The sequence below is a fragment of the Coptis chinensis genome, chromosome 8 (assembly GCF_015680905.1).
Source record: "Coptis chinensis isolate HL-2020 chromosome 8, ASM1568090v1, whole genome shotgun sequence".
NCBI lineage: Eukaryota > Viridiplantae > Streptophyta > Magnoliopsida > Ranunculales > Ranunculaceae > Coptis > Coptis chinensis.
The window spans coordinates 12,080,540-12,152,223 of NC_141463.1; the positions used below are offsets into that span (position 1 = coordinate 12,080,540).

Genomic DNA, 71,684 nt, shown 5'->3' on the forward strand with positions numbered 1-71,684 from the left:
TTTTAGTTTAATGCAGTTGCATCCAGTTTTTGGTTTTCAGTTAATTATTCTTTGAGGTTAGTTCAATGCAGTTGCATCCAATTTCTGATTTTATGTTAATTGTTCTTTGATGTTAGTTCAATGTATTTGCATCAAGTTTTCGATTTCCCATTAATTATTTTTTTAGGTTAGTTCAATACAGTTACATCAAATTTATAATTTTCTGTTAATTATTCATTTAGGTTAGTTCAGTATATTTTCATCCATTTTTCAATATTTCGTTAATTAGTCTTTGAGATTAGTTCATTGCATTTGAATCCAGTTTCCGATTTCCCGTGAATAACTCTTTAAGGTTAGTTCAATGCATATGCATCTAGTTTCTGATTATTTATGTTTTGAGGTTAGTTCGATGCAATTATATCCAATTTCTGATTTTCCGTTAATTATTATTTGAGATTATTTCAATGCATTTGCATTTAGTTTCCAATTTCCCACCAATTATTCTATAAGGTTAGTTTAATGCAGTTGCATTCGATTTTTGATTTTCTTTTAATTATTTTTTGAGTTTAGTTCAATGCATTTGCATCCAGTTTCCGATTTTCCATTAATTATTATCTGAGGTTTGTTTGATGTATTTGCATACCGTTTCCGATTTTCCGTTAGATATTTTTTAAAGATTTACATCCAATTTCTAATTTTCCGTTAGTTATTATCGTGCCAGAATTAAGTACCTTCTTCAATTGATCATATAATCGACTATCGAGAGAGAGAGAGTCGTAATTCTAATAGGAAACTGTTTAATACGTATTGCACTTGCACTCAAATTATAATCGTATTGTTAAGTAATCCACGTGGCATAACCAAATACGTAGGAAATTGCCACATATGAAAGAAACTGTCCACCTCATATGTACTCTGCTTTAATATAGAGAGAGAGGTGATAGTAGAAGTAGATATCTCATAAAGTTAGACACATATTGACGGAATTCCGAGAAATTCTTCCTAACCAACAAGTCACAAAAAATTCCTTAAACTCACCAAAAAGCCTTAAAACCCAGAGAGGCTTCTTCATGGAGATGGAAATCGAGACGTGTTCAAACCCAGAAACACAACAACTGAACTCATCAAAAGAACTGTTCAATGCACTAGATAAAAAAGACCCATCAATTTTCAAATCCCTTTCACCAACCCAACTTCAAAAGACACTATCTTTTCGTAACGAAGATGGTCGCTCTCTTCTCCATGTTGCAGTTTCTTTAAACCAAACTGAGGTCAGTGTTTTTTTTTTCCAGCTTTATAAGTACCCAAGTTGTGAAATTTGATTTTTTTTTGTAGGTTGTTAAGGTGATGGCAAGTGTTGATGGAGTAGCAAGTGTTGTGAATACTACTGATGAAGAAGGTTGGGCACCTATTCATTCTGCTGCTAGTATTGGTAATGACGACATTCTCGACATTTTGCTTAAGATAGGTGAGAGAATTATATTGCCTTTTTCATTTGCTACTAATATTCTGTTCTCATAATATGCATCAACTGGTAATGTTTTGAAATTCCTTATAAACTGAACTGGTAAAAGCAATAACATTTGGGCTTGGAGGCATGGAGCCCAAAGGAGGTGATCAGATTTGTTGATATTGCAAAGGAAGTGGAATGTTTTAAGTTTAAGGAATATATCAGGTGGCAAAGAATCTTGTAGGAGATTCAAATAGCAGTCTTTACTAGCCACGAAATTAGCTACAGTAAAGGATGACGGCTGTGGAACAGAAATAAAGTTAAGAAAAAAAAAGTGGAACAGAAATAAAGTTTTGAAGGGGTTCCCCTGTATGCGAAATATATTTTTCAGAAACCGTGTTATGACCATTTCCTACGAATTTTCTCAAACTTTTGAGTTTATCTTTTCCTTGAACATTTCCTTTCCAACACCAGGTAGCCGAGAGTTTGGAAAAGGTTTGAATTTTGGCTGTTCAGTAATGTCCAAGGTAATTTTGAAAGGAAAGCACCCAAGCAGTATTGAAGTCACTGATGTTTCTAATCCCAAGACCTTCATTGTAAGAGAAAAATAGATAAAACCCAGCTGATTAAATTTAAGGCTTTTTTGTTGTCCTCTAATCTCCAAAGAAAATTTCTTCTCACTCGATCAATTTTGGATAAGATATTGTGGGGCAGGGGATATGATTGCATAGTATAAACTATAAGCTATAAACAGGTACAGAGAGTTATGGGCAGATCTTAGAAGAGTTGTTCTGCCGCTTGGTTCAAGTTATTTATTTTCCATTCGCATAACTTTTTGTGCATTATCATTGACAAAATTGAAGGAGGCAGAATTTCTTCTACACAAGTAAGTTGGAGGTCCAAGGTAAAGTCCAGGGGAGTTTGTGAGCTTGAAATGCAATGAATTTGCTAAGGTCATAGAAAAATTCCTATGACCATTGGGGATCACAGAAATAGTAGCCTTAGAGGGATTAACTGTGGGGCCACTATAAGAGATACAGTTTTTCAGAAGTTTAAGGAGTGGCAATTAGTGATGGAGGCCTTAAGAAAGAAAAAGCAATCACCCAGTGAGAAATTACAGGTGCACCCCTAGCAGCTGAGAAACCTTTAAGGGATTTATTGTTGATAAGATGATCAACCAATAAAGACAAGAGATTAATACAAATGATGAACAGATAGGGTGAAAGAGGATCACCATGCCCCTTGAGGGAAATATAATCACTGTGGGAACCATTACTATGAATTTGGGTGGAAGAGGTAGAGATGCACCACTTAATAAGTAAATCCATCTTTGACAAAAACCCATCTTCTTCATAGTGGCAAAGAGAAAGCCCCAGTCAAGTTTGTGAAAGGCCTTTTCTAAATCGGTTATAATAGTCATCCACCTAGGGAAACCTTTCTTGTTTTTGAAGGAATTTCATTCACCAAAAGAATGTTGTTAGAAATAATTCTACCAGGAAAGAAAGCTCCTTGCGAAGGGGTTATGAAATTCACGAGGACCAATTTCATACTATTAGCAAGAAGCTTTGAGATAACCTTATAAACAAATTTACACAACCTAATTGGCCTGTATTCTTCAATGATTTCCGGAAAAGAGTTCTTACTTCTTAGAGAAGAGAGATAAGTGTGTTATTGATGGCGAGGGGCATATAACCTGAAGTAAAATAAGTGTTAAATGTATCAAATAAAGAGTTTCCAATCAAATCCCAGAAATGGTGGAAACATACACCAGGAATATCATCGGGTCGTGGACCTTTGAAGGGTGCAAGGGTGCACAGAGAATATTGTTGACTTAACATCCTCTAAAGTAATGGGTGATAAAAGATTATTGTTTTCGGTTTCTGAAATTGAGCAGGGAACAATATTAAGGAATCCTGTCGATATGGATTTTAAAAGATTTGAACAGCTCTAAAAATTAAGAAACATTATGTTTTGAGAGCTTTTCAGAATTTGATGTCCAGGAATTATCTGCACATTCAAGGGTCAGAATTTTCTTTTTCTGTCTTCTCATAATAGTGGGTAGGAAGAATTTAGTGTTTTGGTCTCTGAGTGCCACCCAGTTATCTCTGGCCTTTACGGCCCAAAAGATTTCCTCCATGCACAAGGTTTTTCAAAAAAATTTGTAGGCCCAGCCTCGTTTTGCTTAAAAAATTTCAATAAAGGATTTAGATTCAATTTGAAGTTGAATCCTTTCAAGGTATTGACGGGCTTTTAAAATCTTGTTTCAAAGGTGTCCAAGGTCTTAGGTACGATTCCCACCTTCACCGGGGAAAGAGGATTTAAGGGTTTTTTTAAATTGCTAAAAGAATTATGATTCCAGTTCTTACAGGAAGTAGCAATCTTGTGAGACTGGAGGTAAAGTCATTGCATCAGAAGAGGACCAATAACGACTTTTGAGTGAAGGCTCATGCAACCACATGGCTTCAAAGTGGAAAGGTTGAGGTTTAAAAGTGGTACCGGGTTGCAAATCTAAAAGTTCTATGATCTGAATTAAAGAATGGGAGATGACTTACCTGCGTATTTGAGAAGGTAGTACGCCACTGAGGATTCACCAGAACACAATCAAGCTTCTCCTGAATGCTCTTATTTGCTTTTGATACGAGTAGCATGTAGTCTTGATTGCTTATAACATTCTGCAAAATATGTTTAACCCCAACTGTTCTGAAGAGTCTCTTATACAGTTCTCTTCATGTAACCATTGTCCAACCATATCTGGCATCAAAGGCTTGCGACCAGTTGTTAATTTGGTTAAGGCTGAGTCCAATGGTTGTCAACTCTTTATTTCTATTCCTCAAAAAAACCGAACTTTTAAGGATAGAGAGTTGATATTAGTGTCCAATGGTTGCACACATCCTACGTCAAACAATCTGGCGCAATATGAAGTAGCCAAAAATAGAAGAGGGGCTGATGGGGACAAATACCATTCTCGGCGATTTGAATAGGCGCCAAATGCAGAATGTTTTTTTCTTTACAAATTGAGCCAAATCAAGTGGCGCAGAATGAACTCTCGATTCCTCAATAACACACCGTATATATATAGAGTGATTTACGGATACAGAGTTATTTCCGCCTGGTTTTGTCTCCACTTTTACAAGGATACATAGCCATTGGACTCAGCCTAAGGGACTCCAATATCTTGTTTCTGTCAGAAATTGCTCCTTCGTTTTCACTGCATGTAGGAATTAGCTGGTTTGGGCACTCCATTGACAAATTCAGTTTGGAGATGAGTTAATGTTGGAGAATGCGGGACATCAGCTCTGGGCTCATGGTTTTTTTTTTTTTGGCTAGGTGTTCTACGGAGAAAGATGGCTATCTTTGCTTTAGGGGCACAGGGCTGAGTCATATGAGCGGGGAAGGATGATACTTGTAATGATTGCTTAATGCTGTATTTATAGATTGAAACTAAGGGAACATCTGATTGAGAAAGTTCAGCCATGTTAGTGCAGTATCTTTGAGTGATTTGGAGAGCAACTAAATGAGAGAAGATGTTCTCAGAAGTGGTGAAGAAGTGTTTTGAAGAGACTTGGGTTATAAGAATATGTGGCTTTGGAAAAAATTAGATTGAGGATTTTCTTCCGATCAAACCCAAAGACTTAATGGCACTGTTGTTCTGTTATGATATATATTTGTTTTAAATCGGGATAATTTAGTTTGTTGCATACTGATTAAGTAGGATTTCTGGAAGATTGTGAATTGTGGAATTCTCTAGTTTGCCAAGTTATTGTGTTATTAGACCTTGAAGTTAACTGATAGTAAAGGACTAATCATGAACAGGAGCTGATGTCAACTTGAAAAATGATGGTGGTCGCTCTGCTCTTCACTATGCTGCCAGCAAGGGCTGGTTGAAGATAGCTGAGATCCTGATTTCCCATAATGCAAAGCTCAATCAGAAGGACAAGGTAATTATCCTTTTCCCCAAATAATTATTGTTGTAAGTGGTGGTATATCGTATCCTATTTTATCTTTTGTATCCAATACCTTTTCTCATGTCCATTTAAGTTTCTATGAATGTGGATGCTTTCTGTTTCCGTTATTGGTTACTTTGGAGTGCATTTCTGCAGGTTGGCTGCACACCATTGCATCGGGCAGCAAGCACTGGGAACTCAAGTTTGTCTGAACTTCTAATCGAGGAAGGAGCAGAGGTTGATGCTGTTGATAGAGCAGGTCAAACACCGCTCATGAGTGCAGTGATATGTGAGAACAAAGAGGTAAAGCGTGTTAGTTTTTATTTATTTTTGTTGTTGTCGTTGGTGTTGGCATGCGTTGGGGGTGGGGAGGCGTTTTTGTTTCTGCCCAACACTTGGAGTACTATTTTTACAAACCAGATAGTAGAAACCAGAAAATACGCCCATAAAAGCTCTAGTTTGTGGACTAAGATGGCAAAGCATACTTAGTTCCACTGACTATTATTCAGTGTTTTTGCTGTTGTTATTTTTTTTTGGTGGTTATCAGATGTGCTCTGCCCTCCAATGTATTCCAGTCTTTGTTTTGGGCTTTTGGCCCTGTTTGGCGACATGAATAAGACACTCTATCCATCATATAGACACACTATCCTCTTAAAGGCGGGCTTTCACAATCATAGTTACGGGAATACTGGTGGGAAGGCTTTGGATTTTGTTTCTCTTGGTTAAGAGAGATGAATGAAAAAAATAAAAAATAAGAAAAGATGAAAGCATCAGATGAATTGCTTCTCTTCTACTTTTGTCTCTTGTTCTTCTGTCTTTACCTCCACCTTAATTTTACTTACTCTCCCTGTTGGTATCATAGATTTGTAACATGTTGATCATTTATGTTGTGCATTTATGTTGTGTTTACTGTTTTTACTCCAATTTATTGTCTAATTCAACATAAGAAAGTGGTTTTTAACATTAGTTCTGTTTTATTGATTTTCTAATTCAACATAAGAAAGTTTGCTGTGTGAAAATTAAACTTAAAAAGAAATTCTGAAAAAATAGAAATTTAAAATGAAAAAAAAATCTTGTTCTATTTATTTTACATTTTTACTTCATATGAGGACTGTAATGGCGATACTTCTTTTAAATTAAATATTTACATGAATATTGTGTTTCACTTGTTAGAAAAAATTTGCACGAGTAATCTATATATCAAACTGTGTCAGCCAAATCCTGGACACACTAAACCTACGACTTTACAAGTGACAGACAAGCATCTTCGAGGTTAATCATTTTTAAGCTGTACATCTATGGACTTTTTCACCTTAACAGTGTTAATTAGTACATCAGTCTTCTGTGGCCAAACAGGGCCTTTAGGAGTACCCTTCTTGCCTAATGTAAATGTTTTCCTTAGTGGTACATGACAAACCAATTTCATCTAACACTAGCTGTTCTGAATGACGTGTAGGTAGCTCTCCTCCTAATAAGGCATGGGGCAGATGTAGATGTTGAAGACAAGGAGGGATATACAGTACTTGGTCGTGCTTCCCCCGTTCTGAGGCCAATCTTGATCGACGCTGCCAAGGCAATGCTTGAAGGCTAGAGTGTGGGCTACGTCATCTTGTTAGGATTCTGTGAAAAAGCAGTAATAGGACTTTGTTAACCCTCTCCTTGTTTTCTTTCTGACTTGAAATCGGGACAGAAAGAAAAGAGAGTCAAAACATTAGGTTTGTTAGTGGGTAACCCCCATCCTCTCCTAAAACCACAGACGCGCAACTTTATGCCTCTGTATACACCTATGTCGCTAATAACTTCAAAAGATTGAATAGCTGTTTTCAATATCCGAGGGTTCACATCTGTGATGTTAATCCATTCTGTTCGTCTTGAAATGCATGTGCTTTGACTGGAATGGAGAATAATTTTGTTCACTGTGTAACACTCTGATTGGTTATGGACTGAATGAGCTCTGCGCCTCTGCCACATGGAAATAAACTGAAAGGAGTTTAAATGTGTGAATTTAGGATGAAGAAACAAAAGTGAGGTGTTTAGATAGTGAACCTGTGAAGGTGAAACACAGTGAACTTTATAAATTGCTCAATGTCAGAAGCGTATTATGGTGGTACAGGCATGCTTCCTTTTAGCCTTTGGTAGGGAAGTTGTCTTCGGAGGGAGATTGCATTGCTGTGCTGATCTGCTCTGACAACAGGAACACAATGTGTATGCAAGTTTCCACTATAACCTGTTAGCATCGAAACAATAGTGGCAATTTACTAATTTTAGTGTAAAGGTTAGCTCGAGACAACTTACTATTTTTTTTAGTGTAAGGGCTAGCTTGATGTGCAGTTAACGGTTGTAGCACTGTCATGCTCTCATTCACTGCGATAGTGCAATTACATCATTTGCCCAAGTAAGTTTAGTATGATGCTACGTGTGCTCTTCGAATTTCCTGAACAATGTATGGGGTCAAACTCAAGACCTTTAAAAACAATCTCTAATAAGGGTCCAAAGCTGATTAAGGCATCTCCAATGGGGGGTGTAAAATTATGCCTCCATCTAGGCTCTACATAGGTGCCATTAGGATTTTATACCTCTAATTGTATATTATTGTATAGCTTATAAATATCTACACTCTATATTTTCCAATGGAGAAGTGTAAAAAAAATAGATTTTAAACTCGGTTAAGTGACGTCCCTCTTTAATTTAAAATTTAAATTGGGACGTCACTTCGAGTTAAAAAAATACTTTTTAGAAAGGGACGTTACTCCAAGTGACGTCCGAAAATTATTTCACTCAGACGTCAATTCGAGTGTCGCCCGGGTTTTTTATTAACTAATAGCGAGAGGGGAAATTCCCCACCCTCTCTATTAGCTAATACACTATTACCTACGATATAGCACTCCTATTGGAGAGAGTTTTTTGATATTTGGAGTGTAAAATTTCCACTCTATACTGTTTACACCCCATTGGAGATGACTGGGTAATATAGATACGTACTGATGACATAAAATAGTTGCATGCTAACCATGTAGTTTCAGTCAATACAGAACACATATAAAGAAAAATGTAGCGAAAGACATATTATCACTTGAAATATCATCCCTCTCACTGAAGATATCACTTTCCTGTTTATTTCTGTCCTCATTTTTTCTTATCTATCATTTCCTTGCATCCTCGTTTACGTTTTAAACTGGGGGTCGTAAGAGACCTGGAGATTGAGAGAGCAGCCATGCTTTCTTCTATCTGCCTTCCTCTGACCAAGCCATTGTTTAACCATTCAACCACCTTGAATATCTCAGAGAACTTCAAAAGCTCTCAGAAAATTCTCAACACTAAAACAGCCACATGCATTTTTTCTTCTAATAGTCCTCATTCAGGCAACTTATCTCATTCTTCTTCACCATCCCTAGCTCTTCAAACTTCTCTTCCCCTTGCCGCCACACTTTCTATGCTTTTATGGTCTAGTCCAGGTAACTCTAGTTCATGTTACTAGAATATGATTATTTCTTACAACTTTTTCTTACTAAACTGGAGCTTAGCAATGCCGGGATTCGTAAAAGAAGAGAGGCTCAGCATTTGATAGTTTGACTTTTAGTGAAGCCTCGAATCATTTATTTATCTCGTAGGTAGAGATATTGGTGGTGGAATCACCTATCAAGACAAGCACAACCCTCAGAACCACCTTAGTGGCTTAGTAGTAGTTCATTTCATGAGCAATCACTTTTTTGCATTTTAAACAATCAGAGCCTAATTGTTAAAGTTTGCAGGAGATATTCGCAAGTATTTAGTTAACATTTTGTGGGATTTTTGTGACATAAACCTGACTTAACTTGAAAACCACTTCGCTTTGAGACCCTTTAACTTGGCAAGTTTTGTAAGAGTTGTTCTACAGACCTGAGCCATGCTTTGGTGTTATGACTTACCGCTAGTTGCTGCTAGATTGTTTGTTATGAGCATTTTTCAAACGATCGAGTCTTTAAACATTGTTGTTCACAATATTCAGCCACACTTATGCATGAGCATTACTGCATTACACGTAAATGATGCAGACTTGTAGACATTAGTTTCATCTAATCACCTAAATTTGTCAAGAGTTTATATTCCTTGTTTCTCTTTGTTGATAAATCACTTCCTTTTTATTGGTTTTTATGATTCTTGCAGTTCAGGCAGGGCTTCTCTCTGGGTCGACCGGGATAGAATCAATCCCTGGCCCTCAACTACCTCAAATTGATTTCCTCAATAAATTTAATGGTTTGAATTTTGCCCTCTTAGAAATCCAGTATGTGTTAACTCTACTAGCTCAAGAAATAATAGTTTCTTTTGTTTTCCTATTTTAGAAGAAAACCAGAAGAAGTATGCAGAATTCGATGAAAGATTCAAGTCATCTCCGCTGCTCCAAAAGTTGCTGGAGCAATCCAAGTTGAATAAAGAGAAGTATAACAATTTTCCCATCCATTAACTTAAGAGATTTAAATTTCAATGAACCAATATAACAAAGGCACAAAGCATAACTGTGAGGGAGTAATATTCACATCTAGTGAATATTAGACACGTGTCCAGCATAAACAGAAATACCACACCGACCTCATGTCAACGTCCTTAAAGCTCATTTCATAAGCAGCTCGCCTCATGTAGGTGGTCTATTTCAGCTTGCTCCAGGATAACGCAGGTCGAATAGACAATCTCACGCAGAACGCCTCGACTTATGACATCATCTCTTATCCATATGCAATCATTACCGAAGGTGTACTTTCACAAACCACTGCTGCAAGTTACTAATCACGCCACCGCCTACTAACCCACGCCACAAGCTACTTGCCCGGACTACTAATTCCCATCATCACTATAAAGGCGGTGTCTCGCCGACGCTTTTTAATCGAGACCTATAAATTTGTGGTCGTGGTGGGCAAGGATTCACTCTCAACATCTATAAATACCCTCCCGCCCGGACTTCTATCATCCATTCGGGTTCTATCATCCATTCGGTTCCCATTGTGTATGTAAAGGAAAGCTGAATCACGTCTTTACATTGACGCCGTCTGTGATCTCGATTTCTTGAGAAATCACCTAACAAATCCAAACTCCAGAAACCAAAAGTCTCAAACCCACGAAGCATGGCAAACCTCGAAGCTCAAGTCCAGAGTTTAGTCGGTCACCTAGGCATAATGAACGGGCACATTATCCTGCTCCAGCAGGAAAAGTCTCCAAGTTAACAGTTTTTTGTTCTAATTTCTTTTGGATATTAGTTCAATCTAGTGCAGGTCAATCAAGCTCCGATGCACACTGGGGGTTAGCCACAACCATCTCCGGACTGGGGCTCATTGTTGCCATCTAAACAAGTTCAATTCTGTTATTATGATCCATGCATCTCCAAAATTACTACTGTTAGGTCGTACTAACTCTTTGGTGTTAGCTCGCATTTTGTACAGGTTCTTTAAGCTCCAAACTAGGGGCTAGCCATAGCCATCTCCGAACTGGGGCTAGTCATTGTCATCTCAATAGGCTAAATTCAGTTATTATGCTCTATGCATCTCCATAATTACTACTCTCGCATTTTGTACAGGTTCTTCAAGCTCCAAACTAGGGGCTAGCCACAGCCATCTCCGAACTGGGGCTAGTCAATGAAGCTCTAAAACTGGGGCTAACTATAGTCACGCCAATTCAAGGCTAGCTATTGACGACGATCTCCAAAGCAGGATCCCACAGACTCACTCGGGTCACAACACCCAGCTGAATATATTGCTCACTTGAGGCAACGCGCTACATAAGCGTCACCACTTCTCTCCCCGTTGACGAGACCCCAGAGGTCGTCTAAGCTCCTGTTGGTAAGACCCCAGAGGTCGCCTCGCTCTTGTTGTCAAGACCCGGAGGTCGCACCAACTCCTGTTGCCAAGATCTCCATTCCTGCGGTCGAGAAACAATCACGGAGACCCGGCTCCGTAGAGGTCGCTTCATCTTCTCAGCAGTTCAAAGATGAGGAAACCACTCACATTTCGGTCTCTACAGAACAAAACACTCTGAGGAGTTCAAACGTGCTCAAGCACAAAACGCTATCTTGAGCTCATAGGCTCCAGAGCCTCTCCGAGTCTCGCTAATTGAGGACCTATACTTCTAGGATCGACTTAGCGAGAACGCTCTTAGTGAGCAATACGCTTTCATAAGCTAACACACTCTCCGTGAGCAGCACGCTCTCTTGAGCTTACAGGCTCGATAGCCTCTTCGAGTCTCGCTAGTTGAGGACCTACATCTCTAGGATCAACTCAGTGAGAACGCTCTCCGTGAGCAATACGCTTTCATAAGCTAACACGCTCTCCGTGAGCAGCACGCTCTCTTGAGCTTACAGGCTTAATAGCCTCTCCGAGTCTCGCCAGTTGAGGACCTATACTTCTAGGATCGAATTAGTGAGAATGCTCTCAGTGAACAATACGCTTTCATAAGCTAACACGCTCTCCGCGAGTAGAACGCTCTTTGAGCTTATAAGCTCCATAGGCTCTCCGAGTCTCGCTAGTTGAGGACCTACATCTCTAGGATCAACTCAGTGAGAACGCTCTCAGTGAGCAATACGCTTTCATAAGCTAACACGTCTCCGCGAGCAGAACGCTCTCTTGAGCTTACAGGCTCCATAGCGTCTCCAATTCTCGCTAGTTGAGGACTTACATCTTTAGGATCAACTCAGTGAGAACGCTCTCCATGAGCAATACGCTTTCATAAGCTAACACGCTCTCTTGAGCTTACAGGCTCCATAACCTCTCCAATTCTCGCTAACTGAGGACCTACATCTCTAGGATCAACCCAGTGAGAATGCTCTCCGTGAGCAATACGCGTTCATAAGCTAACACGCTTTCTTGAGCTTACAGGCTCCATAGCCTCTCCAATTCTCGCTAGTTGCGGACCTACATCTCTAGGATCAACTTAGTGATAACGCTCTCTGTGAGCAATACACTTTCTTAAGCTAGCATGCTCTCTGCGAGCAGAACGCTTCCATAAGTGTTATAAGGTCCTTTGACCTACGCTCTCCGCGAGCAGAACTCTTCCAAAAGCGCTACAAGGTCCCTTGACCTACGCTCTCTGCGAGCAGAATGCTTCCATAAGCGCTACAAGGTCCCTTGACCTACTGGAGCAACACACTTACATACGCTAGAACGAACACTCGAGCTCTCTAAGGGTCCCTCGACCTACGCTCAACCTAGTGCAGAACGCTCTCTATGAGCCAACCATTTATTCGAACTAAAAAACTCTCAGGAGTTCCAACGTTCTCCAGCACCATACACTTTATGTAGCTCTAAGGCTACTTAACTCTCGCGCGTACTCTCAAAAGTTATGCTAAACACGTGCCAATCACGTGTCTGCTTCAATCCACCACTAGTTTGCTATATAATACGGAACGATCTCTCCAGCACGGTGAATATTTATGTTCACATCCGTACGCCTCCTCACATATGCTAAACACGTGGCACCATTCTTTCTCAACAGATCATTTCTCCGTATAAAGCGAGCTACTGAGAAGGGGCTTTGTGAGGGAGTAATATTCACATCTAATGAATATTAGACACGTGTCCAGCATAAACAGAAATACCACACCGATCTCATGTCAATGTCCTCAAAGCTCACTTCATAAGCAACTCGCCTTATGTAGGTGGTCTACTCCAGCTCGCTCCAGGATAACGCAGGTCGAACAGACGATCTCACGCAGAACGCCTCGACTTATGACATCATCTCTTATCCATATGCAATCATTACCGAAGGTGTACTTTCACAAACCATTGCCGCAAGCTACTAATCACTGCCACCACCATTTCATCGACCACTGCTGCAAGCTACTTGCCCGGACTACTAATCCCCATCATCACAGCAGACCTATAAAGACAGGTCTCATGACGCCTCATATCGAGACCCCACGTTTGTGGTACACTTTACACGTGGTGGGCGAGGATTCACTCTCAACATCTATAAATACCCCTCCTATGAACTACGCCATACCTGATTCTTCTCTCCCCTCAGAATGGAGAGCAAGATACGTAGGTAGTTCGCTCCCAAGCCGAACTCGGTCCTTCTATCATTCATTCCAGTTCCCATTCAACTGTGTATGTAAAGGAAAGCTGAAAAGGAAAGCTGAATCACGCATTTACAATAACCATTATAACAATTGTTGTAAAAGATCATTTTTCTGGTGTTACTTGTTTCTCATTGGATCTTTTCCCACTTCTAATAAGCACTGTTTTCGTGCCATCAGATTTTTAACTATATCACTGTACTTGCTGATTTAAGACCAAATTCAGCTACACTTACATATCAAATTTGACAGGAACAAGCAGGAGGTTCAAGACAAGTATTGCCTACGCGGAGCAGAGTGGGGTGTAGGAGATTGTTCGACTGAGGGCATGACGGTGACACAGAGAGATGACTTCATTGCCATGTTGAAGAAAAAAGTTGAAGATAAATAAACGACTCTACCGCCTAAAGATGTCAAAGGTTAGTAAACGTTGAGAATCAAATGCTTTGTTCAAAATTTCTAGTTTGTTAACAAGTAGTTCGTCTCCAAGCAAAAGGCTAGGTTTCATTTTTCGTGTTATGAATGAGATTTTGTCACAAAGAGTTATATTCATATATCATCCAACTTGATCAGATAAGTACAGAGTTTTGATTCCGACATTGGTATTGTTGGTTCCAGTTCTCCATTGTATCCAGGATATTTGTTGTTTTGGATAATATCCTCAAATGAACGATACTAACTTTGAATGTGAAATTTGATTTTCAAAGTTTTGTTTAAGTATATAGAGTAGTTACGATCTGAATCCAAAAGTTTAGGATTGTAGGTTACTATGTATGTCAAAAACAAGTACATTGCAGCCACTACACTTTTTGATATATAGTAAGGAAAAATTGTATAGCTACATTTGAAGAATAAAATAAGAGTGCCAACCAATCTATATTGTAGAGTTGAGGATTTTGTATGGGCAAACAAACAAAACAGTACTAAGAATTTGAAAAAAAATGCATCTATAGGACAAAGGCTTCACGATCAAGTTGAGTGAAATGAGGGCTTTGATGAGCCTCTTGAAGAAGTTCGTGATCATCATACAAATCACGATAAGTTTCCAAGTTGGATTCAGAATTTCTTAGAGCTGATAAGCAGAGCTCTTTCCTCCAGTCCTCTATGTGTGGGAACCCACAGTGTTCTCCATATCTGTCACAATACTGCAGGCAAAACAAGAAGGGTTTTCAGTATGTGAAGTTAATGAGTAGAACCTCTGGTAGTCAATGATAACTCATAATGCATCCTCTAAACCATATATAAGTCTCTTTATTGTCGTAAGATCAATTATGTGTCTCTGTAAGCTGGTCAGTTTTATGAATGGAATTCTATAAATCACATTCTATGAATCCCAAAGTCAGAAACATTGTCTTTTAATGAGGTGATTCTTCTTCAGGAAATTTAGTTCAACATACAAAGTAAACTTTTAGAAATACAGCTTGAACACGAAAACCCTAGGTTTGGCGGTAGTCGCATAGCATAATATTATGCAAGAACCATTTGGATTAAACTGGAGTTGTATAGACCTCTTTAGTCATTGGTTGGACTAGTGTAAGACTCCAGTACACGGACACGCCCGCTGCCTTGGTTATTAGAACACATTTATTTTGCTCAGTATTGGATGTCTTTACCTCAAAATTGGCAATATCATGTGTGTTGTGCTTTGGTATACCAGCATCATCCCTTGAATTATAGAACTCCTTTATTGATCTCATCATATCATCCCATGATGGAAGTGCTCTTTTCCCAGACAACGCTTGAGCTATCCATTTTGCTTGTGCCTCAAAGAAAGGAAATCCTATAAGCTAAATCAAGTTCACAAAACAAGAAGTTTGCTGGAGTCAGTCACTGCTTTGCTTTTAAGACTAACATATACTTGAATGGTTATGGCCATGTAAAGTAAGTATCCTTTTGCTGTACCTTTGACATTCAATTTAAAGTAAATTGAAAGTAGAACAGTACAAGACAACAAGTATACATATATACCTTTCTAGGAATGCCTACAAAAGAAAGAGAAGGAGCAAGAGATGGAGGAAAGGTGTGTTCATATAGAGGTCCCACCCTATCGTCATCCACAGCCACCATTCCTTTTGTATCAAGAAATGGGAATGAGTATGAATACCTACATCAAGAACCAACATAATATTACTATTCTATGTGTTACCATCATATATCTTATTTTGTGAAATCTCTTTACTTGAGGATATCCAATTTACACTCAAAGCAAAAAATGGAATGCATGCACCAAGTAGCATGCCTTGGGGAAACTTGTAAATGACAAAAGAGACTTTCTAACTAATTAGTGGCAAAAAGGACGAGTGACTTGACCTAACAAAACAAAAACAAAACATCTAATTTGAAACTATGCGGTATATGGGGTACATATATAATTGAGTCACACTAATAACCTGGTTATTTTACTTGTCTTTTAACAAGAAAACTTGATTTCTTTTGCACAAAAATATGAAGTTGTCGGTCTCCCCAAAACAATTTAAATATTTATGGGTAAATATATACCACATTAGAGCATGGTACTTACCCTGTGCAGTGAATGATGGAGTCGGCAATAACCCAAGTGCCATCCACGAATAAAACCCGTCCATCTTCACAAAGGGAGTCTATCTGCATGCATGGTCAGGTAGCTGAGTCTTATGAGTTATGATCACCGATCGTCAGTACATTTATACTTACGAGTTTGTGTCATCAATTAGGTTACCAGGGGATGAAGATGTAAATTCTGATGTTTGGAAATGACTTTTGATAAGCCCTCAGAAATTTCAAGTGACTTTGCACTTAGATGAATTTCTTTTGCTACATCCACAAGCTCCATCGATATATCCGTTCCACTTAATGAATTTCCTACCACCACCACAACCTTCATATGAAAAAAATTAAACGCGATTATGGAACACAGTAATTTGGTATATGAAACTTATTTATTTATTTTTTGGTAAAGACGAAACATCCTCATTTAGTTGAGGAGTGTCAAGTTTTATTTAATCTAGTATAAGAATGCATCTTAGAGAACAAAGATTATTATTACGGAAGTACTGAAATCAAATAAAAATGTCAGTTATTTGGCCTAGTACTTGATTGTGGGGGGTACTATGATAATTGATAAACTTTCTTGTTGACAGGGGAGTACCAAAACTAAACATATATAGAACATGGTTATAAAAGGGATAAACACATTAGCAACATGTAATTGCTTATTTATTGGAATACATATAATAGACAATTGGACAGAGATCTTAACTAATATATATAATTGTCTAATTGCATTGACTTTTTAACAAATAATATGTTTGTGGATCTTAATAACTTGTATATGCAACATGCAAGTGATTTCAAATTAAAATGCTTCTCATGACATCAAGAAGTTCTCGACTTTCGAAAACATTATTTATTCCTTTATAACTCAATCTGTAAATCGAAAGTTACTGAATTGTATTGCTCGTTCCAAACCAAATTTCTCGCTTACAACATAGTACATATAGAATTTCAAAAGTGTAATATAAGTTACAATGAAATCAATTAACTCTAAACTAAGTTCGATAAACGATCAAGGAAATTGATCTTTTGGGGATCTGGAAAAACTGTTTCCATTTGGACAAGTACTTAAGATGAATAAAATTTGTCGTACCTCATTATGAAATGGTTGAGGAACTCTATAAATGTGACTGTGCATTTGCTTCCTTGTCCATGTATCCATTCCTTAATATCATGTAAAAACAAATCATTTACAAAAATGCAAAAATATTCTGGAATATATATGCAAAACATTCACGTAAATACCTAAGTAGTTAATTTCGGTATAGTTAAAAACTTAAAATCAATATTTGTTTCATTTGGAAAATATAGATGCACATTTTGTGAATTTGCGTTTGTCTTAAAGACATGGAAATTAAGTTGGTTGATTGCTTCATTGGAATGTATGTATCTTCACTCTTGAGCAATAGCATGGTCAGTGTAGCCTAATTTACATTACAGAACATATTATGATTTCATCTTTGATTTTTTTGAGCAAATTGTGTGGTCCTGCATAGATGCACAGCCAATATTTTTAATGCTTTACGTTTTAGAGAACTATAGACTCTAGTTATGGTAACTTTACTCACAACTCTATTCATTACCTCTCTGTCTCACTCTTACTAACAATATGCAAATCTTCCAGCCAGTTAGAACGTACATTGAGACATATTACTGCCCTGTTCGGAACTGAGTGAATCCTAACTGGACTACCATCAAAATGAAATGCGATTATATATATGGTGATGCCCAGAGTTGGTTAATAATTAGGAAATAAACTTACTGATGACCGCTCAATAAGTTACTATATATAAGAACTCCAATTATTGCAGAAGAAGATGCATCTAATAACTCCATAATGCGCACCATAGGTGACAAAATTAAGCTAAAGATAATATGAATGGTATCAGAAAAGATAGTCTATGCTTGATATTACATGATTTCTGTTGAGAACTGTTAAGATTTCTGTAACTTGTGCAGATTGTACGAAATCTTGATTATCATATGCAGAACTTGGAAGTTAAAAAGAAACAAAAGAAGAACACTATTTTCATTCTTCCCAGAATGCAAAACTTATTATCTCACCAATTGATAATGCTGTTGACGAAAGAATAAAGTTGAGTGCATACCTTTGATATTTGGCAATCTAGGCTGGGAGTAATGACCAGTAGCCACAACAACTGCATCAAATACTTCCTCACTAGCTTTCTTATCACTTTTTGTATCTTTAGATCTCACAATCCATTTATCTCTACCAAATTTTACAAAATCAAACATTCCCACATACTCAACTCTAGTATTGAACCTTATCATCTCTCTCAATCCAAACCACTCACAAAAGTCTTTGAGATAGCATAGAAGTTCCTTGTGACCAGGAAATCTTCTCATATCTCTACCTTTCTTTGCCAAAAATGGGAAATCAGTGTAGCCCATTATTTCCCTAGGTGAAGTGAGCCTAAGGGAGTCATAGATACTACTATGAACTTTTAGGGCACTGTCTTTCCCCAAGTGGTCTTCACCTTCAACTTTAGGCTCATAGAGCCATTGTCCTCCAACTTCATTGTTTTGTTCCAGGACCACTGCAGTGTGGCCTTCTTTTCTTAGCTCCCTTGCTGCCACTAGACCTGAAGGCCCTGCCCCTATCACACAAACATGTTTTTTGTTGAGGTTTCTCTCTAAAACCATAGTGGTGTTTAAAGTTAACAATGGGGGTGGTGATGTTGTATGGGCTCTTTGTATAACAGGTTAAGATTGATTGATTTAGAGGGGCCTTTTATAGACTTAAAAAGTTAAAAGATGAGTGAAAAAAAACAAAAAACAAACGCCAGGTTGACTTAATTATAATGAATTGAGACAGTTTGCCTGCAAGGTGACACAATAATCTCTCTCAATTATAAAGTTCTTTGCCATCAATTTCAATATTAGCAAGGAGGTTCCATTTGAAACTTGCATATAAAATCTTGGAGTAGAAGATTTCTTTTCCCAAGTTGTGAATGTCAATAATATTCCAAGTGATCTATTTTCACCATAGTTTGGGGGGGGAGGACTGAAAACCCCATTTATAAATTGAAGTATAGAAATATAGGTGGAAACTGATGGTTTAAGATTTCATTTGTTTAGTCTCTATTTCTAGATGGAAATAATATATATGTTGTAAGGTTGATTATGATCAGGAAATTGGACATTATAATGTTGACACATTGAATTAAGAAAATAGGGGGGGGGGGGAGGACTGAAAACCCCATTTATAAATTGAAGTATAGAAATATAGGTGGAAACTGATGGTTTAAGATTTCATTTGTTTAGTCTCTATTTCTAGATGGAAATAATATATATGTTGTAAGGTTGATTATGATCAGGAAATTGGACATTATAATGTTGACACATTGAATTAAGAAAATAGAAAACAGAGATTTATTGAGTAAAAGCTTCATTAGCAAGCTGAGTAAAATGGTAGCTCCGATGAGCTTTTTGAAGAAGTTCGTGATCGTCATATGAATCACGATAAGTTTCCAAGTTGGAATCAGCTCTTTTTTTAGATGCTAATTTGAGCTCTCTCCTCCACTCCTCCAAGAATTCACAATGCTCTCCATACTTGCGAAATACCTGCAAAGCATAAAAAATAAAAATAAAGGTATTTGTTACTGATGTATCCCATATTGTGTTGGGCAGACTAAAAAAAAAAACAATTATTACAAATGTGTCATTAGTCCTAAAAAGTAAAAAAATAATAATTATTACAAGTGTGTCATTGGTCCCAAAAAATTGTTTTGTGTTGGCACCTTCCAAACCAACGTGAATTTATCATTTTCAGCCTTTCTCTTCTATTCTCTTTTCTTCTCTTCCACCATCCTAAATCTTAAACCATGAAAACTATATCCTAACACTAGCATTAAACACTAGGGCTGAATATGCATGTGACTAGGGTTGAATATGCATGTGTACAGTGGCTGAATGAGAAAATTCGAAAACCCCAAGCTTAAACGACCCGGCTAGGTCGTTTGTATTGCACATCAAACAGTTTGGTCACACCGTTTGGACTGAGTCCAAAATGATGTGGCCATGTCGTTTGGCATATGGACTAAAAAAAACTTGCCGGTGTGGCCACACCGTTTGGACTTAGTCCCAAACGACATGGCCACATCGTTTGGACTAGATCCCAAACGGTACGGTGTAGCCATGTCGTTTGGGATTTGAACTTGGATAAAAATGACTTGTCTGTTTTTTGGTCTCTTGAACGGTGTGTCCACACTGTTTGGACTTAGTCCTAAACGACATGGCCACACCGTTTGTGACCATGTCGTTTGGGATTTGAACTTGGATAAAAATGACTTGTCTATTTTTTGGCCTCTTGAACAATGTGTCCACACCGTCTGGACTAAGTCCAAAACGACATGGCCACACTGTTTGGACCTAGTCCAAACAGTGTGGCCATGTCGTTTAGGGATTTGAACTTTGATAAAAATGATTTGTCTGTTTTTTGGCCTCTTGAACAGTGTGTCCACACTGTTTGGACTTAGTCCCAAATTAAATGACATGGCCACACCGTTTGGACTAGGTCCCAAATGGTGTAGCTATGTCGTTTTGGACTTAGTCCAGACGGTGTGACCAGACTGTTTAGTTTGCACAACGAACAACCTAGCCGGGTCGTTTAAGCTTGGGGTTTTCGAAATCAACTTTTTGGGACCAATGACACACTTGTAAAATTTTTTGTTTTTGGATTTTTTGGGACCAATGACACACTTATAATAATTGGTTTTTTTTTGGGGTCTGCCCAACACAATATGGGGTCCGTCAATAATAGGACCCAAAATGCAATTGTCTTGCTTTTTGAATAAGGAACACCAACTCAATGGTACCTGTAATGCATAGCATATAAAAAAAAATCGCTTTGCATGAGAGATCAATGTATTTTAATGCGTGTTTTCATCTTTGCAATGGTATTTTCCAGTCCTAAAGCCATTAGCAATGAAAACGGCAAATTTCAAAATGCTAAACGCATTTAGCATTGGTGTACTCACCATGATTGACCGACGTTAAGAGGTCTTTTGATACAGGAGCCCAAAATTTCAATGTTTGTCTGTCATCACAAAAGTGTGTGTAACACTTTCTTCTTTATTCTCTTCTTCTTCAAAATCTCCTATATTTCTCTCAACCAAAACTATCAAAATCAGCACACTCGTTTGTTTTAATTCTTCTTCTTCACTTTTCTCTCAACCTAACCACTAAAATCCCGCACACATTTCTTTTAATTTTTCTTCTTCACTTCCTCTCTTCTTCTTTTTCTCTTCCTTCATATAGCCTCGACCTAACGTCGGTCTTCACCACCCTTCATGGTTTTATAGTAAGATTATTTAGCATCAAAAACTACTTAGTCTCAGTAAATAAAATGTTACTAAGCCAATTTACACAGTAAGCATAAATGTAGTGGTACTTTGATTAAACATGAATCAATTAGGTAGGGCTGCAGCCTGCAGGCCCAACTTTGAATTGGACTGAACTAAGTTGAGTACTTTAGATCTTATTTGGACTAAGATCAGACTCCAACAGTCTGCACAAGTCACCGGCTCATAGCCCCTTTCTTGTAGGGTCCTATATTGGGCAACCACCGAATTCGATTGGGCAGCCTTCAGCCCAAGCCCAACAAGAAGTCCAATAGCAATAGCCTATACACCCTACCCCCTCAACGCATACCGGTTACCATTTTTTTGAACCGTTTTAGCCAGTATCATCTCTCTCACGAGACTGAACCCAAAAAGCAAAAAAAAAAAAAAAAATTGAGTTTTTTGTCGTGTTCATACTACAAATTAACACTTAATTAATATAAATAACTCAAAAATTTGTCCAACTAATACCTGAACAAGTCCAGAAGGAAGGTTGAGCAAATTTTCGACAGGCTCGGCACAAAGGCAATCCATCTAATACTGATAAGGTTGTTTGTATAAACCCATTGAATACTGATGTTGTAATCTATTGTATAAACTCATTAAATATTGATAAGGTTGTTTGGAAGTACCAAACCGAAGTCGTTTTCAAGGTGCCCTAAACGACTTAATAAGGTTGTTTTGTATATGGGGTAAACGACCTAGTGAGGTCGTTTGAATGTCTTTGCTTTTTTTTTTTTTTTTTAATATTCTTTGTACATTAGTTGTACGAGTTCATATAAGATTTTTGAGTTATTTGAATTGTGCATGGAAGGATCGTTTTGAATTAAAAACCCGAGAGTTTTGTCTCAAACGACACGTGCAGACCGTTTGAGTGTATACAAAAACGATATGGAGCGGTTGTTTAAGTGTACACTCAAACGACGTGGCGAGATCGTTTGACATATTCAAACGATATGGCGAAACCGTTTGGGTATACACTCAAACGACATGGCGAGACCGTTTGAGTGTACACTCAAACGACCCGGGAGTGTTTCAACATAGCGAGACCAGTTGGATTGGTTGTTGGGCTTGGGCCCAATACAAAAAATATATATATATTTTTTTTAGACAATGGCAAATTTGTAATATTTTTTTTGGAGTTGCCCAATGTAATTCCATAAGTGCCCAATTAAACTACCTTATTATATTTTCTTATATTGATGGAGATCTTTACCTCAAAACTGGCAATTTCATGCGTGTATTTCTTTGGTATACCAGCAACATCTCTTGAATTATAAAATTCTCGTATTGATCTCATCATATCATCCACTGATGGCAGTGTTCTTTTCCTAGCCAATAATTGAGCTATCCATTTTGCTTGTGCCTCAAAGAACGGCAATCCTAAAACCTACATCAACAAAGTCAGAATTTTTTTGCTTATGTTAAGTGCGCACTACTTTGCCTACCAGACCACAGCGTACTTGAATGCCTAAAGTCAGCCGATCACTAGTATTCCGACTCCCTTAAACTGACTCCTTATTCCGAGTCTGTAACTTGATCGATACTGTTGATTTGCGTAGGAATATATGTAGTCTCCTATCTCATCCGTAAGTGGCCAGTTATTGAGAAGTCGGCTTTCGGGAGTCAAGCATATATACTACTATTCTAGCTATATTGTAATCAGGTTGCCTAAGTATATTAATTAGTACCTATTTTCTCTGCCTTTGAATTGTTATACTGGGGCGCTCACAAGTGTACAAAGGTAAGTACCTTTCTGGGAATGCCCACGAAAGAAAGAGAGGGAGCAAGAGATGGGGGGAAGGTGTGCTCATATAAAGGTCCCACTCTACCATCATCCACAACCACCATTCCTTTTGTATCAAGAAAAGGGAATGAATATTGATACCTGCATCACATAATAACAATTACCACTTTAAGATATAACATGCTCATATAAAATAAAGTCGAGTGCACCAAGTGACAACAACCCATGTCTGGGTCAAGGAAACTCGTAAGAAGATGGGAATTATAAGTGAGCTGCATGTTTGACCTAAGTGCATTGATCAATTTTTCCCTCTTTTTTGTACGTTCTTAATATTTTTTTGTTGGGTCTCACAAATAACTTAATCTAAGTGCAATAGCAAATATTTCATTACATTAGCGTACACACCGATCTATTACCCTGTACAATAAACGATGGAGTCCGCATTGACTGATGTTCCATCCACAAAGAGCACCTGTCCATCCTCCTGCAGGGAGTCGATCTGCATTTTCTTTCAAATGGATGGTCAGTTTCGATTATTAATCCTTTTTTTGGTTCGTACTTGCTACTTACTAAACGTTATGAATTTGGTATACCATATACCTGCGGATGAAGATGTAAATTTTGATATTTTGCGATGACATTTGTTAAGCCTTCAGAAATTTCAAGGGATTTTGCGCTAAGATGAACTTCTTTTGCTACATGTAGAACCTCCATTGATATATCTGTTCCACTCTTAGAATTTCCAACCACCACCACAACCTACACATGGAATGAGTTTAAGAGTATTATATTAAAACCATTTTTTTCTTACACAAAAGGTACATTGCACAAAATATTGACCGATATTAAGTAGATTTGATAAAATTTGGGTTAGGGTGTATGTAGTCATTATAGAAGACCGTACCGGAAAGAGTGGTCATTACCAGCATACATCTCATGGGATGTCAAATTAATTACATCAACTTGTTATGAAAAATGATTGGGAGAAGGTTTATCCTTAAGTTCTATCTCATGCCACTACAGGCCGGCCAGGTTGGTCTGGTTTTATGCTTAAATGTGGGTAAAACTTGGGAATGAAGGAGAGCCTCTTTGGAGAAACTCACGGTCAAGGGTCCAAACCCTAACATTTCATTGAAAAGGATAAAAGCCTAAACATGTATTAGTAACAGGTAACAGGGAGCAAGACCGGCCTGAAATCCCCCCAATTTTTTAAAACTATATATCAGCATTTCTGTCTCTTTGGCGATTCATATATGGGTCTGTTAGTGATCAATGGTGGGTATCGTTAAAGTGCTTCTTACTTCTAAGAGAGGAAATCCCTACCTCATCAACAAATGGCTGAGGTACTCTATAAATGTGACTGTGCATTTGCTTTCTTCTCCATGTATCCATACCTGAACATCATAAGAAAAATCGCAGAACTGGATATTGTTACACAGGGGAGAATGAAAATGAACCTTTATTTTCAGGGACACAAGTCGAGTGTTAGAAAAACAGAGCTGCGCGCTCTATGCCAAACTGAACCATGGATTAGGCTGGAGGCCAGACAGACCCTGATTAGCGCATACAGCATTTGGCTGATAAAAATTCAATATATATTCAAGGTATGCCCCTGAGGTGTGCATACCTTGGATGTTAGGCAACCTTGGTTGAGAATAATGACCAGTAGCCACAACAACTGCATCATAAACCTCTTGAGAAACCTTTCCACGTTTAGTCTCCCTTGATCTTACAACCCATTTATCGCTACCAAAATTTTCAAAATCCAACATACCCACATACTCAACTCTAGTATCGAACCTTATCATGTCCCTCAACCCAAACCACTCACAAAAGTCCTGAAGATATAAAAGGAGCTCCTCATGACCAGGATATCTTCTCATATCTCTGCCTTTCTTTTCCAAAAATGGGAAATCAGTGTAACCGATTATCTCTCTAGGCGTAGTGAGCCTAAGAGAAGCATAGATGCTACTGTGAACCTTTATGATGCTATCCTTACCCAAGGGTTCTTCACCTTCGACATTAGGCTCATAGAGCCATTGTCCTCCAACTTCATGGTTTTGTTCTAGGATCACTGCAGTATGACCTTCTTTTCTTAGTTCCCTTCCTGCCACTAGACCTGAAGGCCCAGCACCTATTACACATACATGCTTTGAAGGGATATTTTCCTCAAGGATCATATTATCGTTCTTTTGACAATGAGCTTGAGGTGTTGTATGGCTTTTAAAGGTTAATTTAACGAAACATGAAAGCTCCAGGTGGATCTAACTACGTTGAATTGAGACACTTATTTGCCGATAAGCTGACGTACTGATCTCTTCCAAATTTCAATTATTATTTTGGAGTTATCCGCTGTCAACTCATCTATTTAATGTATAATTCAGTGTCCCTTACTTTTCACTCCATTATTGAAAGGAACAAAAGCCACCAGAGTGTTATTCAATTCATATTTTAAGGAATATATATGCTTCTTTTTTTTATTATCACGAAGAACGTGTTTGAAACTACACGATTCTAAGGTCCTTATTATTAATTTGGGAGCAGAGAGATATATAGCAGAATCAAGCTGCCACTGCTGAATACATGATTTCAGTATCACAGGTGCACAGTTTGGTAAAAGACACAAGTGCATAGTTTGGTGGAAAAAACTCGATATTATGTTTTTAACTTTTTATGTTGTAGTATTTTCACTATTTTGTCCTATCTCAAAATGTATGAAACACATGGAGATGTCAACTAATTAAAATCTCTTAACCACTACTATATCAGCAAATCAGCTAGTATGCAGTATTTAAATATAAAAGGTGGGCCTATATCTGATTTGTAAATCTTAGGATATAACTTATATAAACGAACTCAATTTGCCATCTTTCCTGGCATCACAGTTTTTAGCAACATGCATTAGATTGGGACATGAACTTCGGGTGTTATTGGAATCTACCTGTGTGGACCCTGGACCCTCATAAATGGTCCACATGGCTTTACATGATCTTTCTCATTTGTGGCCTCGTTGGATCGACTTGTGTAGTAAGACGTCCAACTCGATGGAATGCTCAGCATCACAATGCCTCTATGAACCAGCTGGGCATGATCTCTAGACATGACACCCAGACTGAACCCTTCATATTTGCGGGCCTAAATACGGTTCAAAGCCAGGTGGCACAAATGATGACATGTGGGCCAAGTCTCTCTATAAGCCCGTAATCAGCTGAAAACAAGGCCCAACCGGATCTAACAGAATCTGGAGATTTTGACTCTATCCAATGTAACTACAAACTAGGGATTGATTTGGACTCTATCCAATATAACTGAAAACTAGGGATAAGGATCCATATCCAGAGATTCCCTAGTTTTTTGGATGGTTACATATTGAAGAGTTTTGAGCAACAGAACTACATTGAAATCTCCATACTCTAGAGACTTTCAGAGAAGGCAGCCACTGAACTAAAAAGTGGTTCAGTTTCAACACCTCAAATATATTCTCTTATGCAACAAGTTCAACAAGGTGCGCAAGTTCTAAAATTGTTTTGTAGTAGCGGTAATACTCTCGCAGGTGGTGATATTCAGAAGGTCAGTTTCTCAAGAGTGTTTTGGTAGATCTGTAGCTTGCAGTTTTTGCCCCGACATCTTTTGGCGCCGTCTGTGGGGATCGAACCCACGACCACATTCTTCTCTTTTATTATATTGAATATCACAATCAGTGGCTGCTGGTAGACCCAAAAGAAATCAAAAGGTGCCTGACACCAGTCAGGCTCCATAAATTGCACAAAACCTTTCTCCTAATGCTGAAACAGCACAACACACAGTTGTTGACGAGGTTCATGCTCAAGATTCCCCCACAGAATCTGGACGCCCAGCATGAAGAAGAAGATTTGGTGGAAAACCTGCGAATTACTATTCCAGCAAGGGAACAAGATGCAACTAGGGATACTCGAGTCGTCACACACAGAGACGGATTTGCATCTGCTGGGGCAAGACCATCGATGCTGCCTAAGCGTCTGCACACAGAACGCCTTGGGCCTAGGTCGGGTGCTATTTCCTCCCAATCTGGACCATCCATATTGCCTAGGTGTTTGCAAGGCTGCCTTGGGCCTGGATCGGGCCCTCAGGATCTGATCCACAATGCCCTCCCATCTGATGAAGAAACTCTAATGTCTATGTTGCTTAGGCTAACCAGAGAAAACGATCAACTTAGGAGAAATGACCACAGAATGCCTAGGAAAGAAAACTCTCAGTAGCAGGAATCTTCCGTACCAAGGGAGAGTAGGTCTCAAAAGAGGAGGCATCATCCAAGGAGCCATGCCTCTAGCCGCACCCAAAACCAGAGAACTCCAATTGCAGAGCGTTTAGGTGGTGTTGACGCTGTACTAGGACGGGTTCGTAGCCTACAACGTTACCGAAGCAGATCAGTGTCAAGACGTTCCCAACACTCCAAGGAACGATCAATGTCAGTTTCTAGATATTCCTCTTCGGATCAAATCGATCTAGAGCGTGACATGCAACGCTCTCGCAGTCCGGTACTACAAAGAGGACAATACAGACCAGCTCGAGGTAACAAAAGATTTGATCGTAGTCCTGGAGGTTCAGATTCCTCAGAATCTGGATACAATGGTTCGAGGAACACTTGCCGGAGGACTAATAGAGGTTATCAGAGAGCTGGAGATAGAAGAGGTAGCCAACAGTGGGCCAGAAGCCACAGAACCAAAGCCCTCCATAATTTTGTGGGTGGTTACACTCGAACCAGAGAGCTAAACTCATGCAGGGCTGAACCAAATTTTAGGCAATATAGGCAAGACTCTGTTTAGCCAAGCTGGAGCCCTGAAAGGAGAAACCGTACCCATAGAATCGGCACGAACAATGTCACTCTGCAAGAAAATAGTGACAACTTGAATGAGCAGCGAGTCCAAGAACTCATTAGAAATGCCATGGATTCCAAAGCTACTCGGGAAGATAAGCGACATAAACTGGCAATCAAAGGACTTGAAGAATCTCCTTTTATAAATGAAATCAGAGATTACATTTCCCCTGGTTCTTTCAAACAACCTTCAGTTCCAACCTACAATGATGTAGATGGTTGTCCAGATGAGCACTTGATGAAGTACAAATTGTCTATGGCTCTTTTTAACAACAGTGATGCATTGATGTGCATAATGTTCGAAGCTACCCTTAGCGGAGAAGCTTTGACATGGTTTAACGAGCTCCGTCCTTGTTCAATCCATACATTTTCGCAGCTCGTCGACAAATTTTCAAAACATTATCGCTACAATAGGAAGACCATAAAAGGTTTTGGAACTCTTTTCAACCTCCACATGGAGAAAGGAGAAAGCATTCGAGACTTTGTTAGAAAACTTAGGGTGCTACTCAAAGAGGTCAACAATGTCCCAGATGACGTTGTTGCGTAAGCTTTCAAAAATGCTCTTCCTTTTGATAAGTCTAGTTTGTACAATTCACTAACTCTGAAGCCTCCAGAAATGGTTCAGGATTTGCTGGTGCAAGCAGAAAGGTATGCTACTGTTCAGGAAGATTCAAAGTACAAGCAGCAAAAGGATTTTGCAAGTGATAAAGGAAAGCAGGAACATCAACAGTGTGACAAAGACAAAAAGAAGCTTAACAAAGATGCCAAACCTGGCGTCTCACAGAGTCAGAAACAAGATGGCCACTCGAGCAAAGATCTTACTCTTCCAAAGCTTAGCGTTAGTCTCTCAGAATTGTATGACAAGCTCAAAGGAAAACTCTCCAAGCCGTTCCTGTGAAACCTGATACTGAGGGAAGGAGAGATAAGTCAAAGAAATGCAAGTATCACAATGATTTCGGCCATACTTTGAATGACTGTTATGCATTCAAGGAGATCTCCATAATGGCAGATGGGGGGCAGCTGAAGGAGTATCTAAAGGGTAGTCAAAAGCTGGCTCATGTAAAATCGATCGAGCCACGATGTGATAGGCGTATGTCATGCTCAAAGGCTGCCGTTTTGCTCATCTAACCGTGAAAGAAAATGGAGCATGAAGCGCAAGATTCAAAAAATTGGTAGTTGGAATCACGTAAACAGTATCAACTTTAAATCTGGGTTCTATGTTGAGACTATTATAGAAGGAGGACTAACTTTTACTGAAGAAGATGAGCGCGGAGTCTACTATCCTCACAATGATGCTGTGGTGATTACAGCATGGGTTGGCATCCGCAGAGTCCAAAGAATTCTGATTGACACCGGCAGCTCTACCTATATCTTATTCTGTCATGAATCTTGACGATGATCTTATTCAGGAAGATGATACTCCAATTATCAGCTTTAATGGTGCTCCAGCTAAAAAGGTTGGTAAAATTAATTTGCCAGTCACAGTAGGTCCTAAAGTTATAGGAGTTCACTTTGTTCTGGTAGACTGCCCATCTACATATAATGTCATTCTAGGCAGAGATTGGCTTCATGTAATGCATGCAGTAGTGTCCACTTATCACTAAGCTGTTAAGTTTCCAACAGCAGAGGGAACTTGTAAGATCTGAAGTGACCAGATTGCATCTCTGAAATGCCATGAGCATGCGATGGATGATTATAAAAAGTCTGAGGTCAGAGGGCACACCATTCTCAACACTAAGCAGAAATAGCAATTACAATAGGGCTGGACCAGAGCACCAACGAGGGCAGCCAAAGCACCTCGGGAGGCACTAACCAAGGGACCTCCAACAGTTGATAAGCTGAAAGAAGTGCAGATAGGAGAAGAAGAAAGTCAGACCACCTTCATCTCTGAAGAACTTTCTGAAATAGAGAAAGAGGCTTTGTTGGCCTTATTGAAAAGCAACAGAGTTATCTTTGCTTGGAATCCAACATATATGCTCGGCGTCGCTTGTCACAGATTAGACATCAACCCAAAAGTCAAACCGGTAAGGCAGAAACCACGGAGAATGGCCCCAAATAGGAAACTCTTAGTAAACAAGGAGATTGACAAGTTATTGGAGGCTAGATTTATTCGACCAGTTGAATGCCCAACTTGGGTTTCCAATATTGTAGTAGTACCAAAGAAGAATGGGAAGCTCAGAATTTGTGTCGACTTCACAGACATGAATGAAGCTTGCCCACTACACCTTTATCCTATATCAAGAATTTCAGATATGGTGGATGCGACATATGGTTTCAATAAATTATCTTTTATGGATGCAAGCTCAGGATATTATCAGATTGTACTGCACTATGATGACCAAGAGTATACAACATTCATCACAGACAGAGGCCTATATTGCTATGTTATTATGCCATTCGGCCTAAAGATTGCTGGGGCCATATACCAAAAGCTTGTTAATACTATCTTTGCTGATCTTATTGGGGTTATTATGGAGGTTTATATTGACGACATGGTTGTGAAGTTAAGGGAAGAATATGATCATCTTGCTGACCTGCAGAAAGTATTTGATTGACTAAAGAAATACAAAATGAGGGTTAACCCTGCTAAATGTTCATTTGGCCTATCTTCAGGCAAATTCTTAGGGTTCATGATGACCTACAGGGGAATTGAAGCTAACCCTGAGCAAATTTCAATTATTCTCGACATGCCACCCCCTACCTACAGAAAGGAAGTACAGAGGCTCTTAGGTCGTCTTGTGGCTCTCGGTCGTTTCATATCTCGATACTCTGACAAATGTAAGCCATATTTTCAGGGGAGAACGGTGAAGGTTTATACGGAGTATCCTCTACGAAAGACCCTCGACAAGCAGGAGGAATCAAATAGGCTGATTGAATGGTCGAGTTACCTCAGCGCATATGATATTGTTTATGAGCCAAGAACTGCAGAAAAAGGGCATGCTCTAACCTCTCTTATGGTAAATTTTCTTGTGGATGACATCTAACTGAGTCCAGAATTAGCAGAAGTAGAACAACTTCCTTATCATTTTGTTCAGTTCCCTGCACAAACTGAGCAATTCTCACCCAGTACATTCGACTCTGGGGGCGAGCGCATTCTTGACAATAATCAAGCTCTTTGGACCGTCTTCACCGACGGTTCAAAAAATGCATCCGGATCTGGTCTAGGTTGTGTACTTATCAGCCCAGAAGGACAGAAAGTTGAAAGGTCGGTCGGACCAGCTTTTTACGCCTCTAATAATGAAATTTGAATATGAAGTCATGTTATCTATGGTATGAATGCCGCACTTAAGCTAGGAGTGAAGAACATTCAACTGCTAACAGATTCTTGCTTGGTAGCTAATCAATTTTGTGGTACTTTTCAAGAAAAAGATGAAAGGATGGCAGCATATTTGACAGTCATACACAAAATGGCTGTGCAATTTGACAAAATCTCCATCAGTCAAAGGCCAAGGAATGAAATCAGGCACGCTGATGCACTAGCTTACCTCTCTGCAGCTGTCCAGCTAGATGAACCAAGAGAAATCCATATTGATTTCCAACAAGAGACAAGCATCAATCTACAACCAATGAGACTTCATGAGGCATATGTTATAGAGTGTAATGTATTACAAGTTTGTGTTGTTAACACTCGACGAAGAAAAAGAGAACAGGAGGATCGTGCATCTTCAGAATCTAAAGATCCAGTTGATGCTGAGGATCGCCAGACTTTGGCATCCTTATGCAAACAACTCAAAAGAAAGCATCCCACAGTCAATAATTCAGATCAAGGAATGAACCCTGGTAACCTTGGCAGTATTGGGGGTGACCATGAAAATACCGGGGGCAACATCATCCCCACTGAAAATGAAAAGTCTGAATCTGAAGCAGAATCTGAAGAGGAAACTCTTGATGATTTAGAGATAAGGGACTTAGAAATCTTGGCACTGGAAAAATCTGATTGGAGGCTACCCTTCATCGAGTATCTGAACTCAGGGAATCTCCCCACAGAGAAAGTTTTATGTTAGAAGGTTAAGCGAGAGGCATGGAAATTCGCAATATTGTTCACTAAATAAAAAGTCGCTCGACTTTACAAAAAGCCAATGGGGTTCGGGCCACAGTTAAGATGTCTTACCCCAGAGCAAGGCAAAATGATACTTAAAGAAATTCATGCTGGTGTTTGTGGGAATCACTTGGGAGGTCGCAGTCTTGCCCACAAGGCTTTAACGCAGGGTTATTGGTGGCCGTACATGCAAAGAGATGCAAAATGAATCACTCAAATTTGTGTGCCATGCCAGAAACATGCTAAAGTTGGAAAACTACCAGCCACAGAATTGCACCCAATTCTCAGCCTTGGCCTTTCTCAAAATGGGGGCTCGACATTGTGGGACCTTTGCCTAGGGCACTTGGGAGAGTTCATTTTTTGTTGGTGGCTACTGACTACTTTACAAAGTGGGTCGAAGCCACATCTTTGGCTTCAATAACTACTATAGATGTAAAGCAATTTCTGTGGCATTATATTATCTGCAGGTTCGGAGTACCTTCAGAATTAGTATCAGATAATGGTTCCCATTTTGGCTCCATAGAGATGCAACAATTCTGTGGGTTTATGAGCATAAAGCATAACTTTTCTGCTCCTTACCATCCTGAAGCAAACGGCCAAGTTGAGGCTACTAATAGGGAATCTTAGATACCTTTAAGAAAAGGCTTACTGAAGCTAAAGGCAACTGGGTTCGTCAGCTACCTGCTATCCTATGGGCATATAGGACTACCCTTAGAAGGTCCACAGGTTTTTTACCATACTCTTTAGCATATGGTGTAGAAGCAGTACTCCCAACATAAATCATGGCGCCAACAGCCATAACTGAAGCAGTAAAATCCATAGTTGAAAATGAAGTCTTAGCTTACGATAAATCTCTTATTGATGAACGCTGGGATACAACTCTTCAACATTTAGTCAAATATCAAGAAAACATGAAGCGCAGTCATGATAGAAAGCTCAAAGAACGTGTCTTCAAACCTGGTGACTGGGTCCTCAGAAAAGCTAAGAATTTTGATAACCCGAGCGCGGGTAAGTTTTCTGAAAATTGGGAGGGGTCGTTCATTGTGGATAGGTTGGCATCTAAAGGTTCTTATTACTTAAAATCTTTAGCCGGCAATGTCATGAGTAAAGCCTGGAATGCTTCTCATATGAGGAAGTTTTTTAAATAAATGATGCATTGAAGTCATTTAATAATGTCGTGAAAATCTTTAGCCGGCGATGTCAATAGCATGGCTTATCATCTTGGCAAGTTTTTCTTTATATCATGTACAGAGTCATTGAATAACCACTGAGTTAAATGATCATTTGCTGTCCTTCATTATTTGCCTCATTCGAAGTTAATGTAATACTCTTATTAACATTGCTATGAATTTTGAGCACAGCTACACTACAGAAATCCAGGTTCAAGCGCACAACGCCTGGTCAAGTTCGGACTGGTGGTTAACCCCTCCAACTAGACACTCTGCAGGTTCCAACCTAAGAAAACCAAGCTGGTATAGAAGACTTTGTGATCAAATATCTATCAGCTTTACAAAACCAGGTTCAAATGCTCAGCATGCCTGGTCAAGTGAAAAAGCCTCATTTGTACTTGCAAAAATCCCAAGCTCCAACATGTTTGCACTTGGAAGTGCAGGGAAGATTAAATGCACACTCTGAAGCCCAGCTGCATGGCATCAATTGTCTAGCTTGGTACAGACCAGAGCGTCCCTCTTGCCTGTTCAAATCCTTATAATTGACTGAGGCCGATGATAAGGCAAGTGCTGCGAGCGCGTCAGGCTTGAAAAATATCCCGTACGACTAAAGTATCGGGTCTAGGTATATGGCTTTGACCCTTTTGCCTGGCTTCGGCGTGAAACACAAATCCCTGAAGTTCAAAAAGCCAACATACAGAAGCGCACTATGCGTTGGTCCGAGTGAATGGCGTCGACCCTCTGGCTTGGTCCTATTTGTGAACTGGGTAACTCCGAACTTTTAGGACTTTAAAAACCCATCCAAGTGCTGGATGCAATCTATCCCTTGGAGGCGCTGCCTAGTTTGGATAGAGAACATCGCTTGGTATGGTTGAATGACATTGCTCCTCTAAACCGAAGCAAATATGCATAGAATCAAACTCTGCGCATTAACGTCATCTCTGAGCTTCATAGCGAAAGAAGTAGAAGCTCAGCCCAGCTACGCTTCAGGCTGACTGGGATAATCTTTTTTTAAAACTGTCTGAGATAACACCTTCAGAGTTTCAACTATATGGACTTATTTATATCTGAGCGTTACTACGAAATTGCTCAGTCTGATTACGCTTCAATCAGGTTATTCTACAAAATTGTCGTTCGATATATATTATGAGCATGGCAACATGCTCAGCTCGGTTGTATCTATTCAACCAAGTTATTCTACAATGGAATTCTATTGGTAAATCACCAAACATCAATTCCTTATCAATTATATTTCTTTTTACATTATGCTGGTGAAAATACACTATTTTACCAATATACATGTTTCGGCAGTAAACTGCTTCAACACAACGAGAGCAATGGTAAAGAACACACTAAGAAACAGAGGAATTTGATGTTGGGGGAGATGAAACTGAACCAAATAATGGCTGCCACGCATTCCAAGATCTATTATCTAGGGATCAAGTTTCCACGTAGTTCTTTATGAAAAATAGTTTGGTATTTATAGAGGTAGAGTAGAGAGTCCTTGTAGCTCAAGTAATCTTGTAGCTTGAGTAATTGTGATAGACTATAACTCTCAACTGATAATTATCTCTTTGATAAGAAATGAATCTGGACATAAACCAATGTACATTAGTGGGAAAGCCATGTGGCTAAGGTTCAGCCTTAGACACATGAGTTAATGGGCCTATAGATCCATGGTATTGCAAATTGGGCTTTAGCCCTGTCGATTAAATGAATAAAATAGGGACCCCTACTAATAGACGCTTGCCACATAGGTGGGGGTTGAAACACCGCCCCCTCTTTGTCATGCAAACAAAGTTAACATGGCAAAGAAGAGAAGAAAAATCAAGGAAAACTTGGAATAAGAAAAGAATAAGCGGAATGTATAACAAAATGTCATGTGAACGTAAACGATAGGAAAATAGACAATCGGAAAAAATTTGTGAATTATTGGAAACGAAATAATGTCAAATTAACGTATACGGGACACATTGTAGTTAAAAAATGGCTGAAAAATGCACAGAAAAAATTTCGAAAGAAATTGATTGCCGAAAACTGTACCAAATGCATTACGTGACAATACTACGAAAGTTGATTTCGACAATGCGTGCCACCGGAATAGCGATACCAGGATTAGACCGTTGAAATCATATGTAGGGGCAATATAGTAATAATAGTAATAAAAGGAAGTTAAACATTAATCGGACTCAAAGTGTTCGGATGAGATAAGAATGTGGAGTAGATAAAAATTGAGAGTAGAGATGAAGTTGGAGTTGGAGAAGAATCCCACCAGCACTGGAAACTTACTCGGAAAACCTATATAAGTGCTGGTGCAGCTCCCGCATATCCCAATCCATGAAAAACAATGACTCCCATTAAACAAAACGTGGTCAAGGCTTGGTAGCTAGTAAACAAGAGATTTGCTCTGTCAGCTCTGTCGACTACAATATCGCCAACACTGATGTTTTACAACTCCGTGATTCTTCCTCGCGTCGACCAACAGGTACGTCTCTCTCCCTTCATCTTTGTTTACGAGGGTTTGTAACGCAAGGGATGTGCCCCTTTCTAGTCGGGATTGTGTGAGCAAGTTTCTGTCTTGCCCGATCCAAGTTGGGAATGGGTCATGCGGTTACGGGCGAAGGCCCTTGGTTCGTGGCTCCGAAAGTGGAGGGCACAGCGTCGGGCTAGTTTCACAGAGCAGCGAATATCTCTCTCCTATCGGTGGAAGGATATCGAGATGGGTGCTCCTCAGCTTCAATAAAAACCCACACCGCTTCCATCGAGCGGACACTTTGCATCGCAGCAGGTTTCGACTTTTTATGGTAAAAAATTTTTCTTGCGATAAAAGGCTTCTTTGTCGTTTTTCTTTTTATTCATGGTCTTTGAACTGTTGGACTCTCCCCAGGATGTTCTCTGCATGAATCATATGGTGGCGACAAAAAATACGAACGTTGGTTGTCTTCATTAGCTGCTGTGGAGGAAAAGTAGTGAAGGCGATACTGATGGCGCCATATTAAAACTAATACAATAAACATGATACCGTGCACCACCAGTAAAGGAAGGGGACCGTACCTGCGCTTCTTTAATCTGGTTGGTGAGCCCAGTTTTTGAGCTTTCTGACATTTTTTTTTTTTTTTTTTTGTTTGCAGGTAGAAACAACCGTATTATACGGGTGAAAGATAATCGAGAAGAAAAAAATTTGATGATGATCGTAGACTTGGTGAGGTGGAAAGAAGGTGACAGATACAATGAACACATGACGCCGCGGCGATAGTCACTTAAAGAACTACGGAAAATATTAACACTCGAGAGATTTGAGATGGACGAAGTGTATGAATTTGAAATGACAGTCGAAGAGGATGAAGTAGTAATGACGTACTCACAATTAAATTGCAGGAGTGCAATTCCGTTGAGCAAAGAAATTGCACAATTATTGGAGTGGTGGCAAATTGCACCAGAACAACTGCCAATATCGTTCTGGTTAATCTTTACGAGAGCGCACCATTTACAAAATGAATTTAACAGAAGGTTCGGGGCACAAGAATTATTCGCGTTGATACGACCGAAAGCTATACTGACGAAAGGGTACATAAAATTTGAAGTTGAATTCAAGAATCCAAACAGAAGTTTTAAAGGGTTCCAAAAAGTATATACCGGATGGGATAGATTTCTGTACCGCTTGCGAGGGAAGTGGAATCCGACAGAGTTTAAAGTGCCGAACAAATTTCGAGGTAAGCCAAAACATAAGTATTGAAAATTGTACTATAGTAAACTGTTGATTAACATGAGTTATTTTGTGTCTAACAGAAAACGCGAGTATACTATCAGACATTGAATTAGACAAGGAAGTGGAGAACAACCTTCATTTCTTCTTTCATGAATGTACTGACGAAAGATTGATAGATCTGAGCTACTTTGACGATATTGTTGATTTCCGACACTATGGGGGTATCGAACGACGACCCGATTGGTTCAGGGAGACACATAGTGAAATGGCGAAGAAGAGTAAGAGTATTAGAAATGCAATATTTGGCAGCGATAGCGATAACGATAGTGAAAAAGAAGATGGAACGGAATTAACAAAGTGAGAATTAGTGCTGAGCTTGCCAAATACAAATAGCGAATTGTACAAAAGAACGAAGACCACGAGAGACAACCAAGCGTCACAATGTATGATGCCTCGAGGGACGAGACTACAATGCACAAAACAGCCCAGACGAAAAATAATACATTCTCAACACAAAGAGGAAAAGGTATGTACCGTAGAAAACATATATATGTGAAAGTGTGGGGAGATGTAATATCTCGCTCTGGTTTGGTATATACAGGAAAAGAACAGCTGGGAAAAAAACGAAACAGTGATACTTGCAAAAGATAGTGCAATGAAGAACACAAAATCGGTGAAAGAAAACAAACGGCAAAGCAAAATGCAGGAGCAAAGAATCCAATGACCAGTGGCAAGTACTGTCAGGGGTAATACTACTCATGGAGGAAAACCCGAGAATCTGATGCTTGATGAAGTTGACCGTTGAATTTTACTATTGTGTTAGGACGGTAATAAAATTTGTGTCCAACACTAAACCGATGAAATTAGTAGATGAAGCAGAGATGGTCAAGTTTGGAAGACGAAGTGAAGGGATCGCCATGGACCACGCCAATGGAGGGGTTCGAAAAATATCAAGAATGTGACCAGAATACGGAGAACATCGGAGAATATGACAGAGCGGTATCAATGATTTTTGATAGTATGAACCAGGTATGATAGTATTTTTTTTTATCAGTTATTGCAAACTTGTGTTTAAGTCTGAAAGATTGATGAAATAAGATATTTTTCGCCGCAGGTTAAAACGGCGGTAGTACGGGCCAAAGAAATTCATGAAAAAGTCGCGAAGAAAAGTATCGTTCCGAATGAAGTCAATGCCGTAGAAGAAATAAAGAAAGTGAAGATACTCAACCGAAAATTGGAAGAAGCAAACAAAGCGTTAAGCGGAACCAACAGAGAGTTAGAAGACGAAAACAAAGACTTAACCGAGTGGATGGAAGAAGCCGAGCAGAGATCGTATGAAAAATTTGGGAAAGCCTATGAGATATTGGAAGAACACAAACACTTAAAAGCAGATGTGATAGAATTGAAGTCACTCGTGGCGACCAAAGATCAGGAACTTAAATGTGCGCAAAAAGAGGTAGAGAAAAATAACAAGCGAATGACAGATTTAAACGAGCGGCTCGGCCAAGATCACGTTCAAATGGCACATTGTGAATCGTCCGTAAGACAATTGACAGAGACTTTAACAGAAACGGGAGATGAACTAGAACGTGAGAAGATGAATTACAAAGATTTGTACGAGTTGTATATGCGAAAAGTTGGTAAGGCGCCATTGGATTTGCCCAAACCAATGATCATGTGATTGTGCGTTTGTAATACCATAGAGCTAAGAATTCTTTTTTATGAAAATAAAATAAAGTATGTGTTGGCAATTGAATATCATTGTGATGTCAGATAACATACCTGCGGAAAGCTGACAGTGTTGTTGATTTATGTAGTTAAAATGAAAAAGAATGAGACGCCCCTATGTAGAGAGAAACACCCCCAATATAAAACCATTGGAGAAAGTTATTGAAAGGCAAAGGGGACATGATCGTCCTTACTGAACCTAGCTATTCAGGTGTCAAAATATTTGTACTGAACGTGAAGCAAGGCCTGACAACTGTTGGAGTTGTCACAGGTGCAAAGTCGTCACCCGTGCACTGGGACCAAACTAAAACACAACGCCATTGCCTTAGTAGTGGAATTAGCATTGATATTGTACTGTGGGAGTATTGCAATAATTGTTCCGAGCAAGAATAACCATCTTATTGACTCGGATTTCCGTCAAGTAGGCATGAATGCGACTTACTTGGACCGAAAAAGGCATAATATGGATGACCTTTCTGGAATGAACGTTAATGAATGACATTGTTGAAAGTAAGAGTACAGAAGAATAGATTAATGTAAAATGACAACCAAACATATGAGAATGGAAGTTGAATGCCTTTATTGATGGATAAAATAGAATGAACTATATAGATGGATAGATTTGTTATTGATGGAGTAATGTAAAAATGCAAAAAATTTTCTAACGATAAAACTTGCGAAGGTGGTAAGTATTCCATGGCTTCTCTATCATTCTTCCATAAATAGTACGGAGGAAATATGACCCTTAGATGTTGGACGATCTATGATGTAGGGTCCTTGCCAATTTTCTCCAAACTTTCCTGATTCTACAAGCTTTGGGTTTCTACAGAGAACCCAGTCTTCAGGAGCAAAAGACTTAGGACGGATCTTCTTGTCGTAGTTCCGTTTTCATGTCACTTTGATACTTAATAAGCCGCTGTTGTAGTCCCTCGAGCTTAACCTCATCAATAAGAGCTTTTGACCGAGCCAAAAAGTAGTGTCATTGGACCTGTTTCAACAAAGCGGACCGAGATATCTTGGAAATCAGTTCTGTAGGGTAAAGGCTGCAAAGACCATATGCAAGGTTAAAAGGTGATAATGCAGTTGAATATTTTGGCGTTGTCCTATAAGCCCACAAGACAGCTGGTAACCCCTTGACCCAATTTCCTTTGGCGCCAGTCAAACGCCTCTTTAGGTTGGCCAAAATCACCTTATTGGTGGCTTCGGCCTGCCCATTGGCTTGTAGATGATAAGGTGAGGAGAAGTTATGCCGTATCTTCAAATTAACACAGAACTGACAAATTTCTTCAGCATCAAATTGTTTACCATTATCTGAAACAAGTGCCGCAGGGATGCCAAAACGACAAATAATATTTCTCCATAAAAAAATTTTGACGTTAGATGCATGGATTTGGACCAAAGGCTTTGCTTCTACCCATTTGGTAAAGTAATCGGTTGCCACAAGAAGGAATCGTATACTACCTGGAGCTTTAGGTAAAGGGCCAATAATGTCTAAGCCCCATTTGGCAAATGGCCATGGGCTAAGCATGGGATGCAACTCAGTAACAGGGAGTTTACTTATATTGTCGTGCTTTTGGCATGGCTCACACCTCTCAGATAGGTGTTTTGCATCCTTTTGCATCTCTGGCCACCAATAGCCCTGTGTCATAGCCTTATGAGCTAAACTTCGTCCCTTGGAGTGGCTTCCGCATAAGCCGGAGTGAATCTCTTCCAAAACTTGAAGTCCTTCCTATTTTGAGAGGCATCGCAACATAGGGTTTAAGTCTGAGCCTTTGCGATATAATTACAAACTTCCGTCGAAGAAGAATGATATCACCAAAACTTCCATGCATCGCGTTTGATTCTTTCAAGTGAGTTTTGGTTCCGGCGGAAGTGAAGAAACTTGCAAGTAGTGGATATAAGGAAGGCGCTAATCTTGCTCATCGAGATCATCATCGGCTCGATAATATCATATCGGGAATTCAAGGACTATCATCTGCTTCATGTACCAACTCACTATCTATTTCGGGAGCGAATTCAGGAGGAACAAATGGATCTATAGATTCTAATGGAAGATCCAAAGTATGGTCATGTTGTGAATTGTCCATCTCCCTTTTCCGCTTCCGAGTCATGATTGGTGCGATTATACGTGGGTCGTATTTCGCTGTTGCGTACAATCAAACCAAGTAATTGCTTTCACGTACATACAAGTCATATAATTCCTTTTTGGTAAAGTCAATGCTTGGCTCTTTCTGGAACTCCACAGTGATGTGTCTTGACTCTTCGCTTCTAACGACGGCGGAAAGATAAGCCAATGAATCAGCATGACGTATGTCATTTCGGGGTCTTTGAGTGATAGAGATGCTATCAAATTGTCGAGCAAGGCTATGTATCAAACCAAGATAAGCCGCCATACGATCATCTCTTGCTTCAAAAGACCTGCCAAACTGATTGGTCACAAGGTGAGAATCCGTGTATAACTGGAGCTTTCGCGCCCCCAGTTTCAAAGCTGTTCTCAAGGCACAAATGGTAGCCTCATATTCGGCTTCGTTATTTGAAGCGGTGAAGCCAAGTCGCACATATTTCTCAATCTTCTCTCCACCGGGTGTAACAAAAACGCATCCAATTCTAGACCCAGATTTATTATGGGAGCCATCTGAGTAAACAATCCATAGGTCAATGGGATTAGGAATTGCGTTTGCAAGTTGGTCTTCGTCGCCCCCAGTTATTGGTGGCAGAATGTCTTCCATAGATTCTTCCTGGCGCAAGAAATCATCAATCGGAAAATCACCTATCAAAGAAGCTGGAGTATGTCCTTTTTCAGCAGTACAACTTTCAAAGACAATGTTGTATGCACTAAGATAACTTTCCCATTCGGCTAATCTGCTTGATTCCTGTGCATTACGAAAGATCTTGCATAAGGGATAGTCAGTATAAACTATGACCAACCTCCCCTGGAAGTATGGTTTTAATCGACGAGCGGCATGAACCAATGCAAGTGCAATTTTTTCCATCTTTGAATAACGAGACTCAACTCCAGTTAATGTCTTACTGATAAAAAAGACGGGTCTACCATCATCGACGAAAAGAACATCACTAACAGCTTGAGTTGTTGCTGCTAGGTATATGCCAATAGGTTGACCTATTAAAGGACTTGTCAATATAGGAGGACTGACCAAGTACTTCTTCAGTTGTTGCAATGACATCTCACAATGATCGAAATATTTAGAAATAAATTTATGAAGAGCGGCAAGCCGACCAGTATGCCGTTGAATTTCCTTCTTATTTTTTGGTGATGGCATATCAATAACGGTGCGTATCTGATCAGGATTAGCCTCAATACCTCTACGAGTCATGAGGTATCCCAAAAATTTTCCAGAAGAGAGGCCAAAAGAACATTTGGCGGGATTCAGTCTCATGTGATACTTGTTAAGCCTATCAAAAACAAGTTGAAGATCGGAAAGATGATCACCAGTAAGCTTCGATTTAATGACTATATCATCGATATAAGCCTCCATTATTATCCCCAGCAGATTGAAAAAAATTGTATTGACAAGCTTTTGGTAGGTTGCACCGGCATTTTTCAGACCAAAAAGCATAACAGTGTAGCAGAAAATGCCTTGGTCGGTAATGAAGGCGGTGAACTCTTGGTCATCCACATTCAAAGAGATCTAGTAGTACCCTGAAGAAACATCCATGAAAGATAGGCGTTGGAAGCCCGAAGTGGCATCCACTAGTTCAGAAATTCGTGGCAATGGATACGGATGAATCGGACAAGCTTCGTTAAGGTTTATAAAGTCAATACAAATTCTGATTTGTCCGTTCTTTTTTGGCACTGCAACGACATTAGCAAGCCATTTTGGGTAAGTAACTCGTCGGATAAAGTTAACCGCAAGTAGCTTATCAATCTCCTCTTTAACTTTGAGCTTCCGATCAGGTGCCATTCTTCTTGGTTTTTGGCGAACTGGCTTGAAAATTGGATCAATGTCAAGTTTATGACAGGCAACAGAAGGGTCTATTATTCCGGCATTTCCTCAATCTTCCAAGTGAAGATATGCTTATTTCGCTGTAAAATGGAAACCAACTCTTTTTGTTCTACACTCGAAAGTTCAGCGGAAATAAAAGTGGTTTATTCTGCTGAATCTCCTACTTGCACTTCCAAAAGTCGATCCACTATAGGCGGCCCTTGCACATGAGCCTCAATATTATAAATGGAGGGCACGCCGCTTGGCAACTGTAACTTGGGCAGGACATTTGCAAGGATTATATTACCTCGAACTTCTGATATTTTATAGTCATCCATTGCTTTGTCATGACAGGCATGGGCAGATACCTGGTCACTATGAACCTTGCAAATATGCCCAGATAATGGGAACTTGACACACTGATGAAATGTGGAGACTACAGCCCCCATGGAATGTATCCAATCTCTGCCCAAAATTACGTTATAGTGGGAGCGACAGTCCATCAATAAGAAATCGAGCTCAACTTCTTTGTTCATTAATTTGATTGGTAAGGTAATTCTTCCAACCGCTGAAGATGTTGTCCCGTCAAAACTGATGATAGGATTGTCTTCAGCGATGATCATACCCTCGCGAAGTTGCATCTGAGAATAACATCCACTGAAAATGACACTAGAAGTGGCCCCTGTGTCGATCATTACCCGTTGAACACGAGAAGCACCTATAGACACAGAAATTATAACTGCGTCATAATGAGGGTGATATACACAAGGAGATCATCATCAGTGAATCGGAGGGGCTCTTATTCAGAAGTTTCGGTCTGGATTCCTTTGACAAAATCGACTTTGTTGATATGGTTAAACTCACCAACATAACTAACTTTCAAACGCTTTTGATTCTTACTCTGACTTTTGGAAAGAGACTCAACATGAGAATGGGAAACATTAATGACATGCTCATAAGTTACAGCAACTGCCTGTTGAGAGTTTTTAGTAAGATATTCGTTTAAAAGTCCTTTCTCCACTAATTTCTGAATCCAACCCCGGAGAGAGCGACAAAGTTCTGTGTCATAGCCATAGTCATTATGGAATTTACACCGTAAGGCTTTGTCCCTTGTACCTTTGGTATCTTCTGAAAGTGGATAAGGCGGGGAAAGAAGATTCCCACTTTTCAACTTCTCATATATAACAGAGTCCTTGGCATTGAGCGGGGTCAGTTTTAGCTCAGGTAGAGTCTTTCCATCACGATTGAAATTGACTTGCTTCTGATTGTCATTCTTTCCATCGTTATGTTGTTGATCCGATCGCCCTTGTTTTCGGCTTAGAACTCTTTTCTTTGCCGGAAAAATCTTTACTCCGAATATCTTTGTCTCTTGCTGCTTTTGCCGATAGGTTCTCCTCGATACGGATGTGTTGTTCAGCCCTAACATTCAGATTGTATCTCATTTTAGGGACATCTTTAATTAGAGAGTGGTAAAGATCCCTTACAATGAAATTCGAACTTCTGTCTCTTTCATAATATAATGCTTCTTTAAAGGCGAAAAGAAGCATCCCATCGAAAACTTCGAACATCTGCTGCCGCCTTCGAACCTAGTAACAAAAGTACGTAACTTTTCATCACGTTGTTGCTTGATGTTCAGAAGTGAGTCGACATCTTTTGGCGTCTTGCAATTGTGGCGGAAATGATTAACAAACTGATTTTCTAGTTCATTGAATTGGTGAATTGATCTTGAAGGCAACTCACTAAACCAACGTAATGCTTCTCCCTTTAGAGTTGATGGAAAGAGCTTACATATGAGCGGATCATCTCCACCCCATAACACCAATTTATTTTTGAACGATAGAACATGCAAGCCAAGATCTCCTTCCGACTCATCATAAAGTTCAAAATCGAGTTGTTTGAAGTCGGGATGGTGGTAAGCTTCCTGAATGTCAAGCGAAAACTTATTAAGTACGCCATCATTGACTGTCAAGTTTTTCATTCTTACATCCCTTGACTCTCTATCGTTAAGTTCTTTTACAATCAAGTCTTTCAACTGTTGTTCTGTTAGAGTTAAAGTATTGGCTCGAATAAATTTGGACGCCGGTCGGGTTAGTGCTCCACGTGGAGAAGGATACCTTCCATTATCTCTTATTGGAGTTAGAGATCTTTGGTGGTACGCACGATCAGTTCCGACCGGTGATTGTCTTTGTCTATCCCTGTAACCAGCCTGTCTAGGCCAGTTGTCACCCTTGGCCGGGTGGTCGGTATAATTATACCACTTCTCCATGTTTTGTTGTTTTGTATCGGGATGCCCGCCTTCCCAGTCATGTCGGACATATCTCGAATGGCGGTCTTCCCTAAAATTGCTTCTCACAGGTAAATCTTCCCTTTGAGATCGGACATGTCTAGGGTAGTAGTTATCCCTGCCAATACGATTCTCCCCATAAGTACGGGTAATAGGGTCATTACTCTTAGAGCGTAATCGGGTTGATTGTGTTTGAGAAATAACACATTGTCAAGACGATGAAGTGGATCTTCAAGACGGTCCCATACATCGGAATGGCTGCGGCCCCCGTGGTCGCCTTTGATGTTGTTGAATTTGCAAAGATCGCCCACCGCCTTTGCCTCTTTGCCAGCTTCCTTCTCAAGTTCCTATTTAAATTTTTGACTCATCGTAACTCACGCTCAACCGTATTAGGGGTGAATTGGCTGTTACTATTACCTTTTTCGTTAGTTGGTGTGAGAGTAATGTCCACGTCCATATTCATGTCAACTGAAGGATCGACATGGACAGACGGCAGACCGCATGGAGGATTACTGACTTGTCGGTTTTCTTGTTGCAAGACTGTTAAGGTTGGTGCCGGCAGTTATACTGCCTTTTGCGGTGGCGGTGGCGGAGGCGGTGACGGTTACACTGCTACAGTTGGATGTTGAGAATTTATCCTACCACTAGGAGCAACTTGATTGTTCAACGGTTCTTGCATTGGCCGATTTGAATTTCAAGGGTTGCAATTCCTATTGGCATTAGGAATATGTTGACTGTTCGGTCTGCTTCTTGTGCTTACCATCTTGATTGTTTCACGTGATAATGGATTCAAAATCCCCACGTATATTTTTAATTATGTTTTTGAAGAACCGCTTCAACACAACGAGAGCAATGGTAAAGAACACACTAAGAAACAGAGGAATTTGATGTTGGAGGAGATGAAACTGAACCAAATAATGACTGCCTACGTACCCAAGATCTATTATCTAGGGATCAAGTTTCCACGTAGTTCCTTATGAAAAATAGTTTGGTATTTATAGAGGTAGAGTAGAGAGTCCTTGTAGCTCAAGTAATCTTGTAGCTTGAGTAATTGTGATAGACTATAACTCTCAACTGATAATTATCTTTTTGATAAGAAATGAATCTGGACATAAACCAATGTACATTAGTGGCAAACCATGTGGCTAAGGTTCAGCCTTAGACACATGAGTTAATGGGCCTGTACATCCATGGTATTGCAAATTGGGCTTTAGCCCTGTCGATTAAATGAATAAAATAGAGACCCCTACTAATGGACGTTTGCCACGTAGGTGGGGGTTGAAACAATAGACAGTAAACTTTCTTATTTAACACTACACGTGAATCGTATCCACATGTAGTGTTAGGGGGTGGTAGTATATATCTTTTCTAATATTCATGCCAATACTTTTCAAGTTCTATTTTATTGCCAAGCTACTGTTGAAGATTTTTCATTTCAGAAAAGTCCATGGCTTCGCCTTACAAGCAACATCATGGTAATTCAAGATAACTAAAGTGCAGGAGCCTTCACTATATCTGAACTACAAATAGAAGATACATAATAAGAAAAGCAAAATGTAAAACTGGCTAGTCTGTAACACGATTTTTGAGCAGGTGCAACTCCTCAACTAGATGCCAGTTTTCCTGCACCACACGACCTGTATTCTCCTCACTTAGACGACAATCACTTTCCATTGCTCGTACAACATTCTGGGACTCCTTGAGCTTATCAACTAAAGTAATCAGTTCTAAGTCTTTAGACGCAATCATCTCATCATGAGCAGTCAGTGTTTCTCTAAGCCGAAGACATTCCTCTAACAAAGTGGTAACATGGTCTTGTGAACGTTAAAATTCTAGCTCAGCCTCGGCACAAGCCTCACGAAAAAGGGTGGAGGACTTAATCAAGACCTCCTCGGCATGCTGAAAAGATAGTGAAAATGGTACCTGATAAGAGCCCAAAACTGTAGTTTTAACCCCTTAACAATATTGCTTTTTGACCAATTATGTGATTAATAAGTAAAAGTTAGTAATGTTATCGTGTTCTTCTGTATTTCAGGCATTGGAGTCGAATATGTGCAGAAATACTTCCCTTTTTGCAAGATAATGGAGCAAAGGTTGGTTGCTAAGAAGTTCTATGATTAAAGGCCAAGATTCAAGGAGAAAAAATCTTTTAAAGCCCAGTCAAAGCTGAAAAGTCAAAGTCAACGCAGGCAGAAATATCGTATAAAAGTCAGCAGAACTTCCGAAGGCCGTATCTTTGGACTCAGACCTCGTAATTGGGCCTACCTTATGTCAAAACGACCGTCTCGGAACGAGCTTCCTAATGGTCTAAGCCTTGACTAAATCAGCGGAGAAAAAGTGGACTAAAAGGCTGTTGAAGTCATTTCTAACTGAAAACCCCTTTGTGGATTAAAATAATGAGGTTTTGGGCTCGATTTTTTGGCCCAAAACATGGCTCCTCAGCCCATGCACGAAATTATGGATCTTGTCTCATCTATATGAAGAGACAAAGACTTAGCTCTTAAGTTACTTAGTTTTTACTTAGTTCTAGTTCAATAAAATTAGTTTGAGAACAATAAATTAGTTTGTTAGACTTAGTTACTTAGTTAAGAATCAAATACTTAGTTTATATTTCAAGTTTTAGTTCCTAATTCAATATTTAATTCATAGATTTAGTTTATCTTAAATTGATAATTAGTTATTCATAATCTTAGTTCTAAATTAGTTTTAAATTCAGTTTTAATTCATTTTGAATCATTATCCTCTTGTTCAATTAGATTAATAAAGTTTATTGCTTATTCAATAATGACTTATTCTATTTGTTCTTGTGTTAGAAATGATAGTGTAATGATTCAAGGCTAAAACCTCTATTAGAGGGGTTTGAGGAAATCTTGATGAAACTTGATTTCGATTAGCGTAGAAATCATCGTAGTAATCTATTCCATTCTAGAAAGTAATTAGTTCTCCATGGGAATGGGTTTGATTGCTTCACATGCTGATTGTTAATTGGTAGAGATTACCATGAACAATTAGGGATTATATAGACCCAATTGTTACGCGAAAACATTGCAATTCAGATTATGACAATTCTTCGTTAGTTAATTAAGTAGAATCAAGGTGGAATTAAATTCCCCTAATTCATTCTCATATTGTCAATTTAGTATTGAATTGTCGTCATTTCATTTATCGCATCTTGATTAGTTGATTTACCATCATAGTTAATTTCAATTCCATTACTCTCACGACTTTGTTAGCTTACACGAACTAGGAAACCTTACATCTAAACAACTAAGAGTGGAATGAATTCTCTACTCTAAATATATTGCATTGATAATGAGAGTAGATGATTTTGATACAATAAGAACGGAAAATAGTTCTAGTTTTACTTACATTTGAGTTTCATCGCTTATTCGTAGGTAAAACTAGCGTTTTCCCTTTTATCAGTATCGAACCGGAACAATAGTCTTTTCTAACTCTTTTAGTAGAGCAATTATCTGTAGAATTGTGTCTCACTCTGTGGTTCCCGGAGTGACTAGAGACATGGACAGAATGAGCCGACTGTTCATCATCCGCAGCATCAGGAATAACATAACAAGTACCCCCTCCATTCACATCGACACTAACATGGTTCTGCTCAGCGACGACACCAAAGGCAGTGACCTCAACAACACCCTCAGCATGTGGATGTTCTTTAGAGCCTCGCATAACAATTGGAGAAGGCAGGATAGAAGTAGACTTGGAAATGGTAGCTCATGGAGAATACAAATCCGAGCTGCATGATCTCAAGCTAGGATCAGGATGCCTCGTGGTAATCGGTGGAGCATCGTTTTCGTCAGAAGAATAATAGATGTAACACCGACGCCGTGCAGGATTCTCTACCCTATCACCCATGTCAGAATTTTGAGCACCATCACCCAATGAGCCAGGGAGGATGATATCTGAAGGAGCAATACGAGGAAGCCTCCTCGATGCCATAGGTTTAACACATACTTCATTTCCCTTTTCTGAAGCTCCAGCAGTGTTGGGCATCATAGACTGAAGAGGATGAACATGGTATGCGGCAGCCCATGCAACGATTGTATCAAGGTAACTCAAGTCCCTAATAATCTATGGGAGACCAAACAAGGTCTGAAGGTTATGTTGAACTACATTCTCATCAACTTCACTCACCACAACATCAGAAATCCAAGTATCTGTTAAAGAAAGAACTAAATTGAGCTGCAGAACAAAGAAAACTGTAGACGAAGAAAATAATTTCTTAAGGAGCTCACCTGAGAAATTATTTGGAACATCCATTCCGCGGCCTGCCCAGCTTTGAACTTTGTAGGCTGGTGTATGCCATGTTAAGTAATGAGTAGGGGGATGGATGAACTTCCTATCCGAAGAGACAAAGTCGACTATGAAGAAAGGAATCACTACTACAGAATGACACTTATACCACTGTTTTTAAGTGTGGTATAAATATATTTACCACTGTTATACAACCGTGACAATAGGTGGTGTGGTATATAATAATAGCAAAACTGTGGTATATATGTTTAACGGATACCACGGTTTTGCAAAGAACCGTGGTTTGTAATACCCATTATATACCACGATTGTCAATATAACCGTGACATATAAGCTATTGAAACCGTGGTTTATATTACTGTATGTGTTATAATACCGTGGTATATAGTTATACTAAACACTACGGTTTATGCCAAACCGTGGTATATATATATATATATATATATATATATATATATATATATATTTTAATAATAATGCTAGTAGCAGTCTTCCACTTAAAAACCGAACTTGCATAACAAAATTTACACAGCCTGCCTACATACAACATTTCCATCTTCCCAACAAATTCCAAAATGTACAATAAACTATCAAACATTGCAAAAAGATAATAATAAAAAAAAAAAAACTTTCATTAATTTTTGAGTGCACTAAGAAAACAAACTTCAAATTCCTTTTCATAAAATAAAAAGGTAAGACCCATAAATTAAAATTTGGAGGGTCGAACATAGCTAAAACTCATCCTCATTCACTTGAAATTTGAAACACTCCATTTTCCTGGATGAAATAATATAATATCGAACACCGTCAAGTTCCAAGTTCATCTTGTATGTATGTCTCCTTCAGTTTTAAATTTGTTATCTGGATGAGTCAAAGCACAACATCACTACACCATAACAGCCTATTTGTAAGGGATATACATCCGTTACAAAAATGATTAGTAATGGTTATTTTCCGTCGACACAAAAGCGTGACAAATATTAGTAACGGATATTTGTAACGTTTATTAACCGTTATAAATATTACTAAAGGTTATAAAGTGTTACTTAAATTAATTTCAGTAACGGATGGTTTACCGTTATAAGTTATTAGTAACGGTTACCCAATTTGTTCAAGCGTCACTTTGTTTTTATATATCTAACGGTTTTCTATCCGTTACTAACTAATTGTCAGTGCAAAAAAAATTTTATATTACTAACGGTTAGATATCCGTTACTAATGAAGTTTCTTTGTATAAAAAATACATTGCTAACGGTCTTTATTCGATTACTAACTAATTTTCAGTGTATAAAAATATGGGCCAATTGCATCGAGAAAGACAGGAGAAAAAGAGAGTGGAGAGAAGACTCGAGTGGAGGTGTGAGATAGTTGAAAGTGAGGAACTATCATCGGTAGAGCTCCCTTGAAAAAGAGGCGTTGTTTTGTAATTGTTAATAAAACAACTCACTTTACTAATATTGGCCAAGTTTCCTCTACCTCTCCCCATCACTTTACCAACAGCATTTGCAGGAATCAACATCTCACTATTGAGGGAAGTTAACAACCCTGAACAAGCAGTTCAATAATATGCAAAATATTTGAAAAAACAGTAAGCATAGTCAACAAATAAGCATAAAATACATACCCCTGCATATGGCTTTGATGAATATGAACCATAGCCATTATCCCCAACCTTGCAAAAGAATGAGATCCAAGAAATAACAAAAGTTTAAATCACGATTCCAAAAGATGAAATTGAAGGAAGGAGATCGTTCAGAATAAATCATGTAAACAAATTACAACAAACTCATCAATTGGATGAGTAGCGGACCTTAGTATACAAATGGACCTTGAATCCTAGGAGAATCGCTGATTGGCATGCCAATAACATAGAAGGCTACCAAATTAGTCCACGAGCCAAGTGTTGCCACCCACATCCTCTTGACACCCCGCAAAGTCAAATATTGTGCATCAGAAACAATTAGAGTGGAAGAAAAGAATTTACCATATACCACTTGCATATTACTCTCACCGATAAAACTCCTTATGCGAGAATCAAATAATATGGAAATCGCTAGTAGGGGAGTCATTGAAGCGAAGTTTTTCTTAATTACAGGCTGTTACTAAAAGCACTGGCCCAGAGATTATGACCAAAGATAAGAGATAGAACAACTACAAGAGCAAGAAAGATTGAAAGCTTGAGTGTCAGCGACAAAGATTCTTCGCATCGGCATTCCCCGCCCCAACTCATTTGAAACTCGCGTGATGTCACAAAGTAAGTCTATACTTTAGTACACTATCTAACAGTAAGGGTAAGTTTTTATTTGTTGAAAATGCTATATACCTAAGAAACTATTCAACATACCTTACAGCAAAGACTGAAACCGGATGTAATCATAAACGTGGCCTACGTGTTCACACCGCAGAGGTTACAAAAGTGATCATCCAACTAAGCTCAACAAGTTCTCGTGTGAGTGAAGAGTGAAGCAACCTTACCACATGGCAATCAATGAGGTACTATTTTCTGAATTCGGCATCAACCCCGCTAATAACACCAGAAGTTCAAAGGCCCAAGACTCCAAACCGTGATAGTATGAATACCAAATAAAACAAAGTTTATACTTATCCCTAGTGGAAAATGAAAATATAAATAGAGTACTCTGTTATCCCGAAAGGAATCTTGCTCTTTAAAAGGAAGTCAACTATGGATTTCGTCATATGCTATATGATTACTCAACCTCTGATAGAGGGACAGCAGAGTGGACTATTATTAAGCCCATGACTGTACTATTTTATTTTATTTTTTTCTTTGGTTCTTTTTTTTCCCCGGTAAACAATGACTATGTGCGATAAAAAATGTAGATATCACAATGTCACATACCAGACCATCACGGCTGATGGGATTGCCAACTTCATGCTTGGAAGTACATGTTTGAAGCATTCCATCGAAAGTCCTTCCCATGTATTCTTGAACTTCTCAGAATAATTCACATAGACCTAACATAATTACCGAGATCCACAATGATAGCGCTAGGCTGATAATCTTTGCTCCCTTGAAACCAAGAGCAGTGCAATAAACTAAGACATAAGCTAGTTCAACATTAAATGCCAGTGGCGATATTCTTGAACATCTCAGTTGTTTAGGGACTTAACAACCTGCACAAGGAACAAGCAGTTCCAATAATAAACAAAATATTTGAAAAAACAGTAAGCATAGTTAACAAATAAGCATAAAATACATACCCCGTGATATGGCTTTGATGAATATGAACCATAGCCATTATCCCCAACCTTGCAAAAAAGAATGAGATCCAAGAAATAACAAAAGTTTAAATACCAAGAAGCAACAAATAATGGCATGGTGTTCCAACTGAACAACTAGAAAAAGGGCACATGAATAGTATAGATTATCATTCAAAGTATCCTCATTAGTCCAATTCGTCCTCTCTGTTAAAACACTCTCTTTACATAAATCCATTCGATCACAAAACAATACATCAAACCATTTATAATAATGCATACCTTAATATTACGGAAATGAGGATGATCCTTACGAATGCCGATTATCAAATATCGCCATTTTAACTTTGGCACATGTATACCCTTTTAGCCATAATGTCTCACTCCAAATATCGCCCTTACGAATGCCCATATATATATATATATATATATATATATATATATATATATATATATATATATATAAATAAACTAGTCAAGTAATTAATATTGAAACTAAAACTAACCTCCATATTGACTGATGACCTCTTTCATCTTTGCACAAGACGTCTCTGTGATTTCTTTGTCATAACTAAAAGTAGTTAACTGAGTCTCGTCCAAAACTGTTTATACTAATCCTTGTAAATGACAAGACATCACATCAGATCTAGCCAAGAATAAAGAGAAGAAATCACATATTAGAGGACACAGAGCAGTGTCAATTTCTCTAAGTGGAAAGTGAGTGTAAAAATAGCAATAAATGATTCTAACACAAACCCATGTCCCAGTCACATAATTCTTAGATTCTGATAAATACAATTAAATGAAGACACAAAACACACACACACACACACAAAACTCCATGATATCTCTTTATATATGCCTTTAATAACTCCAATGTATTTTCGACAGTCCATGGAAAACATCTATGAAAGCAAAAGAAAATATGGATTAAGTAGCAATCGACTTTACCTACTTGATACAAGCTCAGGGCATTAATCCAAGCTTTTGACCCGATAAAATCAGACTCATCTGCATTAGACGAAGTTATAATATCTCTCTAACTATAGTATAATATCTCGTTATATAAGGGTATTATGGAAGTGAACTAATGATCTAGATGGTGTTTCGAAGTTCTACATCATCGAGCATCAATTCTCAACCCAGTTTAATTATTTCAAATATTACAAAAGTAGTTTTTATAAGTGTTGATTAACAAAATAAAATGTATATCGAGCTAACTGAATAATGCATTATATGTTTCTCCTTGTACTAATTATCAGTTTATGTTACTAACAAACAATGAAGACTTGGAAAACTTAAAGCGTTGGAAGGAACCAATCTCATACACACCAAACTTCGAGACCTTATGCAGTTAAAGAAGACCAAACTCAGCCCAATTATTATAATTACATCTTTACAAACAAATAAATTTTCTTAGGCCTTATTCATCAACAATTAGACCTTATAGAAACAAATAAATTTTCTTAGGCCTTATTCATTAACAATTAGACCTTATAGAAACAGATAAATTTTCAGTATGTTAAACCCACTTACCCAAACTTACCCAAATCTGCAGATTTATACACTTGCTTGAAACCCAAAGCAGTGACAAATCTAATTAGCTATTCAAACACGAAATCCCAACCTTACTTTATCAATTGTCTATTATTAACATATGGAAACATAGTAATTAACACAATAAACACTAGAAAGGCAAAGCTACAATCATTAAGTAGAAGAGTAAAATAAATGAATATGAAAAACCTTTGAAGAAACTAAATTGACCTAGGTTTCGGGTCAGCAATGATTCCAAGTTGAGACGCGTTGAAGGAAAAAAAAAAAAAACGTGTCTTTGAGTAGTGAAGAGAAACAAAGCTTGTAAATCCTAAGAAAATTGAAATTGAAATTTTTGTCAAATAAAACCCTACACAAAAAAAATCGGGTGCTTGAAATAAATAATTTTTTGATTTCATTACCTTGTTGAGATGTGAGAAGAAGAAAGAGAAAAAAAACAGAAAAAAAGAGCAAGTGGCTAATTGTGGGGAGCGGTGGTGGGGAAGTAGAAAATTGACGGTTTCTTTGTTTTTGTTTTGTAAAGTTAAACAAGTGATGGGGAAGCAAGTCAAGCAACAGTGGTCTACTCGCCCAATTTACGATCCCATAACCCACGGTCAAAAAGCGTTGGTGTGAATCTACAGAAAAAAACGCATCCGACGGTTTGTCTGGCTGTCACCCTGACTCCAAGAAATAGATAAATCGTGGGTAAAGGTATTTAAATAGGCCTACCGAAGAAAAACTATTACCTACACTACTAAAAAATTGACATTTCCCGACGGATCCAAAATAGATATGCCTACGGATCCAGTCCATAATTCTATTGCTGATGTACAATATCCGTCGGCAAAAAAGCCCAGGCCCGTCACAGCCAACTTTTCATCTATTCCAACCCGGTGATGGTTTTCTTAGGGATCTAATCCGCAGCAAATTGAACCCTAAAATCCCAAATTTCTTCTCGGTAGCTCTATTGTTCTTTAGACAATAAAAAAATTCAGGAAACCGTCGGCTTACATTTAGGCGCTGAAAATCTCCCCCCAAAAATTTCTTCTCAGTGGCTCTATTGTTTCAAGAAAAGAAAGTTTTGCCTTAATTTTTTTAAGACGGCGATTCCGCGATTCCGCTGTGAGTTTGAAGATGGTACTTTTCAATCTCAAACTTGATTATTCAATTATTTAAAATGAATAAACTTTAAATAGTTTGGTTTTGCAACTTGATTTTCTGTCTAGGTTCGAGTGATTATTCAATCTCAAACACAAACTTTCCTTCTCTCTCTGCAATTGTGGTAACCTTCTCACTTCTTAATTTGGTTTAGTATAATAAAATCGATTATTTGTTTTTCCTTGGCATGTTTTAATTTACACTTCTTATCTTTGCAACTTCATTTCGGGTCTGTCTCTCAGCCTCCTTGTAGAAAGTTTAATCGCAACATGGATCTGATTTTATTATAGCCAATACTTAAACACCTGAAATTCTGTCTTATTTGCAAGAGTTGTAGTAAGTAATAATAATGCATACCAGTTCCTTCCAATGACCTCCGTTGAAGAATACCCTGTCATATTGAAGAAGCCGAGAGCTAGCTTAACATTATAGACAAGCCTTGGTGCAGGTTGCATCCGACACAACAAATGTCTGTTGAAGCGAGGCCAATGCATCCTTCCCGGTCTTGTGAGACTCTAGGACCACTAGATTCAAATCCATAACTTGATTCTTGGATGTCCTTATGCATCCCGTTCCTCGCTCCTCGCTCTCTCTTCGAATTCTTACTTTTATCACCCGATGACTTTACACGCATCGGACTTAGTATTACCCTCTTCAAATTATAATTTGGGTGCTTGATTTTAGTGGTTTATTTCCATTGATTTTATTACCGCTTTTATACCGAATTTAATTGCTAGGACACTAGACGCGTCTTCCTCTTTAATGAGTTTTATCTCTCGTAAATCTCTCCCCTCATTTGCTCTCTTAAAAAACTAAAAGCCCAAAAAGCAGAGCTCCCTCTAACTGGCGATTATTATCTACTTTGCCGATTATTATTCATTACTTAAAACCACTACTATGAAACTAGATAAACTTGAAAACTTCGGAAGAAAAAATGGGAATAAAAAGAAATTGAGCTGTTTTGATGTGTTTGTTTGTTTGGGTGTGTTGAGATACTGGAGTGCTACTTCTAATATTATAAGTGATTGTGATGAAGTTTTCAATTATTGGGAACCTCTTCATTATGTGTTGTATAAATCTGGGTTCCAAACTTGGGAGTATAGGTATATTTTTTTTATATTTATTTGCATTTAATGTAGAAATTGGGTGATGGAGTTTATATTTGAATTCATGAATTTTTTAGCCAAGGGTATTTGTCTGTGTATTGCTTTTGTCGATATTATAAATGAGCAATCTTTATATACTTGTCTGAGTGTTGTATGGTTTGATATATGTGTAGTGCAACTAGAATGATATTTAATGGAGTGATCAATGTCTGTGAATGAGAAAGTATGCTAGTCTCGTGATTTTCGCCTATATAAACTGGTTCATCTGATTTCTTTGTGCCTAATTATTTGATTTGGTTGATGCTTCTTACAAACTAGCTTTTCTTTGTTATATATAGTGGTATGGATGCTTTCGCTTCATCGATAGATAAGAGTTGGATTTCCTTAAAATATCCAGATAAGCGTTTTATAGCTGGTTTAGAGAAATTTGTGGAGTTCACGAAGATACACCATCGTAATAAAAAGGTCATACCCTGTCCATGTGGCAAATGCCTAAACCAAGGCCCAGCCAAGACCCATGATGACGTCAAAGTAGATTGTTTTAGGCATGGCTTTGTGAAACATATAATGTGTGGTTCGTGCATGGTGAAGTAGCACAAAATCAGTATGTTGAACAAGGATTAGGTTTTCGTGATAATGCATATAATGAAACGGACATGGCTAATGCCCTTAACACTGTGGTGGGGGAACTTGGTGGTGATAATTTGGATACGCTAATGGGAGAACATAATGAACAAAATGACTTATTTGAAAATGACTTATTTGAAGATGTTAAGTTTAGTTCTAATTTGCGTAAGGCGATGAGTGAATTGTATGCTGGAAATAAGGACTTCACCGTTCTTAGATTTGTAGTGAAATTATTTAATTTGAAGATCACACATGGGTGGACTGACCAAAGTTTTACTGCATTGCTTCAACTATTTCAGTTGGTGCTTCCAAGTGGGAATAACACACCAAAAAATATGTATCATGCGGATAAGATAATCAAAGATTTAGGATTGAAGTATGATAAAATTGATGCGCGTAAATGATTGTATGTTATCTTGGGGAGACTACAAATCTAAGGTTTCTTGTCATATTTGTGGGGTCTCGAGGTTTAAAACTTTAAGCATTGAGGAAAGAAAGAAAGGGGTCAGGTCTGGTGCTGCGAAGATTTTAAGATATTTTCCACTAGCAGATAGGTTAAAGAGATTATATAGAGTGGATTGGGTAGCAAAGGCTATGCGTTGGCATTCAACTAGAAAGTCCCCTCCAGGTACTTTGGGGCATCCAGTTGACTCTGGGGTGTGGAAGCTAATTGGTACACAATACCCAGATTTTGCTGCCGAGCCTCGAAATGTCCGTTTGGGGCTAGCAACTGATGGCTTCAATCCTTTTGGGTCATTAAGCTCATTGCATAGTTCGTGGCCTGTGATGTGTGTGACTTACAACCTTCCACCTTGGTTGTGCATGAAACCCCAATTCACTATGCTCACAACACTCATCGGAAGGTCCAAAAAACAGCCGTAAAGATATTCATGTGTTTTGCAACCATTGGTCAAAGAGTTGAATGACTTGTGGCATGAAGGGTAATGGTAAAAGATGCATCAAAAGGAGACGATTTAAAATGCGGGCTGTTTTGATGTGGACAATATACATGACCTTCCAGCTTATGGAAATATCTCCGGTTGTAAGACTAAAGGAAAACTTGGTTGTCCAGCTTGTGGTCCAAAGATCGCTTCTTTTTGGCTTCATGAATGGAGGTAAGCATGTGTACATGAGAAGCAGACGTTGGTTGCCTTTGTTAGATGAAGCCAGAAATGATACAAGAGAAAGCACCTATGATAAAACTCAAGAGCTAGAGGAGCCACCAGCAAGGCTAACTGGGATCGAGGTTGATACTATGACAATGAACTTAAAAGCAAAAGTTGGGAAAGGCAAACAGAAACACAATGTTACTGAGTGCGATGATAACCGAGAAAATGAAGGTGAATCGTGTTTTACCAATAGGTCAGGATTCTTTGGGTTGGATTATTGGAAGTACATTCCAGTCCCTCATAACTTTGATGTCATGCATATCGAGAAGAATTTTTGTGAAATCTTGATTGCAATGATGCTTAATTCGAAAGAGAAGACCAAGGATAATGACAAGGCACGCAAAGACTTGAAGCTTTTGAAAATTAAAAGGAGGTATTGGTTATCCCAGGTGAATGGTAAAACTGTTATGAAGTCGGGAATTTTTTGGCTTAACAAAGTGGAGAAGAAATGCTTTCTTGATACATTGCGCAATCTGAGTGTGCCCGTTGGTTTTAGTAGTAATTGGTCTAATATTGTCAAGGCTGATTCAGTAGATTTAAAGGGATTGAAGTCACATGACTATCACATCTTGATGCAGCACTTGCTCCCGGTAGCGATTCAACATGCCTATAGAGATGGCAGCAGAAAGGAAGCTCGATCCATCATCAAAAGCATTTGTACTTTTTTTGGTGCTTTATGTGCTAGAACAATAGATGTCGAAACACTCAATGTACTTGAAAGAAATATGATTAAGACATTGTGTGCACTCGAGAGACATTGCCCTCCATCACTTTTTGTTATCATGATGCATTTGCCCATTCACCTTGCTCGGGGAGGCTCGTGAATGTGGTCCCGTTTTGGGCTTAGATGGATGTATACATTCGAAAGGTATTAGTTTTGTAATTGTTGTCTTGAAAATTCTGTTTCCTATTAATGTGATTCCTATAATGTGTTCCTTGTCGTTTAAAGGATGATGAAGACTTATAAGGGATCCGCTCTCAAACAAAGCACGCCCCGGAGGGTGTGTTAGTGGAGCACTACTTGAAAGAAGAGACCCTTATTCATTGTGCAGGCTATAAATAAAGGGGGGTGGTATTCTAGAGAAACTTGATAGGATGGCTGAAAATGAAGCTCCACTTGTACCTGATTTGTTTGATAAGATTTATGATCATACTATCAAGGAGGTGGGCCAATTGGTGTGGGTCATGGCTATGGGTTAGAAGGTGTTGAGTATGAACAGGCACGAATTGGGTATTAAAAGCCATGCTAAATATGATTATTGGCAGGAGTAAGTATACCTTGACATTATTGTTTGGAATTGCATACTAGTTTAATCAAATGCAATTTCTTCTAACATGTTAAATAATGTGTAGGAAGTACACCAAATATCTTGAGGACCGGAGAAGAACCGGGAGGAAGAGGGCAGGCCATTTAAGGATACCTTTGTGTGATAATTTCACATCATGGTTGAAAAAACACAGGTTGAGTACATAGAGTCAAATGATGTCCAGTTCAAAGATGTTGTGAGAGGACCTGCTGGGTTTGGCAACAACATACACAAAGTATTGTGTAAATGGTTTTCTCTTTGTCTCCAAGGATCATGAACGAAAGCACGAAGGAACCAAAACAATGGCGGTGTTAGCACAAGATGCATGACTACTTTTAGGTCTAGTGCTAAGGACAAATATCCGGTTGAAGACTATGTCAATACTATAGTGTTCTTCGAAAATTGTCCATTCTGAGATCGAGAGGGTACAAGCCTGTTTTGTTCAAGTGTGATTGGGTAAAATGCTCCCAAACTGGTGTGAAAATAGATGTAGAAGCAAACCTCAAATTGGTGAACTTGTCTAACCTAATGAGTTCAGACCACATGGCTGATGAACCGTTTATTTTCGCAGAGCGTGCTGCACAGGTTTTTTATTCGAGGGATCCAATGGATCCTGATTGGAATGTAGTCATAGAGGTTCCAAAAAAGTTGTATTCTGATCATGATGAAGTGTGTCTGCTATCAGATGATAGAACGATAAATATTAATATTGATATAGGAGGGCCTTCCAATGTGGAAGCCGTGGAGGATGATCTAGTACCTAATGACCCAGAAGATGTGTTTGTGGTTGTTGAGAATAGGAGAAATAAAAAGAGACAAAGATCTAATAGACCTTAGACCATTTCTTTGTTGGTTATTGCATTATATAAAATTAAACTATTTGGTTATGTCCTTATGTCATTGGTTATGTCCTTATGTCATTAAACTATTATAATTGATTGTGAAATGTCATCATGGGAGCAGAAAATCAGCACAAGTATAGGATTAATAACTTCTTTTTCCCTATGTTATGTTATTAGAATCTTATAATTTGACTGTATGCTCTCTTTGAAATGTCACTGTTTTCTTTATTTTCTTTTGCTTTTTGCTTCATGAAATTCCACATTTTATTTAGTGAACATGGACACTCACTACTCACCTGGTGGTTCAAACTCACTGGATGATGATCAGCTCAATGAAGACATGGGTAATTAATTTCAGTTTAACATTTAAGATTTCTTTTAATAATTATGTATGGTACAAGCTTAAAATGTTGTTTGTTTGTACAGGTGATGATGCCACAAACATTCCGAGTTCATCCAGAGTCGCATCTTCTAAAAAGAGGCCCTTCAATTGGCATCGAAGAAAATTGAGGGTCAACCACGCCCCAAACTTGTAATGCGGACTAACGAAAAAGGCCAACCAACCACACCCATAGACGTTGTTAGTGAATTTGGTACAAGATTGGGATACATTGCTCGCCGAGACTTTCCAAATGCTATGAGGATTGGCGACATATTGGTAAGGATCTCAAAGACAAAGTTGTTAAGACTTGGGACGCCAATTTGTGTTTGAATATGAGAAGACGATAGACACCGACTACACAAGGCGTAAAACTGAATGAAGCATGGAGGAACTACAAGCACACGCTGTATGAAACTTTTGTCGAAGATGAAGATCCTTCCTTAGTGAAAGAAGTTGCGGCCGCGTAACATTCCCTTGGAGGATTGGCACAAATTTGTTGATTATTGCAATACGATAAGTTTAAGGTATGTGTCAATGTTTTAATAGGTAGTGCTTCATGTTAGTTTGATTTGACATTGCTTTTAAATATGTAGGCCATGAGTGCAAGGAACAAACCTGAATCATGAAAGCAAAGATCATGCCTTCATCTCTTGGCGAGAACTTCGGTTGCTATAGCTCGGAATGAGCTAGCTTTGGAGAAAGGTATTCTGAATCGGAGATTACAAGGGCAGACTCCTATATGCTTATTCATAAACCAAAGGAAACTGTTCCACAAAGCCGAAGTATTGGTTAGTGTTTTAGTATGTATTTAGCTTATATATACATCTTTAGTTTAAAATGAATGACTTTCATCTTATTTTTGTAATTTTAACAGAATTCGATTAAGAATCACATCTCTGAGCATCCAGAGTCGCAATATGATTTGTCTGGAGACGCAATTGCTACGGTATAGTTGTTTCAATATCATGATAGGTATTTATTTTAGTTTTGGTACTTGTTATGAATTGCTCAATGAAAACAGGTGGTTGGGCCAGATAAAAGAGGTCGTTCGGAGGTCTAGGTACGTGGGGTTTGTAAAACTGCATCGCGAAAGGGAGACTCTTTGATGAAAAAGAATGATGGCTTGATGGAGGCAAATACTCTCCTTGAGAGGAGGATCGAAACTATAGAGGCGAATATGGATGCTAAAATGTCGAGGCACATGGAAGAGGTTAGAGGCCTGTTTATGAGCCAAAGAGGAACTTTCAACGACAATGTTCCATCGCCACATTCTCATGCTAGTCGTCACAGTACTGCTCCGGTAACTATCAATAACTTAACTTTCTCTTTTTATAGACAATATCATTGCCTTTCTATTTCTTTGTCTTTCTATAGCTTTGTTCTTTACTCTTTTCTTTTTGTTTCTTTTGGCCCTTTTTGTTGTTTATTAACTCATGCACAAAGTAATGGTATTATCATTACCAATAATGCATTCCAGAAAATTGTCCTCATTAAGACACCTGTGAACAAGTTTGGTTTGCAGGAGCACCATTGCTATAGACCTTCTTGAATGTGGAGTAACACTTACAGTTAAAAACAGTTACAGTTACACTTACAGTTACAGTTAAAAAACAGTTAAACTAGCCGGCTTACTGAGGTCATAATGATGTTTGATTTACCGAGTCACGGCTGGACAAACATATATGTAGATCAATTGTGTCTTTACAGTAAGATAATAAATATCAGGTTAGTAAAGATTTAATGGCATGGCCTAATTACCACATAGTATTTTATCACCAAATAGTTACAATACTATTATGAGCTAATAAGTCTTTACTAGCCTAAGCTTCAAATCGGAAACAATTTTTGTTTTATCGAAGATTAATGAGTAAAAAATAGTAGTATAATTATGACACCATTCCAGTCTCTGTTTATACTCTCGCTAAGGCTTTTAAGGATACTCAAGATAATATGAATACTGACTAGAAACTGAAAAAAGTGAACTTTGATATCTAACAGACTTACTACTTAGAGGAAAGGGGCTCGAGCTGGGGGCTTGAGCTGGGGCTCGCGCTTCTGCAGCGCCTTTGATGTGGTCGATCAGGACAGAAGCACATGAACTTATGCATCACAAAATCAAAACCACAACGCCCACCGCTTTCTGAACACTCTTCACACCTGCTTGCAGTCCATCTCAAATGAAATCCTTTGTTCAAAACTCATCGATAAAACATATAGCTTATAATGATATGATAGGGACAGTGTACATTCATTATGTTAATCAACACAGGTAGGGGTCTGCCAGTCTGCCTAACCATTTATCTTGTCTGCCAGTCTGCCTAACCTACGCTTGAAGAAACTCTCTGCATGATTCAGAGAAGATAATTCATCTGTTGATCGAGGTTCCATAATGCAGTTACACTGATCCTAATATAAAACTTTGCTAGAGTATCTCATTTGTCTTGTATGATGTACTTGAAAGATGTTGCTCGACTGAAAATTCAGGGAATTGTTAAGAGTCAACAGAACGGTCCTAGCTCATTAAACATTATTACCTGTTTAGTTAGTTTCTAGGTAATTGCTTTTACACAATTCTCTGAAAGTATCTCATTTGTCTACCATAACTTTGCGAAAATGCTCCCGAGTCCCGTGATGCATATATTGTTTGAGATACTGGTTGAGCTGTCGTTCCAATTGCTGAAGCTCTTTTCTTGAGCTTATTGCAGAACTGAAGTGACATTTGAGGAGCTCTTTTTTTGGGTTAGCACAAGTCTGTTTTTTTTTTTTTTTATTGGTAAGCGAGGTTTTAAAGAAGTCCCCCTACCCCTATTTTATTCATAAATAAATTCTTGTTACATTCTCACCTAGCATCATCATAAATAATGAGCTCAGGTTAACTTCTATGTACCCTACAGTTGGTACATTATATGCATTTATATTTACAATTTATTACATTTCATGTAACCATGCATACTAGACTCAAAAAAAAAAAAGACTAATCTATCTATCTATCTTGGGCAGTCTTGCTGCCATTATATTTCTTGCGTGCCATAGGTTCTCTGATAAAACTTTTCTCAATTGTTGGGCCTGTTTCTGGCCCAATTCTCTTAATCCTTCGTACCACCTCCACCTGCAAATTATCTCATTGAGATTGATCGTGTTTAAACACTCTCTGGTGCCTCACAAAAGATGGTGCTTTCATTGCCTGAACTCCAAGTTGCCCTTTTCCCCTTGTGTCTGCACCCAATTCTGTCCTTGCAACGTCTGCCCCAGCAGTTGAAACAAGTGGTTTTGGGTTACCTTGATGAGGGCATGTCCAGTCCTGCTTTAGAGTACTCATATTTCCAGTTTTCTTTTGCGCGCCTTCTTCATTCAAATTATTATGTTCAGGTCGCACTCTCGCCCTATGTCTCCGTGTAGGTGTCTGCCATCCTTCACTCTCATTACCCTTACCTCCACCATTTCCTTCCTCTTGTATTGCTTCATCATCTGTTCCTTCATTACTTTGCTCCTGTGACTTGGCTTCATCTTCATCGCTGCCACTTCCAGTACGTTTGCTATCTCAGTTTTGTCCTCTTCTTTTTCTTGAGTCGCGCTTCCTTCACTTTCGTTAGTTGGAGATTTCCAACCTTTTTTCTTTCCAGCTGATATCCTCCCAGTTTCCTCAACATTGTGAATCTCCTGTAACTCATTGCCTACTGTCGTACTACCTTTAACCTTCTGCTCTTCGTGCTTATCCTCTTGCTGCTCCATATCCAGTGCACTCCTGTAACTCATTAAGACTTTTATATATCTTAGGCTATTCTCCGAAGACTTCTGAAAGTCGTCCGGCTTCTGTTGTCAATCATTTATGTTATAGGTTGTCTTTGTAGACTTCTAGGTGTCCGACATTCACACTAAAAGCGTGGCGGGGACTATATCTAGATTTATAAGCTGATGATGATAACATATACGTACTGAACTACCAGATCCACTAGTTCAAGGAGTACACATTACACAAACTTCCCAGTGTTTAACAAGAAAAGAAGTGGACCTATGTGAAGCATCACATAAATAAGTAACGGCTCTAATTGTATGAGGCACGTTTTTATCCCAAGACTTCAATCTCGAAACTGAAGCCTGACTTATCAAAGGTTTTCTGATTTCACTGAAACAACTTGCTTAATTTAATTTATTTATTCTAGTTTCTTGTTTATTCTGAATTCTTGCTCGGTAGGTTAGTAATAGATTTAGTTTTCTACTCACTTTGTTCTGGAAGATAGAACCCGTAAAAAGAGAACGAGTTGCCTAACCAGTCTCTAATAGGTTGAAGCACATTGCTGTTGGTATTAGTGGGTTATGTACTATCTAGCACATGGTCTTGGGCACCCATCATATGTATCAAACATATCCAAGTTACTTCAATAGTTTAAGTTAGAAACTATGGACTCAAATTATTTTGCTGCTGTTACTGTTGGTGTTACTGGTCAACGTGTTGTTGTATATACTTTATTCTTATGCCATGTTTTACGTTCTTTGCAACAAAATAATCACGTGCAATGTAATGAATGGTGTTGCAGACTTTTTAAATAGTTTCTCTACGTGCACGTCTATCTATATGTATGTATTGTTTTAATGTGAAATCTTTATTAATTAAAATGTTTTCTTTTCAGTTGGAAAATGCCTACTATATTGGCAAAGACTGTGAGTTGCGTGGAGGTTGGCCGCTTGAACTTGTTGCTAGAGGTGTTGTGCAAGACGTCGACCCCAACACAGAGTATGGTGAAAGGACTTTAGAAGGAGGGAACTTCAAAGTTTATGTCCGTGTCGTGCGTGAGGGGTGATGCTATCCTGCCTTTCCCTCACAATGCATGGCAAAAACACTTGGTCAAGTTGTGCAAGGAGCTGTCATCCGGCCTAAAAGAGTTCTTGGTGTTTGCATCTCATAGTTCGCCTTCTTGAAGTGTTTATTGAACTTCTCTTTTTGTCTAAAACTAGTAGTTAGCGATCTTTATTTTGCTCTAGTACTTAAGAAATTAAATTGACTCGGTGGAGGATGTGAACTTATAGGTACTTAAGTGATCGTGATGAATATGATTTTTGCTAGACTGAATTCTCTTTTAAGTTCAAGGTGTGAACTTATTTTGTAAGTTGAAGATGAGAATTATGACCACAAGTTATATAAAATATATATATATATATATATGAGTTCATGCTAGAAAGTTGGGTATGGATTAAAATGTAGGATTTTGGTAAACATTGATTGAATTAATAAAATATGAGCATTTAAAAAATAATAATAATAATAATTAATTAAAAAAAAAAAAAACAATTCCGACGGACACAATCCCTAGCTGACATCAACTGTGATTCATATTGTTTCGCATACAACGACAGATACCATCACACACCAATCCGTCGCCAAAGGTGACCTATACCGACAGATTCCATCACACACCCATCCGTCGCCAAAGGTGACCTATACCGACGGATAAAATCCCACACATAACCGTCGGTATAGAATATCTATACCGACGGATAAAATCCCACACATAACCGTCGCTATGCCGACGGTCATTTCCGACGGTTTTTGTCCATAACTAAAGCAATGGCGACAGAGCAAATTAGGACGGCCTAGGGACGGTTTTAATCCGTCGGCGTAGCTCTACCAGGACGGTTTTTATCCGTCGGTATATGTCAATTATTTTGTAGTGCTACGGTCAATAATCGTGGGTGAATCAACAAGGATTCATAACCGTGGCAAAAGATACCGGGCATCCGTGGCCAAAAGTCCATTTTTGTAGTGAAGAGTCGTAGAACTGTAGAAGTTGTGAGAGAGACCAGAGAATAGCGGGAATCCAATTTGAATGAGTTTCATACTGCGGTATTTTTTTTCAGATTTGACTATTTGGCATAAAGTCATAAACCACGGTAGAAAGTGGAAAATTTATATACCAATCGTTTATGTTTATGGTAGTGGGGATGTGGAGTACTCTCATGCCGAAAAAAAAACTAACCATGGTATATAGCCTAACTTATCCCACGGTTTTCATGTAAGCGTGGCATATACTAAGTAAACCAATGACCAAAGAAATTTCCCGTGGTATATAATATTTCCCACGGTTTTTGGAAGAACCGTGGTATAAACGTTCTTATTGACCGTGGTATATGTGTCATTCTGTAGTAGTGAATGTCCTTCAAAATCCTTTTCTTAATTAGGTCTGAGCATAAGGTACATCTCTGTTATTCCAAGTCTGATGCCATAAGATTGATGGATGTAGCAGACTCGGCTCATTAACAATAGAACAGGATCATCATCTGCCCAGGTGCAAGACCCCACCAATTCAGCAATCTAGACATCACTTTCCCCAAGGGAAGTCTCAGACCGTACTGTAGCTGAGCATAAGAAACGACTATTTCATTTTTAGCAACCGGGAGTGCCAAGTTATCATGCTTATGTATAACAACACTTTCAGGTATACCAAAACTCTTGTAAAGGCGTTCAGGACGGAACAATGAAGTACCCTGATTGAGCGGTAAATTGCTTCTAGCAATCCACCTAAGCATAGGCATATAACGTTGCCAGCAGTGGCTTGCTCAGTGTTAGCTTCAGCATCATCCTCACCATTATCATCAGAATCAATATCGACGGACGGAACCCTACAAGCAAACATATCATCCGTTAGAGTGAACATATTCTCAGCATCAAGCAACTACCATGGACTCTCTAAGTCTATGGGATCTCCACGCAAAAAAAAAAAAAAAACTGGTCAAAGTCAATGCTGACTGGTCAAAGTCATATATGGGAAGATCGTCCAGCCTCAACATGGAGCAGCACCAAATCATTTGTCTAAAAGGAGGGTTAAGTGGTCCATCCATGACTAGAGTGGGTAACTGGGTACACTATCATTCACTATCCTACTTCATCTAGATTACATGCTTATCTAGAACCAAATCTGATGGTAGATGGTTGAAGCCAGACCGTGCGGCATCAATAAGGAAAAGTATGGTATCATTATTTCCTATTTCTACTTAAGGAAAGAAAAAGCAAAGAGACGAAGAGGTAAGTGCTGGAAACGAGTTTCCGACCGTATACCTTGGATTTTCAGCCATACCATGGCCTCCATTAGTCCTCCTTAGTCGCCGGACCTCCGACGAGGTAGATCTATTACATCATGTTTGCCCTGCCGCCCACCACCACCATCAATCCTTCTATCTTTATCTTGATTAACACCACCACTTCCTCCGTTAATAGCCCCATTTCTAATCTTTTTATTTTCACCCTCATCACCATTCATGTCCTTTGGGTTTTCCATTGTGTTTATCATGGAAGTCTAAGCCTTTGTGAAGAAATGAGCATACATGAAAATCCTTTTTTGACTTTGGTTTTTGTTAAGTGAAAGTCTTCACTCCAAGTAACCATTGGACAATTCCATTAGCTGGATATCATTTCCATCTTCTAAAAATAGAAATATTCTTTATGGCTATTTTTAGTTATGATAGGGATATATCTTAAGCATTGACCTTTATCCATTGGACACTTCCAGTTATGAAAGGGGTTGTTTCGACATCAATTTATAAAGAAATCTGGAACTACGGGTATATCAGCATTGGAATACTTGTTTGAAAGAAACGTTATCGGATTTTATTTCTCTTCTCTGCCACATGGCAGCTCCGCGTGACAAAGAGGGGGCGATGTGTGGACCCTCATAAATGGTCCACATGGCTTTACCTGATCCTCCTCTTTTGTTGGATCGACTTGTGTAGTAAGGCATCTAACTCGATGGAATGCTCAGCAGCACAATGCCTCTATGGACCAGCTGGGCATGATCTCTGGACATGACACCCATAATGGACCCTTCATATCTGCAGGCCTATAGTCAGGGCACAACATGGCATGTGGGCCAAGCCTCACTATAAGCCCGTAATCAGCTGAAAACAAGGCCCAGCCGGATCTCACAAAATCTGGAGATTTTGACTCTATCCAATGTAATTGCAAACTAGGGATAGATTTGGACTCTATCTAATATAACTGAAAACTAGGGATAAGGATCCATATTTAGATTCCCTAGTTTTTTGGATGGTTACATATTGAAGAGTTTTGAGCAACAGAACTACATTGAAATCTCCACAAGTGGTTCAGTCTCTTAAGGGTATGTAGGCAGCCACTGAACTAAAAAGTGGTTCAGTCTCGACACTTCAAACATATTCTCTTATGCAACAAGTTCAACAAGGTGCGCAAGTTCTAAAATTGTTTTGTAGTAGCGGTAATACTCTCGCAGGTGGTGATATTCAGAAGGTCAGTTTCTCAAGAGTGTTTTGGTAGATCTGTAGCTTACAGTTTTTGCCTCGACACTGCCTATAGTCCAGAGAAGTTGTTGTAGACTTGTAGCGTCCACAAATAACTAACCTGTGTTATGTAACTTTGACCTATTAAAAAGAGACTCATGATCGACCTCCTTTGTAAAGTGGTGCAATTTGGTCAGCTCGGCTAGGTTTGTTATGCATACGCCGTTTGTTCTAGTTGATTCAACTGCTCATCACCTAAAAATCCTCCGGGACTATTTAGATTGGTCAACTCGAAATTAGGTATTTGTTGTGAATAGAACAGTGCGGAAACAACGTTATCCACAACAAATAGATCAACCCTACACAAAGATTGATCTAACTTTCACACTAAACAACACTTCAACACCCTCCAAGTAATATCCCAACACTTCTCAATGTTAATAAACAAGCATATAAAGTAAAACAATTAATTTAAAGGAAGAACAAACCACAAGACGAGATTTATCGTGGTTCGGCAATTTGCCTACGTCCACACTGCGAGTTTCAAGCTTTAGTAGATGTCCAGAGTAACAGATTATAAGATATCTCAATTCACTCACAAAGAATGAACACTCAACTCACTAAGAATTGCTCTCTTACAATCTCTCTCTTTCTTGGTTTTGGTTAGGTTAAGTTTTTACAGAAAAAACTTATATCTATACTGTTTCCAAAAAACTTCCGAAAATAGTCGAACCTTGCTGAAATATGGTGGAGCGTGGGCGCGGCCTTTCGAAGGGCGTGCACCCCTAAAGTACTGGAAGTCACCCAAGAGAGGAGCGCGCGCGCACCCTGGTCTAGGCATACTGAGAGCGCGGGCGCGCCTAACACCAAAGAGAGAAAAAACGTCTTTTTTCTCTACATTCTCCACCTCAGTGAGGTTTTAACATATAAAACCGAGCCGAACACATCCAGCAAGAAGTACTAGTCCCTGGAACTCGCAGTCAACCTCCCCGAAGGGCCATGCCCACAAAGGACTCTTTCAAGCATATAGGATTTGGAACAAGTCCAAACAGTGTTGGAACTTATCTCCGGTGACAACCTTTGTCAGCATATCAGCAGGATTGTCATGGGTGTCCACTTTCTCAAGTGCTACATCACCATTCTCAACGGCATCCCGAATAAAGTGATAACAACAAACATCAATATGATTGGTCTGAGCATGATGAACCTGGTTTTTAGCCAAATTAATAGCACTCTGAATATCAAAATACAAAGCAACATTGTTCTGCTCAATACCCATATCATCCAGAAGACCTCGAAGCCATAGTGCCTCTTTCACTACCTCTGCCACTGCCATATACTCTGCCTCAGTAGTAGATAGAGCAACTGTAGCATGTAGCATAGACCTCCAACTTACCGGTGCACCATGCATCATAAACACATAACCAGTAGTCTATCGTCGTCTATCTAGATCACCTGCATAATTTGAATCCACATACCTACTTACATAACAAGTGCCTCCACCATAAACTAATCCCACATCCAAGGTACCCTTCAAGTACCTCAATACCCATTTCACTGCTTCCCAATGCTGCTTCCCAGGATTTGCCATATACATGCTTACAACACTAACTGCCTGTGAAATGTATAGGCGTGTGCACACCATAGTATACATCAAACTGCCCATGGCACTTGCATAAAGAACAAGAGTCATATACTTTTGTTCCTCCACCGAATTATGAGAGAACTTACCTGAAAGCCTAAAATGCCCAGCTAAAGGTGTAGAAACTGACTTTGTATTCTCCATACCAAAATGAGAAATTACTTTCTGAAGGTATTTCTTCTGAGATACAACTATCTGTCGCTTCTTCCTATCTTTGTCAATCTACATGCCCAATATCTTACTGGCTCCACCTAAGTCTTTCATCTCAAACTCAGAGCTAAGTTGAGATTTCAACTTGTCTATCTCCACCATGCTTTTGGAAGCAATAAGCATGTTATCCACATAAAGCAGGAGATAGATGAAGTCATTACCACGAAGCCTATGAAAATAAACACAACAGTCATACTTACTTCGGGTGTACTCATGTTGCATTATGAAAATTGTCAAAGCACTTGTACCATTGCCTTGGCGATTGTTTTCAACCATACAGTGAATGATTCAACTTGTACACATGACCTTTTTCTTAACAACAATAAAACCCTCAAGTTGTCTCATATAGATCTCTTCCTCCAAGTCCCTATACAAGAAAGCAGTTTTCACATCAAGTTACTCTAACTCCAAGTTGAAGTGAGCAACTAAATTCAATAACACATGAATGGAAGTATGTTTGACCACTGGGGAAAATACCTCATTGTAGTCGACTCCTTCCTTTTGTGAGAAACTCTTTGCTACCACTCTTGCCTTGTACCCAGTACTGTCAGACTTAGGAAGGACCTCTTTCTTTCTGAACACCCATTTATTGCCGATAGTCCTTTTGCCCCTTGGCAATAAAACTAGGTCCCATGTGTAATTTTTATCAAGAGATTCCATCTCTTCTTGCATAGCAACCAACCAATCTCTGTAATGAACATCTCTAATAGCTTCCTTGAAGCTATCTGGCTCATCATCTTCGATATTCAGTGCATATGCCACTAAATCCACCTGACCATAGTGTTTCACCGACTTATTGTGCCCATACTTGTGCACTTCTTTAACTTGTCTCTTTGGCTTAGGGTCAGCCACTACAAGTTGTGGATGCTCATGCTCTTCTTCTTATTGTTATGTGGTTCCATGATCTGGTACCTCATCATGAACCAACCAGTCATTTGCTACATCAGACAACTCAAGCTCAGTAGCTTGAACTTCTATAGACTCACCATTCTGCCCAGCTCTTTCCGGCTTACTGAAAGATAACACAGAAGTCTCATCAAAGGTAACATCTCTGTTGACCAGGAATTTGTGGTCTTCAAGACACCACAATCTGTATCCCTTTACCCTATTTGCGAAGCCTAAGAATATGGCCTTCTTAGCTTTAGGATCTAGCTTGTTTTCCCTTACATGGTAGTAAGCAGTCAAT

The 71,684-nt window shown here is 38.8% G+C and overlaps 5 protein-coding genes across 7 annotated transcripts; 3 read left to right on the top strand and 2 right to left on the bottom strand.

Moving 5' to 3' along the window:
• The first annotated feature begins 955 nt into the window (after positions 1–955).
• On the top strand, positions 956–7,250 carry LOC147479980 (Ankyrin repeat family protein). Its single transcript, XM_086577707.1, has 5 exons — positions 956–1,250; positions 1,315–1,447; positions 5,243–5,367; positions 5,530–5,676; positions 6,830–7,250. Exons 1-5 carry the CDS (start codon positions 1,050–1,052, stop codon positions 6,962–6,964), a joined length of 741 nt encoding a protein of 246 aa, XP_086433833.1. The 5' UTR covers positions 956–1,049; the 3' UTR covers positions 6,965–7,250.
• Positions 7,251–8,394: 1,144 nt separating this feature from the next.
• On the top strand, positions 8,395–15,564 carry LOC147479981 (uncharacterized). Of its 2 annotated transcripts, XM_086577709.1 has the most exons (5): positions 8,470–8,828; positions 9,520–9,609; positions 9,696–9,792; positions 13,664–13,830; positions 15,144–15,564. In XM_086577709.1, exons 1-4 carry the CDS (start codon positions 8,588–8,590, stop codon positions 13,800–13,802), a joined length of 567 nt encoding a protein of 188 aa, XP_086433835.1. In that variant the 5' UTR covers positions 8,470–8,587; the 3' UTR covers positions 13,803–13,830; positions 15,144–15,564. The 2 variants fall into 2 exon arrangements, with proteins under 2 accessions (XP_086433834.1, XP_086433835.1); XM_086577708.1 differs by lacking the exon at positions 15,144–15,564 and having other exon boundaries at positions 8,395–8,828; positions 13,664–14,117.
• LOC147479982 (flavin-containing monooxygenase FMO GS-OX-like 9) lies at positions 14,269–18,723 on the bottom strand. Its single transcript, XM_086577704.1, has 7 exons — positions 18,052–18,723; positions 17,037–17,107; positions 16,110–16,268; positions 15,933–16,015; positions 15,380–15,515; positions 15,025–15,198; positions 14,269–14,556 (listed from the first exon to the last, which is right to left on the bottom strand). The coding sequence occupies exons 1-7, from the start codon at positions 18,605–18,607 to the stop codon at positions 14,359–14,361; spliced, it is 1,377 nt and encodes a 458-aa protein (XP_086433830.1). The 5' UTR covers positions 18,608–18,723; the 3' UTR covers positions 14,269–14,358.
• Positions 18,724–19,255: 532 nt separating this feature from the next.
• Positions 19,256–25,333, bottom strand: LOC147479983 (flavin-containing monooxygenase FMO GS-OX-like 9). 2 transcript variants are annotated; one of them, XM_086577705.1, is made up of 7 exons: positions 24,681–25,333; positions 24,377–24,447; positions 23,654–23,812; positions 23,470–23,552; positions 23,059–23,194; positions 22,523–22,696; positions 19,256–19,528 (listed from the first exon to the last, which is right to left on the bottom strand). In XM_086577705.1, exons 1-7 carry the CDS (start codon positions 25,231–25,233, stop codon positions 19,337–19,339), a joined length of 1,368 nt encoding a protein of 455 aa, XP_086433831.1. In that variant the 5' UTR covers positions 25,234–25,333; the 3' UTR covers positions 19,256–19,336. The 2 variants fall into 2 exon arrangements, with proteins under 2 accessions (XP_086433831.1, XP_086433832.1); XM_086577706.1 differs by lacking the exon at positions 22,523–22,696 and having other exon boundaries at positions 24,681–25,321.
• A 3,722-nt stretch (positions 25,334–29,055) lies between these two features.
• LOC147479984 (uncharacterized) lies at positions 29,056–30,463 on the top strand. Its single transcript, XM_086578535.1, has 3 exons — positions 29,056–29,223; positions 29,318–29,479; positions 29,669–30,463. The coding sequence occupies exons 1-3, from the start codon at positions 29,056–29,058 to the stop codon at positions 30,461–30,463; spliced, it is 1,125 nt and encodes a 374-aa protein (XP_086434661.1).
• Positions 30,464–71,684: the final 41,221 nt, after the last annotated feature.

Coding starts and splice junctions, on each gene's coding strand:
- LOC147479980 (XM_086577707.1), top strand. CDS start 1,050: ATGGAGATGGAAATCGAGACGTGTTCAAACCCAGAAACACAACAACTG. Junction 1,251..1,314: donor TTTCTTTAAACCAAACTGAG/GTCAGTGTTTTT, acceptor TTTTTTTTGTAG/GTTGTTAAGGTGATGGCAAG. Junction 1,448..5,242: donor CGACATTTTGCTTAAGATAG/GTGAGAGAATTA, acceptor AATCATGAACAG/GAGCTGATGTCAACTTGAAA.
- LOC147479981 (XM_086577708.1), top strand. CDS start 8,588: ATGCTTTCTTCTATCTGCCTTCCTCTGACCAAGCCATTGTTTAACCAT. Junction 8,829..9,519: donor GCTTTTATGGTCTAGTCCAG/GTAACTCTAGTT, acceptor TGATTCTTGCAG/TTCAGGCAGGGCTTCTCTCT. Junction 9,793..13,663: donor TCCAAGTTGAATAAAGAGAA/GTATAACAATTT, acceptor CAAATTTGACAG/GAACAAGCAGGAGGTTCAAG.
- LOC147479982 (XM_086577704.1), bottom strand. CDS start 18,607: ATGGTTTTAGAGAGAAACCTCAACAAAAAACATGTTTGTGTGATAGGG. Junction 15,516..15,932: donor TCCATCATTCACTGCACAGG/GTAAGTACCATG, acceptor TTCTTGATGTAG/GTATTCATACTCATTCCCAT. Junction 14,557..15,024: donor ATGATATTGCCAATTTTGAG/GTAAAGACATCC, acceptor TTTTGCCTGCAG/TATTGTGACAGATATGGAGA.
- LOC147479983 (XM_086577705.1), bottom strand. CDS start 25,233: ATGATCCTTGAGGAAAATATCCCTTCAAAGCATGTATGTGTAATAGGT. Junction 24,448..24,680: donor AAGGTTGCCTAACATCCAAG/GTATGCACACCT, acceptor TATGATGTTCAG/GTATGGATACATGGAGAAGA. Junction 23,195..23,469: donor TCCATCGTTTATTGTACAGG/GTAATAGATCGG, acceptor TATGTGATGCAG/GTATCAATATTCATTCCCTT.
- LOC147479984 (XM_086578535.1), top strand. CDS start 29,056: ATGAAGCGCAAGATTCAAAAAATTGGTAGTTGGAATCACGTAAACAGT. Junction 29,224..29,317: donor CTGTGGTGATTACAGCATGG/GTTGGCATCCGC, acceptor GATCTTATTCAG/GAAGATGATACTCCAATTAT. Junction 29,480..29,668: donor TAGGCAGAGATTGGCTTCAT/GTAATGCATGCA, acceptor CAATTACAATAG/GGCTGGACCAGAGCACCAAC.